General features: G+C 49.0%; 2 protein-coding genes across 2 annotated transcripts; both read right to left on the reverse strand.

Moving 5' to 3' along the window:
* Positions 1-1417: 1417 nt before the first annotated feature.
* LOC125398650 (uncharacterized) lies at positions 1418-19221 on the reverse strand. The gene is made up of 15 exons (XM_048431507.3): positions 19113-19221; positions 17807-18023; positions 16239-16343; positions 15180-15311; positions 14427-14511; positions 14275-14338; positions 13802-13887; positions 13098-13280; positions 10491-10544; positions 9548-9700; positions 8410-8477; positions 8210-8255; positions 6027-6090; positions 3629-3708; positions 1418-1689 (listed from the first exon to the last, which is right to left on the reverse strand). Exons 1-15 carry the CDS (start codon positions 19219-19221, stop codon positions 1660-1662), a joined length of 1476 nt encoding a protein of 491 aa, XP_048287464.3. The 3' UTR covers positions 1418-1659.
* A 2154-nt stretch (positions 19222-21375) lies between these two features.
* Bpifb1 (BPI fold containing family B member 1) lies at positions 21376-51810 on the reverse strand. Its single transcript, XM_048431505.3, has 16 exons — positions 51677-51810; positions 40381-40537; positions 38421-38559; positions 37699-37806; positions 36663-36812; positions 35899-35980; positions 32665-32728; positions 30914-30999; positions 29413-29592; positions 28956-29009; positions 28445-28603; positions 27336-27403; positions 26286-26331; positions 25296-25359; positions 23481-23557; positions 21376-21537 (listed from the first exon to the last, which is right to left on the reverse strand). Exons 2-16 carry the CDS (start codon positions 40493-40495, stop codon positions 21505-21507), a joined length of 1425 nt encoding a protein of 474 aa, XP_048287462.3. The 5' UTR covers positions 40496-40537; positions 51677-51810; the 3' UTR covers positions 21376-21504.
* Positions 51811-70090: the final 18280 nt, after the last annotated feature.

Consider the following 70090-nt stretch of genomic DNA (forward strand, 5'->3'; position numbering starts at 1 on the left):
GGTCACTGCCTCTGAGGGTTTGATGGGAACAGAAAACAGAAATGGCTCAGGCAGTTTTGAAGTCGGAGATCTTGATTCTTGTCCTCAGCTCTGTCCTGACTGGAAGGTAAAAATGCCAGAAATATTTTAGGGCTTTAGATCCTGCCCCCACTTCTTGTTATCTTTCTTCTCTGTTTATACAGCTGCCAGGAAACTGTAGGTGAGGGTGTGACCAAAACAGCAGTTCAGATACCTAGGGATGGAGAGGCACATGGATACCTAATGGGTGGGATAACTGGGCCAACCAACTCCAACAACCCATTTTCTGCCATAAGTCATATAAAAAGTCCTCAAACTACCAGCTTAATGGCATCTTAATGGCACCTCATCCCCAGGCCCTTCTCTTGCTACAGGAGCTTGTCTTGCTTCTTCTCTCTTAAGCTCTCACCTCTGAACCTATAATGAATTTATTTCTAAAAACTCACCCTTCTTATGGTTCATGACATTTGCTCTGTGAATTTGTGAGACACTCTGGAGCCACGAACACAGTGGAAGGAATTTTGCCTGACTCCTAGCTACTAGCACTCAAACTCCTGAATCAGGCCTGCCTGAGGCTAGAAAAGCCTCTGTTATACCCAAGAACCCCACTTTCCTCTGTTTTAAAGGGATCAAGAGGCCTATTTGGATGAACCCTTGATGGAGAGTGCTGTAGACAGAAGTTTCTGTCCCACCTGGTCCTTGTGTCCCAAAGAAACACACAGAGATTTATATTAATTATAGGCTGTTTGGCCTATTAGCTCAGGCTTATTATTAACTAGCTATTATAACTTAAATTAACCCATAATTGTTATTAATGTTTAGTCATGTGGCTTGGTACCTTTTCTTAGTAAGGCATTCTCATCTTGCTTGCTCTGTGTCTGGGTGGTAATTAATTCTCTACCTTTCCTCTTCCCAGAATTCTCCTAGTTGGTAGTCCTGCCTATACTTCCTGCCTGGCTACTGGCTAATCAGTGTTTTATTAAGCCAGTATGAAGTGACAAATCTTTACAGTGCACAAGAGCATTATCCCACAGCATATCCCCTTATTTTCTTTTTAAAACAAGAACCCTTGCAGGGATGAAGAGTCAAAAGGCTTTTCTCTTTTTTATTTTTCTCTTTCTCCTTACCCCTGCCCCTTTCTGGCTAGGTTTCCCTCTAGCCTGGGCTGACATGGAAGTCACTTTGTAACCTAGGCTGGCCCAAACACGTGACAGCTCCTCTACCTCAGCCTCCCACATTCTGGGCTGACAGGTATGAACCACCATTCCCAGTCTTTCCTTCTGCCGGGGACAGAACACAGAGCACTTTCCTGCAGGTTCACAGGAGACCTAGAGCGGGGAAGGATGCCCTTCATCTAAACCCTTCAAGGTCGCTTCCCTACTGCCAGGAAACACAGCAAACTCAGACCCAGACTCACAGAGGAAACATCTTTATTACAGCTGAGAACTCCACTGGGACTGAAGCAGATCATGGACTTTGGGGTCTTGAGCATGTGCAGCTGGGGCAGGGACTGGTCCTCTGCAGAGCAGCTATTCGGGAATGGTCAGTAGTATGTAATTCTGTGGACAGAGCAGAGTCCTTGTGTGTGCCCCAACTTCTCATAAAATGTGCTTTCCCAGGGACTGGTCCTCTGCAGAGCAGCTACTCGGGAATGGTCAGTAGTATGTAATTCTGTGGACAGAGCAGAGTCGTGTGTGCCCCAACTTCTCACACAGTGCTGTCCCAGGGTTGACACACCAGAGGGGCCCACACCTGTGACTAAGAAAGGAGAGCCAGGGACTGAGTGGGTAAGGGTGCAGAGCAGAGACGAAGAGGAGGTCTTGGGAGCATTTATGAGGACAGGCCCACTAGACTTTGGAGTGCTTCCTGAGGTATATTGACTAGTGAACGGAGGACAATGAGGGCTGGAAGAACAAGCAGGGCAGCCCTGGAAGGGTGCGTGTGTTGTACACCGCTCAGCTCCAGGTGACTTTTTTCTTTAAACCACAGTCTGCATGGTGTGCTCTGTAACCTGCAACCCGAGCAATGATGCAAAGCAGCCGAGAAGCAGATCAGCAAGTGTGCCTTGCTTTTCACAGGTCTGGTCATGAGACGGCTTCGGTGGCTAGAAGGTGCTGGCTGTGTCCTGGCTCCGGTCATTCGCCTGATCTGATGCTCCAGGACTGGTGGCATTATTTTTTAGGACAGTCACAAACCCTGGATTACCTGGATGTGTTCCTCCAGACCTACTCAAGTGAAGGTTTCTCTGGACTCTCTAAGGCCCCTAGGCAGAAGCAGCAGTGGTGGGGGATGGGGGTGGAAGACACTGAGTGGCCTGATGAGGCAATGTCGCTGCTGCTCCCACCTCAGGTTCCTGAAGGCAGATTTCTGCAGTCAGGAATGGGGATGGGAAGCCCAGGGTCTAAGCTGGGGGTCCTAAAGCTCAAGTTCATTCGTCTTTTTGCTTCTTCTTCTCTTCTGTTCTTTCTTTCTGACACAGGGTCCCGTTATGTAGTCCAGTCTGACCTGGAACTCAGATCATCCTGGCTCCACCTCCTGAGTGCCGGGATTACAAGTATGTGCTACAACCTTGGTAATCATCTCAAGGGGAGGGAAGAAGTGAAGAGTGTGTCTGAGCCCTGCCCTTCCTACCAACCTCCTTCCCCATTTCCCAAGATCCCTGTCTCTGTCTCCATCTCCGTCTCTGTCTCAGTGTCTCTGTCTGTCTCCCTGCCCAAATCTGGAGTTTATTGTGGCCATGTTCAGCTTTCAGAAGGCATTTCATTCTGAGAGATGTGTTCTGTTAACTGTGAGATTGGATTTCTGTCTGCCTTCCAACTTGTTCTTCTGAAACCTCCTTTAAATATTTCTTTCATCTTTCAAAAAGATTTTTTAAATTTGTTTTTATACCTGTGTATGTTTATATGTCTGTGAGTGCAGGTATGTACTGTATGCCATGTGTGTGCAGGTATCTGTGGAAACCAGAAGTGGGCATCAGGTTCCCTGGAGCTGGAGTATCAGGCGGTTGTGAGCCTCCTCTGGCTATGGGTGCTGGGAAGGGCAGCAACACTCTTCACCACTGAGCCCCCATCCCTGGAACTTTCCATAATGAACTTTCGCCCTTTGGGAACCAAGACAGGAAGTAGGACAGGCCTGGGAGCAGATCCCCAGCAGCACATCAGAGGCCCTCTAAGCTTATCCCTGCTTCTTGCCCCTGGGTGTTTGCAGAGCGTGGGCACTGGGCACAACAGTACTGTTTGGGAACCAGGATACCTTAGTTCTAGGGAGGTGGGTGGTCCTGCCTAAGATATAGACTGGGAGGTCAGATAAAGACTCCTGCTTTGTCACCCTGGCCCTGCTTTTCTGCCCTTCTGAGCCTTGAGTTTCCTCTCAGTCAAAGTGGGGAGAATAGTCTGTGTAAGGGGAGGTGCTCTTGATGAGCCCTGAGTTCTGGCTTCCTGAGTGACGCGTGCTGGCCCCCAAGGTCTAAGTCACCTTATAGCAGGTGTCGCATCCAGCATGGTTGTGAGGTAGAGGTGACATGAGAGGCAGAGGGCCTGGAGTGACCTCAGCTTCTGACTTCCAGCTCATTAGCTGAGCATCATGGGGAGACCCCTCCCTCTGCACCTACCTCAGAGAAGTCCACTTGGGCCTGGCTGAAGGAGATGCCCTTGATGTTGGGCAGTGGGAGGCCATGCTCTCTGAGCCACTCTGCAAGAGGAAGGCAGGAAGACGCTCAGGGCCTGGAGGGCAGGACTGTCTGGCAGGTGTGCTTGGGAGACTCTGGGTGCTACCCTTCACAGCCCCCTAGCCAGGGGACCTTTTGCACCTTAATCCCCCTTGTCCAGGCAGTCCTGACAGCAAGCAGCCTAGCGAAAGGAGACGTTACTAGAGGAGTACCACTTTCAACATTCCATTGTGACATTGCCGTCTATAAACGTGTTGGGACACACGTGTCCTGTGAGCCACAGGTCGGATCACCTCCCCACACCTTTACTTACACCTGTCTTTTAAAGGAACATTCTTACTAAATATGTCCCAGACCTGTGAACACATTGTTAGGAAGCTGTCCTGTGTGGTGTTTAAGGGAGATTCAGTTTGATGAAGATTGAAGGTTTCCTGCGAATCTGCTCAGGAAATGTATTTTACCTAATTCTCTCTCTCACTGAGCTTAAAACGAGCTGACATGTCGGCAGAAATGAAACATCTCACAAATAGATGAGACAGGGCCAGAATCAACTGAAAACACTAGACATGGGCTCTGTTAGTCAGTATCCATGCTTGCTCCCCAAATAGCTGCAAACTAAGCCTCAAATCAGTAAATTTACAGAGCTGGTCGGTTTGCTATCAGTGCTTTCATCAACTATTTGGCTAGATGATTTTCCATAAATGGAATTGTGAAAAATTGAGGGCCTGGCATAGCCTCCTCCTGTGCCTATCACACTGTGTTGAGCAGACTTCCCCCCACCCCGTTTCTCCCAGCCACTCTGGGCTTGGAGTGATCTGGTATCCTCTTGAAGTCAGGTGTGGGGTGGGTGGAGGAGGAAGAGCCCATGTGTTTGTCCTCCCATTTGTCCTCAGACCTCACTGGGTCCCCAGCCTGAGGACCCCTCGTGTTAGGTCTCTTCCATGGGGCTTCTCTCAAGTTGTTTCTTACAGCCCTCTTGGGTTTCTGCAATGACCGTACAGTGCCCTTTTCTCCTCTGGGTGGGGTTGCAGTATGAACAGTACCCCATGGCATTTGAGCAGTTTCCTAGCCTGGTGTTTAGATCTTGTATGACCATACCAACATCCGGGCCTGGCCCACTTTCTGGGTTGTCTTTTGGTGTTCTAGGGTGTGACACACAAGTGTTGAATGAGAGCCTGTGGTGGGCACAGAAAGAGTGGGCCCTAACTCCCCAGCCCCTCGCAGGTGAATTCTTGCTTGTCTGTCCTCTCCGACTGCCCTGCGGGACCTTCTACTGCCACCTGCTTTGTGCCCAGCTACTCCCTTTTTGAACAGATTTGCTCACTTCATGCCCAGAACCTTCCCTGGCCACCATAGTTCCTCAGGATGGAAGCCTTGCCAGTATTTGAACCTCTGCCAACTTCTCAAAGTGATTGCTCTCCTAATGTGACTCAGAGCACAAAGACCCTCAATTGAGGAAGCAAGAAGTCAGGACTCTAGACTGAGCTTGGCTAGAGATTTGCTGGATCACTTTGGACAAGTCACCTAACCACTCTGGATCTGTGGAGGGGCCCATATGAAAGATGACAAGTCCTGGCTGGACAATCTCCCAGAGTCAGTGGGGCCAGGCTCCATGTCCTATGTACATTTCTTTGGTGTGAGTCACTGGACAGAAAGCTAGGGACACAATGAGAAACATGAGGACCAGTGTTCATAGGAAACTCACCATGCAGTGGGGCACAGGCACTGACCAGGTAACCATGGGGATGGGCACACACCCTTCCAAAGGAATGGCCAAGCCAGGAAGCCCAGTGCTATGGATTGCTCCTTCTTCTTCCTAACTCACCTCCCCAAATGTCTACAGTGCCTTGTCTCAGCATCTGAGGAGCCCAGGGTGAGACAGGGAGTTTTGGAAAATTCTGGATTCCTGATAGCTAGAGGGAAGGTGATGTGTTGTGACATTTAGCTCTCAGCCGTTCTAGTCGGTACCGATGCCTGCCCTGCTGATCATGTTTACAGTGTGAGCTACCCACTTCAGCCATCCGATTGGCCTCAGCCCATCTGGCATTCCACTCGGGACCACATGTAACTGCTGAGGCTGAGTGGCCCCTCCCCTCTGAGGGCCCCTTCTTGTGGCTTTACACCTTCCCTGCATCTGGCCATCTGTCCATGCTCTGAGCTTGCATCAGCGTTAGCATCCTCCGCAACTGCATCTGAAAGCTTGGGTGTCTACTGCCTCCTGCTTTGCCTGGGGCCCAGTCTCAAGTATGACAGCTGTTTGCAGCTCCTGTGGATAGAGCCGGTGCTGCCTCCAGCCATGTACTGTGATGGGTGGCCAACAGAGAGGTTCAGTGAGACTCACCGTTATGGTGAGGCAGGAACTGCCTCTTCAGGACCACCAAGAGCAAGGCCTTCAGATGCTCTTCCTGCGACAGGGAAACAGCATACAGTTCAGTTCCTCTGGCTTGGTGCATCCCAACCCAGGATGGGGAAACTACTATACAGATGCCACATAGATTTTGGAGAAGTCCTAAAAACACCACCTTAAAAAATACCCAAAGTCTTCCTGTATGGACTAGGCTGACTTTGAACATACTATCCTCCTGCCTTAGCTTCCCTAGTGCTGGGATTACAGGTGCCACCACATCTATCCACATGCCGCTTTTGAAGGACCTTAGAGTCTTTGTGTCAGATTAGTGAAGGGTCAGGGCAACACTGAGGGGCCCAAGAAGGAGACACCTCCCCGATCAGCCACGTACCATCTCTGCAGGGAGGGAAACAGATGGGTCTATGGTAACCCAGGGCACAGCATCTCAGGGACCAACTTTGGGTCAGTGTGAGAGACATCCTTCTAGTATTGAGAGCTGCTGACAGCGGGACACGTTGAAACAGCAAGCCTCCTGTCCCTAGGCGTGCGCAAGAGGGTCATGATCGGGACTGTCCTGACTCCTGCTTTTTGTCTGGTGGGAGGCTGCTATTGCTACACACATGTTTTGCATGTCTGTGGTGTGGGTGGCTTATACAGTGTATAAATTGTCACCCTGGTATCATGGGTGTCCTGTTATATGTCACAGACAAGATTCCAGACTGGAGAAAAAGAGTCTTAGTGTCTTTGACGCAGATTCTAAGCAAGTGAAAACCATGTGACAAGGACCGTAATATTCTGTAGGGTAGGCCTGGGTTCCAGCCCCAGTGAACTCTCCCTACAGTGTTCATATACTCACTCAGCCCCACCTCCCTGTGACTCTTCTCTTTTAGGAATGGAGTCTGTGACATACAGGCCTACAGAGAGGACCCGTGGACTGTGGGGGAGAGCCTACTGTGGCACCCTTCTTCCCAAGCAGGGGCAGGATCAACCCTTGGGGAAGAGGTACAGGTTGCATTAACAGTGGCTTGAGCTCAGGGCTGAAGGCTAGTAGGCTCAGCCATGTTGCACAGCTCCCTGCACCCCTGTGTTTAACATGTAGAACACGACTGGCGCTTAAAAAGCTTGCCCCATCCTAGATGAGTCCCCAGTTCCTTCCCCTTCTCTGACCCGGCTGGGAGTCCTGTTGGTTAGGACCACCTTCAAAGATGCCAGTCCCTGACTCTTGTGTGCTGGGCCACCACTACCCCCTCCTGTGAACCTCGTCCACGCTGTGCTGGCTACACTCTGCTGTGGGCCTATTGCCTTCTCTTGGTGCTTCTTCTCTGCTTACACTCTCTCAACAAGGCTTCCATCTCAGTCTGAGGGCAAGTCACCCCAGTATGAGCCCAGTAGGACCTGCCCTGCCCCTCTTGGGTCTTGCACTTTGCTCCAGAGCCCTGGCTCTTCCTTGAACCCATGGGGGCACATTTAGTCTTGGGTCTTTGGCTTACCTCTTCCTGGTGTCTCTAGTCTCCCCACTTCTGCTTTGAGTCTTTGTTTAAAAGCCACCTCAATACATCCCCCGACTCCCCTTTTTAAAATAAATGATTTATTTATTTTTATTTTATGTACATTGGTGTTTTGTCTGCATGTATGTCTGTGTGAGGGTGTTGGATCCCCTGGAACTGGAGTTACAAACAGTTGTGAGCTGCCATGTAGGTGCTGGAAATTGAACCAGGGCAGTGCTCTTAACCGCTGAGCCACCTCTCTAGCCCCCAGACTCCTTTTCTAATGTTGCTGATCCTCACAATGGCTCCACTTCTTCATGGTGCTATCACCTGACTCCGCACTGTACAGTTTGCTTTGCTGAGGTTTATATGGTCTTATGGCTGCTAGCATGTGAGGGGTGGGGATCTTTGTGTTGATACCTGACTCATCTGTGTACCTGGGGCAAGGCTAGGCACATAGTAGGTACTCAATCAATATTTGTTATATATATGCGAAAGGATTAAACAGACAAACCAGAGCCTCAGAGGCCATACCCTACCCCAGTAGGAGTCTGGGGCTCCAGGGGGAGGCGAGATTAGGGACAGAGTATGACTCAAGCTTTCACCGTGTCACTGTGTCAGTGATTTGGGAGTATTTACACTGTGCATTTATGGATCTTTTAAGACACAAGGCTGAAGAAAGGGACTCACCTGCTCCTCAATGATGGTGGGGTAGGAATCCAAGGTGACCACAGTGCTGCCAGAAGAAAGAGAGTAAGCTGGTAAGTGAGCTGGGAGTCTAAGTACCTGCCCTGCCCTGGGCACAGAGGGGGCTGTCATCCCTAACCATCCCCTTTCTCCTCATCCCTCACTCCAAACTGTCTTATATTTCCCAAATCACAATCCATTACCTGTGTGGCATGAACTGGGGTTTTAGTTTCTGACTTCTTGTGGAGAATGCAGCTTTGGAGAGGAGTCGCTGAGATGGATTGAAAGCAGACAGGCAGGGAAGAGTTGGAGCCATTTCCTACAGAGCTCCTCACCCCTACCAACCTCATCCCAGTTCCAACCCTAGACCCAGCTCCATGAACTTGGGTTCTGTTCCATGGTCCTCATCCTGTACCCATGCCACTGTCTCTCCCATACTATGCCTATATGGCCTCACCTGGGGTGGGGTCTGGTGGGGATGGACACTCATGGAAGGCAGAGGAGCCAGGCCTGAACCAGAGGCAGGTTCAATGGAAAGGTCTTTATTCTGGAATCATTGTTTCTGGAAGCCAGTAGGCTCCTTGCCTGTGTACATGTTGGGATGAACCTAGGGCCTCATACTAGGTTAGAGCTCTATCAATAAGCAACAGGCCTAACTTACTATATCATCATCACCATCACCATCATCATCATTTTATTTAAAATGGATTCTTGCTATGTTGCCCAAGTTGGTCTCAATGATCCCTCTGCCTCAGTTTCTCACTGGTTGAGATTACAGTGTGCACCATCATAGCTGCCTCCCTTTGGTTTTGTGGGATGTAGATAGTCCTCTAATTCATATGAACAGGTTCAGCACTCTTCACTTCCAGTGAGGGATAACTAATTCTTGGTCGTACAGTGATGCGATCTAAGATCCAAGGACCCCATTGCCCCCTTAGGATGCCATCCAGCACACCTGTGGCAGAGTATGCTTCTGCTTTCTCACCCAAGGCGCTTTTCAGTTCTGAGGTCAGGGATTCAGAATTGAGCCATTGGAATTTCGAGGGGCTGCGTTTCCCAGAATCCTCCCCATGACTGTTGGTATGGTCTCTTTGTAACTCAGCCATCCCTAGGAGAGTCCTTTGAAAGCCCTAACTTCACCCTACAGGAGGATCTGGAGCTGGAACCTCTTCATGGCTGAGGAGGCCCTCAGCGAGTACAGAAACTAGTATGTGGATGTCAGCAGTGGGCACAGCTGCCCACATGTAGACCGTTGGCAGAGGGTGGTAGGATTGGTCACAGCAATCCCATCCCTGCCCTCAGCCTGCAGACTGGAAACCAAATCCCTGCAGTTTCTCTCACCCAGGCAACTGCACCAGAGGAGGCATTGTTGGTCCCCTGCAGCATCAGTAAGCCCTGCTGGGTGACTGTGGCCCCGAAGTCATCAAGGAGGACAGTGGGGGGATCCAGAGCGCTGATAATCAGTCCCGGGCTCCCTCTGGTCAGATTATACACCTGAATGAAGTTAAAGCAGGGACAGTAGAGGGAGGGTTAGAGGCAGCCTTCCCTGGCCCTGGCTTGGGAGGGTGGGAACAAGACCCTCTGATGAGGCAGGGGACTGGGTTTCTCTTCTAGCCCTACAATATCTGCTGTATGGCTAAGGGGAAGTTACTTGGCTCCTTTGAACTTCTCTGAGATGAGATCACATCCTTTGGTCCTGGGCATACACAGTGTTGATTTTGGGAGTTAAAGTCCTGGCTCTACGCCTGCAAGCTGTGTAGCCTGAAACAAAATTCTTAATCCCTCTGTGCTTTCCATTTTCATTCTTGTAAAATAAAGGTAAGAATTGTGCTCACTCCATAAAGGCGTTTGGCTTAAATGAGCTAACGGATGTGCTGTGCTCAAAGGACATTCATTAGCACCTACAACGCTACAGGCTTCTCTGCTGTAATTAATTGTCCATCCGGTGAACACAGAAGAGCTTTTGGAGAGGTCAGTGAGGTCATATTCTAGAGCAGAGACCTTGTTCTTCCAGGTCCTCAGCAATGCTTCCTTCAAGGCCCTGAGCCCTGCCTTGCTGTTACCTGGGTAAGCCTTAGCAGGGTGGAACATGCTTAGTGTGAACACTGACAGCCCATGGTCACAGTCACTGTCTTGACTGCTTTCATGTTTTACAACCCTGACACTGTAAAGGGCTGCAGTGACTTCCAGAGTCCACAGCAGAAAAATGGAACATGTCCATGAAACCTTTTGGTCCAGGCTGTCTAGCCCAGGGTGCTGGAGGAGGGGCAGACACTATACCTACCTCTGGCCTGGGCGTCAGGGCACTCAGGGACAACAGCTCCCACAGGCCGGTTTCCTAGAAAGGTAAAGACCAAGTCAGCTGTGGAGCCCTGCAGGTGTGTTCTGAGCGAACTGGGGGCTCAGGGAGATGGCTGCCTCTTCTTGATGCACTGTTGGCACGAGTCAGCCTCAGCTCAGGGCCAATCATGTGTCTGGCTTCCCAGAGCCACTTATCTGAAAAGGTTAACTTTCGATGGTTTTGATCATTTTTAGTCTAACATTTTATTATACTTTTTTGAGCCAGGGTCTTGCTTGCCACATATCAGTCTTGCCTCAAGCTCACTGTATAATTGAACTCCTGATCCTCCCCCACAAGTGCTGGGATTACAGGTGTACACAATGCCCGAGATAGAAGCCAGGGCTTCGCGTCTGTTAGGGAAACACTACTCACTGAGCCACACCCACAGCCTCTTAACTATGAAAAGCGCTGTAAAGACAGTGAGCTGAGAGGGTTTCACAGGGAATATTTGCGGGCTTGATTCCTGCCATTGCTTTATCACATTCCTGCCCATCCATCTGTGCTCTACTGATTTCCAGGGAGGTAGTGGGATTGAACTCAGGGCCTCACACGTGCTAAGCTCATTCTTGATCTCTGAGCTACAGTGGATCTCTGCTCCATTGGTTTTCCAAAATCACAAATCATCACAGAAAAAGCTATAGAAATGTCTAAAGAAAAATTCACCCAATGTATCTTTTCTTTTCTCTCTGAATCCAATTCTCAGAGGTAACTGTTGTTGACATTTTGAAGGATATCCAAATGAACTCTTTCTGCTCACATACAAGCATGAGCAGAGAGGAGCATTCTGGCCACATAGCCCTGTGCCTCGTTAATGCCACTCAGTGCCAAGACCAACAGAACAATCTTGTTCTTACAAAGGACGGTGGCTTAGTTTACCCTGCCTGTAGTCGCTGTAAATTTACTAGTTGCTTAGTGATGGGCCATGGGTCAACTTTGATTTTTCCTCTGGAGCAAACGAGGCTCTAAAGGACACCCAGCAGATGTGCACACCCAGCAGACGTGCACACCCAGCAGACGTGCACACCCTGCAGATGCGCACACCCTGCAGATGTGTCCCTGTCCACTACTGTAAGAACTTGTTCAGATGCAGGGCTCAGTTCTAACCGTCTCAGAGCTGTCGTACCTGTGAGGGATACAGATGCGAGCAGTGGGAGACAGGAGACCTTATCTATAGCCAGTCCCTCTTATGGATGATATTGAACAGGCCACTCCCCCAGTCTGGGCCCTCATTTGTGTAACTATTTAAAATGACGTTCTTTGTGCAATGTTTCTTCCTGGATGTGGCACGTCTCACTTGTGGTGTCGTGTGGGCACTTGAAAAGTTTTTAGATTTTGAAGCATTTGAATTTCAGATCGGAGTTACAGATGCTCAACATATGTATGTACACACACATATATATGCACCTTGCATACATCATTTAATATACATATGAAATTATATATAAAGTAAGAATGAGATCAGTGTTTTGAAAGAGTAAGAAAAAGGGAGTAAAGGGAGAGAGAGAGAGAGAGAGAGAGAGAGGAAGGCCACACTTTCTTCCATCTTTAGATGCAGCAGTCTTGAAGGGGCAGTGTGAGGAGATGACATTCATACCGAGACGACCAGGGAGGAATAATGTTCCAGGCAGAGAGGCCAGCATGTGTAAAGCCCTGAGCTGGGAATCAGTGCAGCCTGAGTGGCTAGAAGGCAGGGGAGTATAGAGACAGAGCTAGAGAGAGGCCAGGGATCAGACGGCCCAGACCCACACAGAGGAGCCGGGCTTTTGAACAGGGATATAGGATGCCTTGCTCATTGTTCCCATCAGTCCTGGGAAGCGCTAATTCTCCTCGACCTGTGTGTGCCCTCCTCACCACTGCAGAGGCCAGCCTCAGGTCTGCCTTCCCTGGTGACAGTATGCAGGTGGCCTCCTGGCTGCCCTAATTGCTTTAAGCAAAGCCAGCTAGTTATTTATTCTAAGAATGGACTGTTAGAACCCGGCCTCCGCCAGGCCGCACACGGTATTACAGTGGATTTCTTTCACAGATCCTCGCAGGCACCTCTCCATCCTCAGATCCCACCTCTGCCAGGAAGGCTCTGAGCCTGTCTTCAGAGACTGCCATGTTGTTTCCCATTGTCTGTCTGTCTGTCTGTCTGTCTGTGGTGTTAATAGCTCTAAACTCCTTACTCCCCAGTAATCATCTCAGTGTCCTCAAGTCATTCAGTTACCACAATATTTTCTCGCTCAGATTTCCATTCCTCTATGAGACTCTAATCCCTATGTGATAGGGGCCCTGTGCTCACTGGGCCAGCCCACAGAGTCTTTCCTAAGTATTTGCTGTGTAAGAATGGGTATGTGTTATAAAGAAAACAGGAAAGGCATGTGCATGTTCCTCTTCTCAAATAAAGGGACTTTTGCGAAGGGTTCTGAAGGATAATTAGGAGCTAGAAACAGGTTAGACTGGTCAAGTCCAGAGTGGGAAAGTGGATTTTCTACTGGGCCTTGGCTCTTCCATGTAAGAAACAGGGCAGGAACATTCTGTCCCTCCCTCTTGCCCACTTCCCACACTCACCGAGGAGTCTTGGGGCTCCACGAAGATCTCCTGACTGGTGTACAGACAGGACAGGATGTCATTGTAGATTTCGAGCCAAAAGGCAAAGTCTGCCATGCTGTCCTGGGCTAATGCTGGAAGAGGTGGAGGAACCACATGCTCCGGCCTTGAGGCCCGCTGGTGTGGGCCACAGGGAGTCACAAGCTTCAGAGAAATGGCGGAAGGAAGATGGTCAGTGGGGACAGGTCTCCTGGTGGATACCTGGTTCAGCTCACCTTGCTGACACAGCAGTCACAGTTCCGTTTGTACTCACTCAAATCTCACAGGAGAAGACGTAGAGCCTGGCTTCCTGACCCCCATCAAACTCTACTCTATTCTCTGAACCCTGTCTCTCCTGGGCCCTCTTGTTCCTCCTATCTTCTATTACAGAGAGACATCAAGGAGCAGTGGGCAGGAGCTGGGCAGTCCTCAGCCATTCTCTGTCCTCAGTTTCCCCATCTGACTCAGCTGCTTTCTTCTGGGTCTTACTCACTCACTGGTCAGCAGCCCGTGGCCTCTCCATCTTCTTCCCTCTTTGGTTGACCTTTCCCTTTTCTGATTCCTCGCTTCCCTGTCTTCCTCTTCCCCCTTCGCTCCCCACTCGGTGAGGCCCCATCTCCCTTTCTCTTTTTCTGTCCTCTCTTAGCAGGTTCCCCAAGGGCTTGCGGCAGTCTAGGGTTGCCTACCTGCACTTTCATCAGGATGGCTCCCTCTGTGAACTCTGTGCTGGTCACATAGTACTGGAAATCATCGGGACCCGAAATGATTGGAGCTATGGTGCAGAAATGAAACCTAACTCAGCCAGGGGTAGAGGTGGGAAGGATGCTGGGGAGGCAGGGAGAAATTCCTTCTCCTCTGCTCAGCCGTATGCTCCTTGATGGCTAAGCACATGGCCTCCTATTGTATGCTGACTTTGGGTCAGGTTGTTAGTATTATTCTAATAGGCCTTATCTATGGGCCTTCCATTGATCCTGTTTAACAGAGAGGGAAACTGAGACTCAGAGGGGAAGTAACATATGAAGGTTACAAGCCATGTTGTCCCCTCTTTTTCCCCATTAGAAAGCATCCTCCCTGCAGGTAGGATTGTGCTGTCTCTGGGTATATTCCTACACACGGTGCCTGGCACATGGCAAGGGACAGTTGACCAGCAGCAACATACGAAGAATAATGTGTAGCAGGTCTTCCAGCAGGAAGTTGAGGAGGTTTGTGGTCACAGGGCACACCTAGGGGGAAGGGAAGAGGGAGTCCCGTTGGCATGGAGCCGAGGTAGGGGGGCTCTCTTTGGGGCTACACCCCGCCCCCGTGACTCACTATCTTCTGGAGGAGAAATGGCAGTGACCCGTCCAGGATCTCAGTCACTAGTTTCAGCAGCTGGTTTGGCAACAGGGTGTCTGCCCTAGGGGAGGGATGACAGGGTAGGGTCAGCCATGCAGCGCACCAAAGGTGTGGGCAGGGAAGGGGCAGCTGAGTACCACTGAGGCAGGACAGCAGGAAGGGTCACAGGGGCTACCTTTCCCTTCGCTCGCATTCCCACCTCCTCTCCATTTTCTTCTTCCTGCTTCCCCCCTCCAGTTTTCTGCATTATGTTCTGATTTGTATTCTCTTCTTAATATAGGTCTTTGGGAATTTCATACAGGAAGTGACCCCACTGGCAATGGAAAGATCACGTCCTGCTTCCTGGAGGTTCTGGGTTGTGTAAATAGATGAATGATTGATCCCTTGGGAGTCAGTTTCTGTGCTATGTAAGTGGGTTCTTACATCTCCTTCCTAGGACCATTCCATGTGGGTTGGGTACTGTCAGCAATGCAACCAAGGCTTCCAGAAGGCAGGATCTGACTGGGACCCACTGTTAGGATTAGCTAAGCAGAGGTTGAGTCTTAACCCTGACCTTCAGGGTGGAGGCAGGTGAGACTGACAGGTGGCATGCACAGTTTGTGACTTTGAAGGAGAGGCAGCCCCAGCCCTGGGTTTCAGAGAAGGATCACTGCAGAAAGGGCTGGGCCAGTTCAGGAAGAGCAGCCATTTGTCACACCCAGGGTCGGTTCAGAAGCACCAGGTACTCACTGCTTCAGGATCTCAATGTTGAGGCTTCCAGGTGGTGTATGGCACTCTTCGAGGGCCACCTGGGTCTTGTTCCCTATCTGTTCTAGCCGTACTCCAATGCGTATGTTCTTGATGACTTCCAGCCACAGGATCCTGTAGGGACAGTGTGTCTGGGCAGGCTCCCAGCTAGACTCCAAGGTTGAGCTGGCTTGCGTTAGGAACCAAGAGAGTGCTTTAAAATGTGGAATCTGCTGGTAGACCGGGCAGCATTGAGCCAGTGTCCTCACAGGGCAAGAGATATCTACACTGAGTGTGACCTTGAGATGAGACACATTCTCCTAGTTGCCAAGGTCCATGGGTCATGAATCTTACTATTGCCACACTATCCTAACCAAGGCAATAATGTGTTCCTCAGGGAGCAGAGGCACATTTCTTAGGGCCTCTTGACTCTGGCGTAGTGTTTCCTTGGGCTTACATCTCTCATGCAAGCACTAACTAAGGGTCCTGGTTAGCTTGCAACTAAGCAGATTCATTCCAGGGGTAGTGGTCATAGAATGCTCCATTATTAAGTGGTAAAGTCACACCAAAAGGTCATATTCACAAGAAAGGCAGGGGCTGGCATATTCCCAAAGGGCATTGTGACTCTCCCTCCTTCACAAGCCAACATGGGTCTGTATCGCTGCCATTGCTGGTGGTTACAAGTATAACCACTCACAGTTCAGAGCTGTGCAGGTGGGCACTTGGCCTGCTGTAGCAGGTAACTGGAATTATACCTGGTTATAGACTCATGCCTGTGGAGTGATACTCTTGCTTCAGCTTCCCAGCCCAGGAATCCCAGGCCCCTCCCAGACGGCCCCATTAGTGTCAGTGTGCCCACATGCGCAGACAGAACAGGAGAGGGCCCTCACTGTAGATTCACTGTATGATCCTGGGTGGGCTCTTCCCCATTCTATGCCTCAGTTTCCCTATAAGTCAGTCGTTGAAGCATGCCCAAGTGGAAAGGACTAATGATCCTTGTGGTGGCTTTTGATGGTCTTGCTTCCTGGCAGCATGTGGGAAGGAAGTACCATGGGCACTTACTCCAGGAGCGAGAGGTACAGTTTGCAGCGCAGTGTGATCTGCAGCAGGCTGTCACTTAAAATTTCCAGGGTGACTTCCGGTCCCTTGGCATCTTCTATGACCAACCTATGGGAGGCACAGGGGTTGATGTGTCTGGCTCCACGCATGTCTGGAGTAGCTAGAATGGGAGCTGACATCAGGAGAAGTGGAGGCAGCTTTGGGATAGCCTGTCCTTGCCCGCTGGCCTGCTAGAGACCACAGAACTCAGCTTCTAGTCTCTAAGCCATGAGAATCTTACCCTTCTCTGAGTCAACCTCTAAAAAACCAGGAATTATGGCGTAAGTCTATGCACACACAGCCGTCTGAATCCTAGTATAAGCCTCTGGGACCGAGGCTGTGGCTCAGTGGGAGAAGCCTTGCCTAGCATACACGTGATCTTGGGTTTGATCCCTAGGTATAGGGAACAAGGCTCTACGAGTTTCTCAAAAGAAAAGTCAGCAGGCAAAAGCATGAATAAACAGCCCCTCTGCCATCCGTGAAGGATCCGTGGGCTCTCTTGAGCACTTTGCTTCCTTCTGAGGCCTCAGGTGCCTCCCATTCCTGGATTCCTAGGGGTCAAGGTTGCATTATGGACACCAGTGTCAGCTGGTGATTTCTCTGGAGCCACTGAGTCAGGCAGCAACACATTCTATCACAGGGGAAACCTGGCCACCAGCATGGAGTCTTCTGGAGGTTTTTTTTTTTTTTGGTCTCTGTTTGTTTCAAAACAAGGTCTCATACAGCCTGGCCTAGTCTCATATGTAGCTAAGGATGGAACTTGTGATGCTCTTGCTCAGCCTGGAGGATATTTTTAGATCAGACCATGTGGTGTTTTCCTTTGCCCTTCCCAAGCCTTGTCCTGGGCTAGGGATAGGCTCATAGCCATGGTGTGACTACCCAGGTGCAGTGGTGGTAGACAGTACCAATACTTGGCATGGCTGGGGTGGTATTTGCCTATGGTACCTCCCAAGTTTCCCTGGGTAGTTCTCCTTACACTATAATTCCATGGCTTCTCACTCCTTTTCACCCCACCGGAAAAAAACTCTTTTGAAACCTGGGGTCTTAGGACCTATGGGTCTTTCCTTGCTCATGTTGGGGAGGGACTCATGTATTCAGGGCTGAGCCTGTGGCTGTGCAGATCACCTTGGGGAAGGCATGGCCCCAGTCAATGTCAGTACCATTCATTTAGGCAGTTTCTTGCTTGGATAGGAGGCTCCAACCCGGGGCTTTCAGGGCTGAGCAGATAGCATGGTGGGACATCTGGGGACCGGCTAAGGGACTGTAGACCTGACACAAATGCTTGCCAGGTGTGACCAAATTTTCATTTTAAGGGAAATCAGCATTATGGGTTGCACTGCCTCCATGTGTATGGGGATTTGGAGAGGTCTAGAAAGGTAGCCACGTAGTAGGAGGAAACCTGCTTCATGCATTTGAGGCTGGGGAGATGCTGTTGACCCCAGGTCCCCCGCACTGCCCACCTCCGCTCCACTTGTCAGAGAAAAGCCTCCTGAGGGAGAAGAGTGGCAGAGGCTGCCTTGCTGGACACTCACCCAGCTGTCTCCAGTAACTTCTTCAGCTCAGGCATGGTCTTTCCGGAGAGCAGGTCCCCTACGAGCGACAAGTCCAGCCCACTCTTCTTCCTAACCAACTCCTTTCTGACGAAGGGCAGGGTGTCCAGGACAGACACACCCTCACTTGGGGATCCAGTTACAGGCATCCTGATCAGACCCTTGAGGACTTGGTGCTTAGTGAATAGATCTGAAATGTCTGGGGGCAGAGCATCTCCTCAGGGTCCATTCAGCCGTCCAGCAAACACCCACCAGCACCCAGGCCCAGCTGGCAGACAAGACAGCCATCCAGCAGACACCCACCAGCACCCGGGCCTAGCTGGCAGACAAGACAGCCGTCCAGCAGACACCCACCAGCACCCGGGCCCAGCTGGCAGACAAGACAGCCATTCAGCAACAAGTTCTTAGGAGAGACCAGAGCTCAGGTCTCACTGTTTTGACCAGGTTGCTCTCAAAGTCCTGGGATCAAGTCATTCTCCTGGTTCATCCTCACCTTGCCATCAATTTCAGTGGGCAAGTCTTAGTCTGCTGAGCTCAGGAGGCAGTGTGGCTCCTGCTGCCCCAGAGTTGACATGTTAGTCGGGGAGAAAGACAAACTAGTAGTCAGGTCAGCAAGCACAGCATGTTTTGATACAAAGAAAATGAAACAGGGCTGAGTTGAAGAACGTTGAGTGAGGAGTTCCTGCTTCAGACATGATGGTCAGAGAGGGCCCTGTGCTGAGGAGGAGGACGAGCCGTGGGACAGACATCTCATGGGAGTGAAAGATCTCAATATGGAAGGTTCTAGGGAGAGCAGGTGAATTTCCGAACCAGATTTTCAAGCTGGGACAAGTACCTCACAGACAAGAGGCAGGGAGAACAGCAGACAGACAGCCAGGCTGGCAGGTGTGCCTGGACAAGGCCATTGGGTTCTGTCAGAGGAGAGACCTAACTGCTACAGAGAGATCAGAAGAGGTTTCTGTAGGAGAGGAGCTGAGGGCTTTGTCTTCCAGGCCCAGGCAGAGTACACTACATTGAGAAGGAAAGAAACGGGGAAGGGCCCACACCAGCCAAGGAAGCAGCCATGACACCCAGGTCGTGGATAGGGAACATGGAGGTAAAGACACGAGTTACAGAGTTTTGAATGTCAGGGTAAGAACTGCTCATGACAAGTGGGGGCCATGCAAGTGTTAGAGCCAAGGAGGGACAAGGACAGCAGAGATGGCTGGTAAGTGGGAGGCCAGAGGAGAAGCCCAGAGCTGTCCCCTGCTCTGCCTTCTTGGAGATCATGCCTCTCCTTGAGAGTCACCTGTTTCCAGCTGGCTCTCGCTGATCCGCAGGAGGAGAGGACTATGGGTCGTCCCTTGGACTCGATGTAGCAGCCGCCAGCACAACAGCAGTGTCCAGAGCAGCAGCATTCTCCTGTTAGGACCTGTGGCCGTGGAAGTGAGAGCTTCTGTCCTCTCCAGGAGCCCACGGCCCTATGCCCCCACTCTGTACCCCCACATCCATCCTTTTATGTCCTGCTCTGGGCCAGACTCGCCCATGGTGACAGAGTAAGAGGCAGAGCGCTTGGATCTGAACCCAGCACGACTGGATGCTGAGAACCTCTGCTTTATTTCACCATATGATAATGGGGTGCAGTCCGAGTATGCGGGTGCTGTCATTTTTGTCCTTACCACTCCCCGAATGGAGCCTTCTAGAATCTCTCAGGCCGGTGCCATCAGCTTTCTTGAAGGATTGCTCTTATAGCCAAACTCTGGAGCGAGGGGTGGGCACATGATGGGAAGTCAAGGCCCCTGGCCAGGGCTTGGCACACTCAGGAGTTCTTCAGGGGAAGAATCACTCCTCTTGGCTCTGTGTAGCGAGGGGCTTTTGGCCAAAATTAATAAAACCTGTTACTGAGGTGGGGGTTAGGGGGCAGGAGAGGTAAGCTCAAAATGTGGCCAGCAGACCCCAAGGAGGAAATAGGGCAGGCCTGGGCCCTTCCTGTTGGCACATCTTCAGTTCTTGTGAGGGGTGCAGAGGCTACTAATGTCAGATGTGACTGGCATGGAGCCCGAGGGGGTGAGGATGTGTGTGTGTGTGTGTGTGTGTGTGTGTGTGTGTGTGTGTGTGTGTATGTGTAGCAGTTGAGGGGCAAAGATGAGGCTGACAGTGTCTATGGCCGGCCACCTTGCCGCTGCTATTCCCATGTCTTTCTTATGTATGTTACCTAGGCCCTCATCTCATTTCTGCCCAGGTGTGGTCACCAAAATTGCAGACAGGCCCTGGAACGGTAGCTTTCACTATACAGGAGCTAAGCAATGAAGAACAAGCCTTGTTCATTTTCTTCTAAGCCTCATTCAGAATATGATAAACATACCTATGGCTTTGGGGGAATGGTGAAGGTCACTGTGACCACTCATACAGATGTGAGCACGGGCCTGGTGCACAGGAGGGGCTAACCAGCTGTTATGACTATTTACATTCTATCCACGAGGGAACTGAACTCTCGAGGGGTAAGTGCCCCCATCAAGGTCAGGTAGCATGCCCAGGGAAAGCTGGGATTTGATGTCAGGGCCCAGAAAGGGCACTGAGATTTGGTGGCTCTATGACAGCGGTTCCAAGCCTGAGCTCTCTGCCACCTAGCTGTGCAGAGGCCCTGCCTTGTGGGGACCCATCCCCCTTGCTTCTGCATGTGTCGAGCTGGGTGAGCGCAGCTCCTTCATTATTGGGTGGTGTGGCCACCCCACAGCAGACGGGACCATCTCCAGTTGGCTTGGGGTTTTCTTCTACACAGCTCAGGGCACAAGCAGGACAGGTGTTAGCTCCATTTTTATTTTCTTTTTGTCTTAAGCTTAGTTATTTGAGATTATACTATCATTACATCACTTCTCCTGTCCTGCCCCACCCTTCCCTCCGTGAGCTCCAGCCCTCACCTGGAGATCGTGCTCTGACACCCAGTACTGCCTGCCCCTTCCCAGACACCGCTCCTGTCTTCCTGTAAAGGCTCTTGTGTGACTGAAGGCTGTGTTTGGGTATGAGCACAACCCAGGCCTAAAGAACAGAGGCCAATTGTCTTGTCTCAGAACCTGGGCCTTCAAGGAAGCTCGGAGACAATGGCCCTCACGCTTGTCTGAGTAGGAAAGGCCTTGGTGATAAAACGTTCCCTGAGGTCAGGTGGCGAGTGCCTGTCAGGCCATGGTGTACTGGCTGAGTGCCAGCAGGCACTTCATTTCATCTTCACCTCAGCTCTGCAAGGTGAGAACCCTGATTCTTCCTGCTTGAAGGGCAAAGAGGCCCACCCAGGGGAAGCCACATCCTGTTTGCCTGTCTTCAGAACCACAGGGCTCAGAGAGCACATGACCTACCATGCCAACAAGATCAACAAAGTAGGTGCTCAAAAGCCATTCCAGAGGGAGGTGATCCCAACCAGGCCTACTAGCCTTCTGTGGTCATGGAGTTTCCATATGACAAAGACTTGTCCAGGTTGGCTCAGGGGTGTCTGAACCCCTCCCATAGGTCTCTATCCTAAGCCTGCCAGAGGCAGGTGACTTGCATGCTGGATAAAACCACCCTGACAACAGGAGTCAATGGCGAGTATTTATTGATTGCGGAGGGTAGTCTACATGGATGGCTCCCACACTCCCAGCTGGGACCTGGCCGGTTCTGGCCAGCTCCAGTGCAGGTCTTCACCAGGAGGGAGAAGAGCCAGGGTTCTAGGAGGAGACTGGGGTGAGCTTGAGGGCACCCTGGAATCAAAGAAGAGTCAATCCCGTTAGTTTATTGCTTTGACTTGGTTTTTACTTCCTGCTTTTTGGGGGTTGCCCTGCTTTTGTCCTCCATGAAGGAATCCCTGGTGTTGGGAACCAGTCATGACCCGAACATGCATGTGCAGAGCACGTAACACAGTTGTAAGCTGAGGGTTTGGGTACAAACAGTAATTTCTTCTAGCGCTCTGTGGCCCAGTCGAAGGGTTTGTACTCAGTGGTTGTGTGTGTATGGCAGTTGTCCTCAAGCCCACAGGGGGTTGCTAAAACATTTTATAAATGCAGACTCCTGGCTATCAATAGAGGACACCTGAGTTTTAAACAGTTGTCTATTGAAAAACAAATCGAAACAAAACTAAGTGTAATAATAAAACTTGCTCTGGTCTTTTTCCCAAGATTGGATTCTGATCACAGCGCCAAGCAAAGTAGAAGTGAGCGACGAGCTCATGACCTTGTCGTCTGTGTTCCACCGTCTCCTCTCACATGCTGGCTTTAACTCACTCTGTTTTACTCTCTTCACACTAGTTCAAATGTATGGTGCACCCAGCTATAGAACACAACCGATGAATTGCTGGCTACAGAGGAACCAATAGAGGCAAATGGAACACTTGGAAGTAGGGGGAATATGGATTTAGATCTGGGGATTTCTCCATAATTAAATGGCTCAGGAGCTCCGTGATCCTAATGGGCACCTTGGAGGAAAATCAGGACTTATAAGAATCACAGGTTTGGCCCAGAGTGCCTCTGCAGAGCAGGGCTGAACACCTTACAACAGTAGGGCGGTCAGCAAGTCGTCTGTGGGCTTTCTCATCATTAGCATCCCTTCCTCTTCTAAGGAGCCAGAGGTTTCCTTCTCTTTTGTTCATTGTTGTGGCCAGTGTTTGCACATAGTAGGTGCCTAATAAATTCCCACTGGTCTGCTGACCAAGATGGACACTTCATTGACTGGCTCATGAAGAAATTTGGACAAAAGCAAGGGGTTATGGGAGCAGGTTTCAATCGCAAATCCTGACTCTGCCACCAGTAGGCTGTGTGGCTTTGGAAAAGATCTTGCTGTCATTGAGTCTCAGTTTCCTCATCTGAAAAAGGAGACCATACCAGGATTCACCTCATGAGCTCAGTATGAAGATGACAGACAGTTGGTGCTGACATTGTTGTTAAGGCCGACGCAGGTGTGAGGCACCTGACTCTGTGCAGCCCCTTTCCGAGCTGCAGCCGGGAATGGTACTTGTTTCCCAGTCATTTATCAAACACTGAGGGTGTGTCAGGCCTTGCTGACCGTACTCCTCGGGGCAGCTGCACGGACAACCCAGCAGTCACTCTGCTCTCCTCAAGCTGAGGTCTTTTAACCACACAGGTGTGTGTGTAATCTGAGGTCTACAGCATTGGGCGCTGCCTCATATCCCAGACCTCTTCCTCATCTTTCCTGGAACAGTAAACACCTCAGCCTCAGGGCCTTTGAACTTGCTGGTCCTTTTGGTAGGATACTTTCCCCACCATCCACAGGGCTCACCATCTTGCCTTCCACGTACCAGCAAGCATCACCTTTTCAGAGAGGCCTTTCCTGCCCACCCCATCCATACCAGCATCCCACTTTCTCTCTGAGCCTGTCTCTTTTCCTTCCCAGCCTTTATTTACTCTATTCTATATATTAGTTTATATAGGTGTCTCTCTTGCTAGAATGTAGGTTATCTCAGGGCGACAGTGTTTTCTGTTTCTATGACCTGAAGCACTAGGAGCCATGCCTAGCACATATTACGCCATCAAGAATGTTCCTGAATAAGTGAGTGAGGGGCTAAAGGACGAAAGGCAGGTGGGGAGGAGCACTGGCTTTTCACTTACAGGTGCCCACAACCTGACAGAGCCAGGAGTGGTGGCATGTAGGCCACCCCCGCCCACACTGGTTATTTCTACACGCCTCTCACCTTGTTCACAGACAACACGGATTTCTCATATCCCAAGGCTCTCACCAGCGACAGGGAGGCTCCAGTTCTCACTTTGCCTGAAATAACAAATGCAGGCAGAGAGTGATGGGTCAGTTTGGGCCTAGGTAGCAGTGGGCATGCTCGCAGTTCCTGGAGGCAAGCCTGGGATCTGGCATGTAGGACCTGATCTGTTTCCCCCCTTCTGCATGTGTGTCCTCTACTCCGGCATTCGCCTAACCCTATCTGGGCCTCTGGCACCAGATTCTGGTTGTCCCACAATGCACATCACATCATCTAACACTCTTGCTGAAGAACAGCCATGGCTCCCAATACCTGCTGCAGAAGTTTCTCTCCTTGAGATTTCCCACTCATAGAGCAAAATTTAAAAGGCAATGATGTCACAGGTACCAGCGATCACCCCTCATGCAGGGTTATGATGTCACAGGTACCAGCAATCACCCCTCATGCATGGTTATGATGTCACAGGTACCAGCGATCACCCCTCATGCAGGGTTATGATGTCACAGGTACCAGCGATCTCCACCCCTCATGTATGGTGATGCTGTTACAGGGTACCAGATCTCCCCACTCCTCACACATGGTTGTTTGCTGCCTCCGAGATCCATGCACATTGCCCCGTTTTCAGGCACACAGAGGGTCTGTGTTGCCATTAAGCAAGTTGTGGCACTCTGCTCACAAAGCCCATTTAAGTGCTCTGTAGCTGGACCTCAAAAGAGTCAGAGCGGTTTGTGCTAGCAAACCAGGACGCCGCTGCTTTTTAAAGAAGCTGCACAGTTTTTACTGCACTTCTCTTAAAGCAGCCTGCCCTTGCTTGACGTGAACCCATCTAGGAAAAAAAAAAGTTTGTAGCTACCAAGAAACGGTGCTAAACTCTGTTCTTTTTTGCCTAGAATTTCTTTTCAAGCTCTCTCAGGTTTTAAGTGGATTTAGTTGGCCATGTTGGCGCACAAACAAGCAACCTCCTGCAACACATGGTGATGCTATTACAGGTACAGGTCTCCCCACCTCTCATACATGGTGATGATGTCAAGGTACCAGTGATCTCCACCCCTCATGCATGGTGATGATGTCACAGGTACCAACAATCTCCACCCCTCATGCATGGTGATGATGTCACAGGTACCAGTCTCCTCACTTCTCACTGCTTCCTCTCACTCTTATCTCTGAGGAAAGTACTCTTACTTTTCCCTTTCACAGCTGGAGAACCTGAGGCCCAGGAGGACCAGGCAGCTTGTCCAAGGCCAGCCAGCCAGCAAGAGTAGTTGGGCACTTGAGCTCAGTCTGCCTGCGGCCCCTTGAGTGAGCTCTAACTGTCTGTTTGCACGTGGTTCTAGCTGGCACTATGAATCTGGGGACTGCCAGCCCCTCCCTGCCTGCCTTAGGTCTGTCATTAGTAAAGGACCAGGCTGGGAGGGGGATTCAGGAGGGGGAAGAAGGAGGGGAAGGCAGGAGGGGATGCAGGAGGAGAATACTGGAGGGAAATGCAGGAGGTGGAGACAGGAGCAGGAGGGAAGAGTATGAGGCAGAAGGGTAAGGCAGAGAAGAAGGGAGGAGGGGGATATGGGAAGGGAAGGTAGGAGAAAGAGGCAGGATGGGGAGACAGGAGTCTTTTCCAGTCGGTGACTAGGAAGGCTCCCTGGAGCAGGGAGAATTTGAACTATGCTTAGAAGATGGGTGCGTGTGGTAGTTTGAAAGAAAACGTCTCTTTATAGCAACAGAAACCCTAACTAAGACAGTGGGCCATGAATAAAAGGTGAAGGCAGGAGGTTCAGCAGCTTAGGAAGGGGGACTCACCGTTCTCATTGGGCAGCAATGTGTAATTAAGGATCTTGGTCAGGGTGCCCTTCATGACTTCCGGCTGTGAGAAAGAGGAAAGCCATTACCAGGCTGCTTGTTCGGTCCTCTAGGTCATCACAGGGCTCCTTACTCGTCTCCCATGACAAGGGCAGCCAGTAGGCTTGTGTTGGAGTACCAGATCTCCTGCAGGCTGGAGCTGCCTTGGCGGACCAGATAGACTGTGGAGAGGCCCTCACTGATCTGGCTGTGGCTCATTGATAATGCTCTACACTCAGGGACTTTGTTCCAGCCAGCAGCACCCCGAGGGAATGCTGTTTTTGAATCAAAGAAAGCCAGATGTCCAGATTTTCACAAACCTTACATTAAAACATTGTTTTTTAAGACAGAAAATGATAGAAACCAATGAAGTGTCAGGTGTGCTAATGGATACCTACAGTTCCAGCAATCAGAAGGTAGAGGCAGAGGCAGGAGGATTGTCTTGAGTTTCAAGACTGGCTCCAGAGCTACATGGTGAGACCAGTCTCAACAAAACAAAACAAAACACCAAAACCTACCACCAACAAAGCAAATGAAAATTGAAACCAAACGGCAAAACCACTACCTATAACAACAACAAAACTCAAAATAATGCAAAGCAAAACAAACCCCCAAAGATGAAGATAAGACTCAGCCCGACTGAGCTCTCTTCAGGCTAGGGACCTGGGAAGCTGAGAATCAGAGGGAAGGGGCAGGGTCAGTGGAGGGGCATTGTTTATAATAGAGAACATGCTTAGATCTGGACATGATTGGTGTTCTCAGTTATGTCTGTAGACAGTGCGCAGTAGAACTGGAAACCTGCAGACCAAACTTTCGAGGGAAGAGAGGAGACCTCCAGCCCACCCTGGGGTTCCTGTGATAGCTTCTTCAAGCAAATCCTGGGTGGGTTGTCTCATTTTAGAATGGTCCATTCTGGCCCCATGCCCTTAGAGAGGATCTGTTAATACTTACATTGAACAGTTTAATATCTGAGATCATCAGCTTGATGCGATCAATACTGTAACAGAGATACTTGTGAGAGTGGTCCCTTGGGGTCTCGGTTAATAGCTTCGTTTACTGAGGACCTGCTGTGTTCCAGGCACAGGCAGGCTCTCATGGGGCAATGGTAAAGCAGGAAAGATACTTGCTTCACAGTGCCACAGTCTAACCAAGGTGGGCAGTGGCCCAAAAGACAGGAAATCACCCGAGAGTGAGGGAGGATTGGTGAACTAATTAGTTCAAGTCCTTTCTAGAGGGGCCCCTAATTCCTATTCAGCTACACATGTAGAAATGATTTCAGTTTGGGTGATGGAGTATTTTGATATCTATCTATCTATCTATCTATCTATCTATCTATCTATCTATCTATCTACCTATCTATCTATCTACCTACCTACCTACCTAACTTCTATGTATGTATGTATGTATGTTTGTATCTATCATCTGTCTTTCAATCATCTATATACCTACCTATCTAACTTCTATCTATCTATCTATCTATCTATCTATCTATCTATCTATCTATCTATCTTCTATCTTCTGTCTGTCTATCATCTACCATCTTCTACCTAGGTATCATCTTACCCTGTAAGGACTGAACAAAGTGCTCCCCTGAGCCTAAATTTATCATCGGAGCCTCCAGTTGGAGTACCTGAACTTAGTTTGGGACAGAAGGTGGTAGACCTTGCAGCGCTGGCAGGGGCACAGAGGTTCTTCTGTGCTGGACCCCAAGATTACTGCCTGGGGCAGTTACTGTTTCTGTCTTGAAAAGTTTCAGAATGGGCCATTTTAAACCTGAGTGAGGCATGGCAGGCAAGCCCTGTGGTGGGGCTGGCTTACTCTGTGGCTCCTGTAAAGCCCCTTCATTTTCTATTTGACATTCAGCTCTTAAGGCAGATCAGGCCTGACAAGGCAGCCTCCGTCATCAGCCATCTCTGGTGCCCCCTACTGGCGGTTTAGAGAAACCCACTGCCCTGGTCCAGCACTCAGCAGCACCTCACACAGATTCACACATTTATTTACCTGACGTTATTGAAGTTGAGCATAAACCGGTCACCTTCCATGTAAAACTGAGCTTCATAATTGGTATCCTGCAACAAGAGAACCAAGCCCTCAGTTTTTGAAGAGAATTTATCTTGAGGGAGGGTTATACAGGAAAGATCGAGGTCAAGGAAATCTGATTTGACTCTTGGTTACTGACTCTGTGACCTTGGGAAATAGATTAGCCTCTGTGGGCCCCACTTTCCATACCCTAGTCCCTGTTTGACAGGTGACCTTTCAGGCCTGGAATGACAATTCCAACACAGTCAACCTGCGCTGGCTGCTCACTGTGTGTCAGGCAGTTCAAACGCTTTCTTCAATAAGCCCCACCACCCCTCGAGGGAGCCCATCAGTCCTCTGGTGTCCCTGGGAGGAGGTCAGTGGCTCTGGGAAGCCCTAAGCACCCTTAATATGATCGCAAAGCTCAGTGGCTAAGTCAGGCTTGACCCACGGATCTCAAGCCTTGCATCAGCTTGATCCCGAGGGCCCATCGCTGGGCTCCATTATAGCCAGGTAACCAATTCTTCCTGCTGTGCTTCCCATTGACCATGGAGGGGTCATCAGGGGTGAGGTTGGCCTGAGAAGTGGGTTCCCACACTGTCTTTCACTGCAAGGTCAGGAAGTCAAGAAGAACTCTCTGGGAGGTACCAATACACCTATAGTCTGTAAAAGGCACCCCTGAGATTGTGTGGTGTAGAACCCCCCTCCCCCTGCCGCTATGAGGAGTCAACTTCTCCTCACAACAGATACTGCTCGCCCCCTCTGGGCAAGCCCGGGTGGCGGTACTCATGAGCCTGCCTTTCTCCAGCCTTTGCTGCCCTCTGGAGTATATGTGGTTGCCGCCCTACTCTGACACACCTCTTCCTTCCAGGATGGGCTCTGCCATTCAGCGGCTGCATGTTGCCTGTTCTCTGGAGAATGCCCCTAGCTGGAATGTAGCTGCCTTAGTGGGAGTTATGACTCTCTCTCCCTAGGGTTGCTGGTGGCTAGTGAATGGCTGATGGGCCCCCAAAGTTCTTGACTCTTGGTTCACAATGAAAAGAAAGACCTCCCCAGTCTTTTTTTTCTATGCTACAGACACTTGAACTCACAATGCCGAGGGAGAAGAAGGGCCGGACATCTGTATTGGTTGGGAATACTTCCAGGATGATACTTTGGGCTGCTGTGGCACCATCCTCATTCAGCACGATCTGGGGACCGCTGTAAGTGGCAATCTTCACCATCTGGGTGGGTCCCAGCCTGTTCGCTGCCTAGAAAGACATGAGACTCACACGCCTGGTTACAGTGCACAGGCCCTTGTGGCCCCCTCTGGTGTTTCCCCATGCTTCAGCCTCCGCCCTCTCCAGTGCCCAGTGTGGGTGTTCTCTGGTTTCTCAGCCTGGAGCAGGGCCTTAGAGTTGCCCTCATCACCCAGCGCCAGTCCATCCAGGTAATCATCAGATTTAAGATTCTCTGCTAGATTGAAGGAAGTCTCTGGACTTCCAGAGGGCCTGTTCCCCATAGTGGAAAACAAGAGAGCACCCCACATCTCTTCTCCACTGCAGAGACCCAAGGACAGTGGCAGCAAGCACACAGCCATCTACAGATGAGAAGCAGACCCACCTCCGCATTGATCTCCTTGATGTCTGCCTGCAGCTGGCGGGCTATCTCAGGAATCTGGAGAGAGGGAAGGAGATGTGAGTCAGCTGCATCATCAATCATGCTGCAGTACGAGGACTGGAGTATGTGTTGGTACTCAGGCTCAGGAGAAATGAGGATACTGATCAGTTAGTGACCACTGGAGTGCAGGCACCATCCCTGGGTTCCTCAGGATCCTGAAAGCTCTTGAGCTCCCTGAGGATATCTGGAGGAGGAAATAGGCATACCCAGTCCCCTAAGGCAGAACCAGGACCCAAGCTGGGTGTTTAAGGGATGCTTTTGACTCTAGCATCAAATGTCAGAAACAGGGTCTCTCTGAAGGGAGGGCGGAGTTGATCATTATTGGGAGTTCCCACCTCAGGCTCCTTTCAGTGGACTGATGACGCAGAGGTGAGTTATTCCTGCTCGCAGTGGGGCTTACCACGAATCTGAGCAGGATCACGAGCTCCTCCTTGGGGACCAGAGTGTTCACAATGGCATTCACCAGGTCCTGCCTCACGAGCAGGCTGAAAGGGGCCCCGTCTGGGGTGGTCTCCATCAGGGAAGTCACAGAGCTGTTGAACCAGTTGGTCACCCTCGCCTGTGAGTCCAGCAGCTTGGCCTGAGGAGACACAGGGTGTGGTTTGAGGGCTTTGATTCTGCATTGTATCCCATAACCACCTGGGAGGAAAGGACTGTGCTGAGGGGGGATGTTGGCTCCCAAAAGTCTCACGATGGAAGCCTCATCTCAGTGTAGCAGGGTTGAGAGGCGCGTCCTTCAAGAGGTGACTGGGCCTTGATCACTGGTCGGTGCTGGCACAGGAGTGGCCTAGTGACTGCAGGTGTGAGTAGGTCTTTGGAAGGTAAGCTCAACCCCTGGCTGCCCTTGCTGTCACCCTCGTTCACTCTTCTGTCTTCCACCATGGGCTGACCCAGCATGGAGACCCTCACCAGAAGATGCACCATGTTCTTGGATTTCTTAGCTACCAGGACCATGAGCCCAGTAAACTTGTTTCTTATAAACCATTCAGGTACTGTGTCCAGGCAACACAAAGGAGACTAACCCAGATGCCATTCTGTCTGCTCCCCAGCTTTGCCTTTGTGTTGGGAAGCTTAGATTGATGAAGGCAATGACTGTCAGGTATCTGGTAGCCTCCACTCCTGAGTCCCTTAGATTACTTCTACTTTCCCTTCATCCCTCCCTCAGTTTCTTTTTCCATCCTTCCCCCTATCCTTCTGCCTCATGTTTATAGAGATGGCATCTTCCTATGCTTCCTAGGCTGGCCCCTAATGCCTCAGCTCCCATGAACCCCTGTGGGCTCCGTCTTCAGAGTGCCTAGGATTGTGGATGCGTGCTACCTGTGCCTAGCTTGTAACTGAAATGCTTGCTTTTCACTTGGGTTTCAACCTCTCAAACCCTTTATGAAGACAGGATTCAGATTGTAACAGAGCAGAAGCAACTGCCCCAAGCTGTGGTTTCCAAGGGATTCCTGAGAACAGGTCTGGGACTCACACCACCCACAGGGTGTGCACAGTGTGGTATTTTACAGAGTCCACTGTTACCGGGTGCCTCCTGTCTGGGAAGCCAGCATGTTTCATCTAATTGTCTCCTAGTATTAAAATATATATTTTACAGTCAAGGAAACTGAGGCTCAGAGATGTGAAGAAATCTGCCTAGAGCTACACAGCCAGGGAGTCATGGATCCAGGAATGCTAAGGCTATATGCTCCTTGAGGATGCCTCTGTCCTGAGGCCATGCTGCAATGTCATCAGAAGTCTGGGGTTTGGCAGGAGCTTGCCTGAAAGCCCAGGGAACCATACACACGTAGTCAAAGGCTGAGGTCAGGACCTTTGGGTGGTGGGGCGGTATTAGGCCCTGGGTGGTCATAGAGGCACAGCTGTTCCTCAGTGTCCCCACTTGGCTCTGAGGTCTGTTCACTCACCTTCAGGTTGAGCATGATATTACTGTCCTGGATAGCAGGAGACAGAAGGTCAAACGTCAGGGCTCCAGGGCTGAGGCCAACGGGTGCTTCTCGAGGCAAGAAGAAAGCTTGTGAGGTTGGAGGATGGGGTTGGGTGGGATGGTTTTCTACAGCCCCGGCCTCTAGGTAGGAACACTGCCAGAGTCAGGAAAAATGATGCTGTTGGTGGTAACTATGGCAATGATTATAGGGACCATTCAAAACACCAGCACAGAGATAGACTTTTATGTGTTTAACTGGAACCCATCTAGTCCTATGCCAAACCTGAAAGTCTGTTTCTAACCTGTGCCTCCCTCACCTCACTGCAACCCACTCTGAGCACTGAATGCAGATGTGCACCTACAAGTTCAACCATCACCTGTGTTTGCCTTGGTTTTCCCCACTTGGTGAACAGGGATGGAGATATCCCATCTTCCCAACTGTTGGGTGGAGATGGCAATGCACGGCCTGTTCCTGCCCTCTTCCAGCCCCTGTCACTGATCTCTCGTTCCTCGAGTCTCACACACGCTAGGAAAGCCATGGCCATAACAACCTACTTCTAATTGGAGCAGGAGGAATTAGGCTCCAGTCTTCTGTATCACGAATGTCCTCTGTGAGCTCGGAGGAGATTTTCCCACACGTGCAGTCAGGCAATTGAGTGCACCGAGGAAGTGAGACAGAAATGCCCAGCCCTGGATTTAGCCCTCAGATGTGCTAGGGCCTTTCCTTTGTTCCCCTCGTCTCACTCTGGCTACCCTGTGACATGCCTTATAGGATCCTAAATCAGCACATGGTAGGGTTTTCTTCTGCCTTGTTGATTACCACTCTTAGGAGATTAAGAAGGACCAGTTTCCAAGGTTGAGGGTAGAAGCCTATAACATCTCCTCTTTGCTACTTTCAGGGAGGGAAAAATGACATCTGTTCTGGGCACATAGCTCACTTCTGTCCCTGCTCCCTCCTCTCAGTAGCACACAGTAATCAGTCTACCACTTATCCACCCACCGACCACCCATCATCCACCCACCCACCCATCATCCATCCATCCGTCCGTCCATCCATCCATCCATCCATCCATCCATCCATCCATCCATCCATCTATCCATCCATCTGGCATGCATTGACTTTTAAGCAACTCTGTGTTAGGCAGTGTATTCTATATGTTCAGAACTTTCCTATAATCTTTAAATGGTGACTATAATCCTTTGAGGTTGGGAGGTAGGAAGCCTTATTTTACAGATTAGGAAACTGAGAACAAAGGGTAGAATGACTTCCCCCAAATCAAGGAGCAAGTCAGCATCAGAGCTGAGCTTTAACTCGGCTCTATCTGAGTATCTGCTCACATAGAGCAGTGGTTCTCAGCTTTTGGGGGCTGTATATCAGGTAACCTGCATATCAGATATTTGCATTACAATTCACAACACTAGCAAAATTAGTTATGAAGTAACAATGAAATAATTTTATAGTTGGGGGCCACCACAGCATGAGAAACTGCATTAAAGGGTTGCAGCCTTAGGAGGGTTGAGAACCACTGTCTTAGATAGACCCTTGCACATATAAGATGACCATGGCGTTGAAGCTACAGCATCTGGACAGGGTTTAGCAAGTGCTTTGTGCTGGTGCTGGGTCCAAAGCGCTGATTGGACACGAAGGGGTGGCCTCTTCTGGGTAGAGGTGGGGCCTGAAGTCCAAGCCTGCAGATAAAGGAAAGATAGTGGAGACAGCAGAGCCCTTACCTGTTGCCAGCTTCAGGAAGTCACTGTACGTGTCATCGAAGGCTTGCTGGATCACAGGGCACAGCTGCACCAGCACAAATGCAGGGCCATCAGTGAAGAGTTGGTCCCACGCCCACAGTGTCCCGGGCTTGGTCTCCCCCAGCCCGAGTCTCACTGCAGTGCCCCAGCTAGTCAAATATTCATCTGTGGAGTTGAGGACTCACAGGTTTGCCCACCTCTGTCCGCCATTGCTGTACAGAGTCCATAGCTGTCCTAAGGGCCACTCAGGGCCTTTCTGCAATAGTTTGTCTTTTGTCTTATGCCCAGATTGTGCCTGGCCTGCCATCTCCCCTCTCCAGGACACCCATGATTACTGAAAGGAGCCCATGCTTCCTTAGAGCAAGCCAAGAATTCACTTGTTCATTCCATAAGAACTCAGAGCTCCTCCCACTTCAGACTCTAGGGCAGAGGCCAACTGGGCCACCCCATCAGACGGAAGCAGTCTCTGTATCTTGGTGACATCTAGTGGACACAGATCAATGATGCTTCTACATACCTCTCCTCTCAGCCCAGCCCCAAAGTGTCAAAGAATAGGTAGCTCCTGGAGTCAGTAGTGCGGCTTTAGCCGGTCTGCTGGAGGGTGTGTGTGTGAACATTTGCCCTGCTATCTTTAGGATCCTCAGACCCTTCGGTGCTTAGCTGCTCTAATGGAAGGACCGTCTCACCGGCTACCCCCTTCAATATTCCTGTGTGATAGTGTATTTTGAGAAATGCTAACTTGTGAACAATGGTTCCCTGCTTCCATATGCTTTCCTAACCCGTGGCCCAGAGAGGAGGAGGAACAGGTGGAGTGACAGCTGACTCGGGGGTTAGAATTCTAATACTAGTGAGCAATTGGCTTGCGCTGGAAACCACATGTGTCTGCTTATTCTCCTATTTCCTAACTCTCTCCAACCTCTCCTCTTCCAAGAAGAACCAGGATTGTTTCCTCCCTCCCTCCCTTCCCCCTTCCTCTCTCTCTTCTCCCTTCCCCTCTCCCTCCTTCCCCCCTCCTTCCTTCTTTTTCTCCTTTCCTTCCTTTCCCTCTGAGGATCGTTCCCAGGTCTCACACATGCTCACTAAGTGCTCTACCACTGAGCAACACCTCCAGTCCTTTTGGCTTACTTTTAGCTTTGAGGAAGGATCTTGCCAAGTTGCCCAGACTGGCCTTGAACTTTCTCTGTAGCACAGGCAAGCATTGGACTTCTAACCTCCTTTCCTAGACTCCTGAGAAGCTGAGATTACAAGCCTACTCCAGACTGGTCAATGCTGTTTTTAAATGAACTCTATAAAATATAGGATCCAGGGGCCTGGAGAGATGGCTCAGCAGTTAAGAGTGTGTATTACTCTTTCAGAGGACCCAAGTTCGACTCACAGCACCCTCCCCAGGCGCTCAAACCTACCTGCAGTTCCAGCTTCTGGGATCAGATACTCCTGGCCTCAGTGAGCACCCACGTGTGCAGAATATGCTCCTTCTCCCATACACACCCATACACGTGATATTAAGAATAAGCTGGATCTTTGCAGTAAAATAAAATCTCATTTATGATTTTTTTCTCTTTTCTTTTTTTGTGGTGCTGGGCCTCATGCATGCTAAGTAAGTGCATCATCACCAAGGTACATTTTTACTTTTTTTAAAATAATTTGATTGTTTTTCTTTTTTCTCTGTAACATGTAGACATTTAGTCTACTAATAACAGATTCAGTAGACTGTTTCCCAGCATAGAAACAGGGGTTGAAGCTTTACCAAGAATGAATTAAAAAAAAAATCGAGCACAATTCAGAAGCAGAAGCAAAATGCCACCCAGTTTTTTTTTCTTGAAGGTGACTTCGTAGGATTTGATACAGTTTTGAACAATTTGGAGGGAAACTAATACTCTATTGTTTTAAAATAAAATCCCATCATGCATATGATATGTTGTTTTAAATATCACTGTTGTTTTAAAGTAATCTTAATATAGCCATTTCATTAAAAATGTCTTTTGATACACAGTTAAATATGATCCAACTATTATAACGATTATAAATGCTAATGAGGACCACAGAACATCAGGTACAGTCACATAAAAATATGAGTGCCTGTGGTTAGAGCTGGAGATGCACAAATGGCCAAACATTGGACTAGACCCAATATGAATATTTTCTTCCCGATTTGTGCTAGTTATTATGCCATCTTTTCCATTTAAACATTGCCATGGTGCCAACGAGACAAGTGGCATCTTGTAGGCTTCTGGCTAAGAAATGACAGCCGTTTGACAAGGAGCTCTGAGCCCTCTGGGTAACCACCGAAGCAAATGCACCTTGAATTTACAGTGGAAATCACAGGTAATTATGAATGGATCCTCTTACGGCATTTTAGTTTACCTGTGGCATATTGGGGTTGCAGGCGCCTTCTGTTGTAGAAGGCTTGCCTAGCAGGCGGGAAGCCCTGGGTTCTAGCCCCAGCACCACACACACACACACACACACACGCACACGCACACGCACACGCACACACACACCTGAGTTTACTGGCACAGATGAAATAGATGCAGTTGCTCTGGTGGACTGTGGGTTGTACTGCCTACAAAGCCTTCTGGAAGGCTGAGCTGGGCATGCCACAGCTCGCTCATGACAGTGTTCCAGCACAAGATACTGTATATTCAGGAATTTCCAGCTTAGGATTTAAAGGTAAGGTACATAGACTTGCATAAAAACCACTAAAATAAGCTTAATAAAGGCAGAAAGGCCACCCGTCCCTGGGTGTTTTGCTCAGCACCCACTGCTGTCTACTGCTCTTGAGGTCTATTGCTCTTGCCTACTGTCTGTTTGGTGCGGTACCTCACAGAAGCTCGCTACTATTGTGCGCCTTCTTACAGTTCTGTCCCACGACACCCCTTTACTAAAGTCAGCCTGGAGGTAGGATTAACAGCCAGGAAGTCAGCAAAAGCTCCGCATAGTTTCCACCCTCAGCCCTTATTGAGACAAGTGTTAAAAGCTTAGTCAGCACGTCACTGATCAAAGCTTCCTGACTGGCTGTTCTGTTACATTGACCTCAATGATTTTGCTGACTCAGTGGCTCAATTCATTGACTCAGTGGTTCATTGCTTCAGGAATTATTCAGTCCCAGAAGGATCTCACCCAAGGAGACCCGACTCGGTTGGCACCAGCCTGCAGTCCCACCCTAGCCCTACAGGGGATGCCATCTCCATAGGCCAGAAGCCTGGATTTACTCACGTGGTTTTTCACCATCTGGGGCAGGGCTGGCACCAGGAGATTCATGACATTATTTGCCAAGGAGTTGACCATGAAGGAGAGCCTTTGGCAAAGCAGAGTGGGAGATTAGGAAGCTTGTAAGAGAGAATTGGCCCTGTTTTATAGAGTGGTATGGGATCCTGGGAGGAAGGAACTGGCTCAAGTGTACCCGGGGTATTAGCCAAAGCTGAAGAAGAGGCTGAGCTGAGGGCAGACATCGACCTGGGTATTGTCTTTACAGATCTGGGCTGACATTAGGATGCTGGGAGCTGACGGGTCCCCTGAGAGGTGACATGCACTTGTATGAGTAGGTCACTCTTGCGGCCTGGAAAGTGTCATCAGCAGCATTTTCCAGAGCAGAAAAGGGAACCATTTGAAGGTGACTTGCCCAACATCACCCAGTCAAGGAAGAAGATAAACTTGCTTTGGGCTCACCTAGGTCTCCCTGGGTGATCCGGGAACCCTAAATGGAGGCTCTGCTCTGTCTGCAGGTGTTTGCCCCATACCCACCCCACACACCCCTACCCCCACTCCTATCCCCACTCTACCCCCACCTTCCCATCCTGGTGTCATGCCACCATTGCTGCTTTCATCTTTGCCATCCAGAACTGCTTGGGCATCCTGGAGTCACTGGAAGGAGCCTTAGATCTAGAGTCAGGAGGGACCTGTGTCCGTTCCTTCAGTGTTGTTCACAGGCAAGGTCATGGTTTGCTTCTCCCACTGGTGTGATGGAGCCTGGCACTCACTTGTTCAGCAGGCTGAGGCGCAGGGTGTTCTCACTGCTAGAGCAGTCACTAAGGTTCAGGCGGGCAGGGCCGCTCTTGCTTTTCTCCACCCGGATGAGGGCTTGGATCTCTGTGTTCATTTGGAACTGTACCAGGGTCTTGATCAGTGGCCTATGAGGACACATCAGTGAGAGTGAGTGCTGCTCAAGCCCAGGTGGGAGCCGCAGATGGGTATCTGTCCCTCACTATCTGTTTTGACTGGTTCCCCTCATCCCTTCAATATCTGGAGTCCTCTCCTGATCTCACCCATTATGGATGCCATGGGATTCCAAGTCACACATTGCGCCCCACTTGGATGTCCTCTGAGTTCCTCACGATAGCCGGGCAGTAGTGGATTCCACATCGTCCCCTGGCCTGCCACTTTCAAGCCTTGTCCTCTTGGCTGTTGGCCGCTCCTCCCAGATTGACCTGGGAGCAGACCCTGGAGCAATCCTTGATCTCTCTCTCTCCCTCCATAGAATCCCTGCTGTTTCTGCCTGCTTCCAACACATAGTTCATCTGACCTCAGGCATCACCTTTTCCTCCAGAGTTGTTGAAGGACCTTCTATGGTGCATCCCTGCCTCCACTCTTCCCACACTACCCCCCCCATAGCTCTTCCTTCTATGGCGCATCCCTGCCTCCACTCTTCCCACACTGCCCCCCCCATAGCTCTTCCTTCTATGGCGCATCCCTGCCTCCACTCTTCCCACACTGTCCTCCCATAGCTCTTCCTTGGCTCAGACCTTCTGTTTCTCATGACCCTCACACTCCATAAAAGCCAAGTTCTCGTCTTGGGCTTGCATCATCAGGCTCCAACAGCTTGCTGATCTCAACTCTAACCACCCCACCCCCACTCGCCATTTTTGAGCAAGGCAAGTAACACTCAGGGCCTTTGCATTTGCTGTTCTTACTTTTGGATTCATTCCCAAATATCTGCATGGAGGGAGGAGGGAGGAGGGAGGAGAGCGAGGAGATGAAGCTGTTAGGCTAGCGGTGTCAGATTCAGGGGACACTCACGTGTTGAGTCCGGCCACCATGTTCAGGGGGATTCTGACTACCAGTTCCTGGTCATAGGTGGAAGGTTGCACGGCCAACTGGAGGATGTTAGCAGAGGTGACCCTCATCCTGGACAGGAAGGAGGGGAGATGGAACCACGTTCAGGTTCAGATGAGTGTGTCCCCCGCCCGAACCTGTTCCCGTCTTCTTTCCTGCGCATCTGACCAGACCCCAAGCCCAGTTTACTAACCCTCTCCGTCATGGTCCTACCTCTGTCTCTCCCCTTCACCCTTGGTTTTTAGCCTCGGTCTGTTGGGCTGGCCGGGAGCCCCTCTGTGACTCTATCCTACTAGCCTGCCACTCTTTACTATGGGGGTTTGAAATGCAATCATTCTGAGTGACTCTTACCCCTCCATGGTTTTGCCCTACTGGTCCCTTTGCCTGGAATGCTAGTTTCTTGGTGTCTCTAGCTTAGCCCTGACCTCCACTGAGAAGCATTGCCTGGGCCTGACACTGTACCACTTGGGGCTACCTCCTATGTGACTGCCTCTTAAGGTACCAGTGACAGTGCCTTATGGTCACTACTAGCTATTCTGGAACTTTTCGAAAGAGGAACTTAGTCTGGTTCCTCTCAATCTCACGAGGATCTCCACGAGGTTTGTTGACTGAACACTGAGCAAGTGGCATGCTTGGGCAGAGGTGTGGGGAAGAGACAGCTCCCAGCCCTGCCCAGCACTGCTCACCAGATGATGTATCTCAGAACAGAGCGCATTAGGTTGTCCAGAATGGGGATGCCCCCAGACCCGTCCTGCATGGCACTGAGCAGCGGCAACTCATGGAGGATGGCAGTGGCATCGTGGTTCTTCAGTTCCTGGGTCATGTCTGCAGATAGATCCAGGAATTAGAGGTCATGAGGAGACTGAGGGTGGCCATCACTCAGGACTCTTTGGACCTGGCAGTAGGTGAGCATGGTGGTCTTGAGACAGTGGGAACCCTCACACTCAGAATGTTGCCAGTCACTGCTGGGATGCAGGACTTGTGTCCTCCCTCTCCCTAGTCAGGCCAAATACTTTTTGAGCTAAGAAGCCGATTGGGAACAGTTTTGTGGCCAAATCACACTTGCTAATGTTCTTCTGGCTCCCTCACTGTCCCGTTGTCCAAAGCACCTTAGGTGCTGAGCAGAGCAAGCAAGAAATGGGAGCGAGGGCCTTGGGGCTGGTGCCTGTTGGCTTTTCACCAGTGCCCAGAGCCCATTCTGCAGACAGTGATCCAGGGCCGAGCCAGTCTCAGTGCTTTAGAGCCCTTGGCCGTTCCTACCAAGCATTTGCCTATTCTGTGCTAATGGGACTGGATCCATTAGCATTCTCTTTGCCAGTTGGCAGTCTTTAACCCTATCAGCACAGGCTCTCAGGAGTCCTGAAAGCCTCTGGCAAGCTTCCAGAGGCCACACAGAGATGGTCCTCTGGAGAGATATAACAGTGTCTCCTCCCAGGGACATCATCCAAAGGACATCCTCAACTGAGGGCAGGGATGTGGTCTGCAGCTTCTTCTGCCTGCATCAGGCCAGCGCTGGCCTAGCACAACCCTGCTAGCTTCCCTCCATCCAACAGACCCTAGTCACACCCTGGCCCAGGAGACCTTGGGAGGGGTCTCCGAGTGAGAGTGTGTTCTGTCCTTGAGTGCTACCTCATTGTTGGGTGCCCCTTAGAGTTAGTTCTCTTTGTCCCTCCTAGTCAAGTCCTCCTTCCTTTGATGTTCCAATATAGTCTTTTACATTAAACACCTCTCCCAAGGTTGATGGTGTGACTTTTATCTTCTGATGGAGTTAACGGATGCGGTTGCCTAGTGACTTCTGACCTCAGTGGTCACTTGCTTAGACGGGCCACTGACTCTCCTGCAGGGGTTCTGCAGGAATCTACTGCACTGGTCATAACTCCTTGGCTGCACACTTATACCATGGTTGCTCACTCCAAGCTTCCTATAGCTCAAATGCCACATGCTTGGGAGTCACAGGATGACTTCAGGTCATCTGCTTCCCCCATCCTTTGGCATAGTGCTTGTCCACCAGGTAATTGCCACATTTGTCATAGAAGACATGTGTTCATATCTGGGTGGAAGGTGCTTCCAAGTGTCTTCTAGCACACAGGACTATGCCCCATGTCAGAGAGGAGCTGGGAAGAAAGCTGTGACCCTGCTTAGTTCCTATGGTGTTGGAAGTTCTGGCTGGCCCAGGGAGAAAGACCTTCTCACGTGCTTATGGAGAGTGAGGCTAGGTCCAGGGTCTTGGAGCTGGAGTAACAAACCTGTGTGTGTGTGACTGAGGCCACCAGACTCTGTCCAGGTCTCTGCTTTGGGGACCAGGAACATTCTGGGTGTTAACTTGTTGATGGGAGTCCAGGCAAGGACAGTACTGGGGTGCATCCCTGCACACAGAGGCCATATACCACTCATAAGGCTCCCAGACCCCAGGGTAGTGGCTTTTTGGAATAATATCATTTGAGAACATCTTGACATCATGGGATCTTGAGATCATAATATCCCAGACCTTCATACCTCAGCCACTACTGTTGTCTTACCCAAGTCCTGGGCTCCACCATGCCTGATATACCCCTTTGACAAAAACTCCCCTGCTTTTTGGAGGGCTGTTCCATCTGTCCCTTGCTGTATGGTGGTGAAGCTTGGGGGAGGAGGATCATGACTTACATTTCTCGATGATTTCTGGGCCGAGGTTTAGCACTGCAGGGGGACCAAGGTTAGCTTGGACCAGTGCGGCTCCCAGCAAACCACAGAGGAGGGTGACAATCCATGGGCCAGACATTTTTCTGGGTGTTGATGAGAAGTAGGTGGCAGGTATCAGGGCCTAGAGTAAGCACAAAGGGTCTACTAGCTGAACAGAGGAGCCCATGCCTGGGGCACAGTGTCCCGAAGAGGCATTTAGGGCAGCAGGCCAAGAGTCAAGGCTTAGTTGTCCAATCAAGTTGTGCATCTTTGAACAATCAAGGCACGAATACCTCTGCCTCAGGGTTCTGTAGTAGTAGGACGTCACTTGTTCTTCCTGACTGCCCAGCTAGCTTAGACCCAGAATAATCACACAGAAACCATTTTATTTAAGGCACTGCTTGGCCCATTAGCTCTAGCTTCTGTTGGGTGCCAATCTGTAGTACGGAGAGAGGCTGCTTGGTCGTTTCAGGCTGCTGAGCCCTGAAATAACCACACAGAAACTATATATTTAAATCACTGCTTGGCCCATTAGTGCTAGCTTCTTATTGACTAACTCTTACATATTAATTTAACCCATCTCTATTAGTCTGTGTATCACCACGTGGCAGTGGCTTACTGGCAAAGTTTCAGCATGTCTGACTCTGGCAGCTCCATGGCGCCTCCCTGACTCCGCCTCTTCTCTCCTAGCATTTCCTTTAGTTTCCCCATGTAGCTCTGTTCCCCTATAGCTCTGCTATAGGCCCAAAGCAGTTTCCTTATCAACCAATGGTAATCACAGCATACAGAAGGGAATTCCACATCAGAGTTCTCCTCTGCTAAGTGGATGGGATGAAACTTCCCTTCATAGTCTCTGCAATTAACAGTTAGTATCTAGAGATCCTTCAGTGTGGTGTTTCCCTATGGGAAGAACTTGGGGGACATTCTCAGTTTTCAGTGACTACAGCTACTGGCATCAGAGGAAACCATGCCGTGGTCACAGCCAGAGGGTAGAACTGACAACCTACATTGATTGACCAGGCAGACCACACCCTCAAACCATGCCTTTGTCTTCCCAACATTTTGCCCTTTTCTCCTGTCCACTACTCAGACTTCTGATCAGACGGGTTCTGGACCCAAGACCTGTAGCGTCACCTTTCATGGGAGGCACTGTCTCCTGCAAATCCCGGCCTGTGTCTACCCATCATGTGGTCCTCAGCCCCTGCTCTCTTCATGAACCCACCATGTGGTCCTCAGCCCATGCCTTCTTCATGGACCCACCACGTGGTCCTCAGCCCCTGCCCTCTTCATGGATGCTTTTTGCCTCTTTCTAGCATCCACCCAGCTTTGCATCCCACATGCTACCTCTTCCAGGAAGCTCCTCTGACTGCCCTCTCTCTAGTCCTGGGCTTTCTTTAAACACAGTAGGCCCCAATGGTCCCTTGGGAGTTCTTTGATGGCTGCTGTGACTGATGCTTCTCTCCGTCCCCAGAAAGAGCTGAGCACATACAGGCACGGCACAACCAGTGTGTGCAGAGCAGGTTGAAGTCCCTGGACAGAGGACTAGGAAAGACCAACCTGCCTCATGCCTCCATCATTGCTCATGGCTTTTTGACGAGATCACCATCACCTCTCTGCCTCTCCTCTTGGCCCCCAGAAACCATAGCTGACAGGGGCATTATTAGGCTCCTCAGTCCTCCCTCAGCAGTTGGGCTGACCTCAGCAGGTGTCCCCTGTGAGGAACATTCTTGACTGCCCAGGCTTCTCCCTTCCCCACATTTTACCTGGATGTGCTAGAGTCCTGGGTCTACCTGCTCCTCTCCCAGGTGGTGGGTCTGGAGACCCAGCCTTATATCCTGCAAAGCTGACTTGGGCAGCCACCCTGAGCATGTGGGCCAAGACCTCGGGCTGGGCTGAGGTCTCCAAGGTAAATATTTGCAGCTCTTGGTGAACCAGAGCCCTTCCTGGAGGCAGTCTAGGAACTCTCTAGCTTCCTGAGGGCTGTAGAAATGAGGGTCCAAGATAGCTGGAAGGCATATGGCAGGGAGGTGGCCCAGGTACACACAAGCCTCACAAGGGGCTACCTGCATCTCGGGCAGTCACTGCTGTAGGACCATGCAGGGGTCTCTGCAACCTCCACAGCCAGCAGAGTTGCAGGAGGCAAGAAGGCAGTTCAGTTCAGTAGGATTCAGTAGCTGGTGATGAGTCAAACTTCTGGAGTTTGACTGTGCATAGTTTATTTGGGGCATATTTAAACAAAGTAATATTTGGTGAAAGCTTATTTTGGTGATAATTAACCGAGTCTCATATTCACAACAAAGCATCCATAAGTCTCTTTGAGGAACAAAGTAAGCTAAATATAGATCAGACATGACTACATCAAAACTCTTGTAAAGTTCATAATGATAGATTTTTTAAGACTGACCTAGAAACACACATTTACAATAAGGGTCTTGGGGAGGACCTGGTGCCAGAAAGTCTCCAGCTACACAGATAGAGCAAAGGTCCCCAGGTTAGTTAACATGTCCTCTCTCAGCCTTTAGGGAGGATCGCAGGCTATGCATTCCTTCCCCTGAGGGAACAGCCCTGTGTGTGTAACAGTCCAGGTTCACCTAGTGCTTCTCTGTGAGCACAGAGACCTCTCTGCCTCCTACAGCACCATAACGACCACAGCAGCACTCGTGAAGGATGAACAGCCCTGACATGACGGCATCATCCCTGTTTTCCATCAGTTGGGTTGATGGGCGTCATCCCTATGCATGGTCAGCCAGTTGTCCCGATTTTCATGAGGAGGAACCAGCCGCCGCAATCAGCAAACAGAAGAGCAAGGATACTAAGCAGAGATCTGACTTTAAAAGTCATCTGGTGGACACAGGATGTGTGTTAGGGGACAGACCAGATTCAAGTCCTGGCTTCACCTTCTTCTCGCTGAGCCTCTCTGCTCCCATATGTGAAATGGGCACATGCAAGCACCTCTTGCTTAGAGGACACAGAGTTGGGGACATGGCCTCCTCAGAGGAATGTTCAGTAGCAACGCCTTTGGGCCTCTTGTCATTGTTACTGCTTACAACAGGATGAGATTTGTAGAGAGGCGGCATTAGCAGCTTAGTCAAGGCAACCACCTGGAGAGGAGGCTTGCCCACCTCGTTTTCTCCTCTGCATCAAGAGGACCTCTTCACTCACGGATTCCTTCAAGAGAACAGGTTTGAATCCCACCTCTGCTGCTTCTTTGCTATGTTCCCCTGGGCAGGGCGCTTCACTTCTCAGGGCCTCTCTAACCTCCTGGGTCCAGGGGGGCTCATGGTAAAGCTGCCCATTGGGCCGGTGAGAGCGTCGTTTGAACTATGGGCCATGTGCCCTTGTCACGGGCTTTCATTCAGTCATTTTATGACCCAAGCATCTCTCTGCCTCACCACTGCCAGTGAAGCAGTGGATGCTTGTGGAGTGGAAGAACAATGAGTGATGGACCACGGACCAAATGTGATTGACCAGAGGAACCCTGGCCACCCTTGCCTGGGCACCAGCTAGTCTCATGTAGCCACACAGCACCCAAGGGGAATAAACAGTCTTGTTTTCTCCAGGAGCATTGGATGCTCAGGGGACAGTGATTTTATCAAGGTCCCAGGACCAGGGGTATCAGAGAGGGGACTTGAACACATCATGCAGACCACACACTCCTAGCCATACTGTCCTATTGACTCCTGGTTAGTGTTAGGGTCAGCAGGGGTCAAGATGTGCCCTTTGGATAGCACATGGGCACATGTCTTGGCTTCTGTCTGTAAGTGATAAACTATGAATTAGGGTGAGGAGATCCATTGTTGAGTCTTGTCCCCATCTGTGGTGTGAGGAGAGAGGGGCATTGTCTATGAGGTCACACAGGCCCTGGATGGTCATGGAGGAAAATGTGGTTTGCATCCTGCCGTGTCTGGAACACTCAATAGGTTCCGAACACCAAAGGCAGCTGGTCCAGAGCCAGAAGGGCTCTCCGGAAGGACCCCGCCAGTGCCTTGGGCACATGTGAAGAGAGACACACACCCCTGCTTGACTCCTTGACTGCCATGCCTGCTGCTCAGGGACAATGTCCCTCTGTGGGGTGTGGAGCTGGTGCCAAGACCAATGTCCATGTCTGCTCCAGCTTCCTGCCTGTTGGCTTGGCCTATTAGGGTTGTATAGTCACTGTGCTCCCCCTTGGGCTGTGTACCCAGTCCCATGTGGCCCTCCCCTGCACCTCTTCCTATTGTCTCATCTCTTTCAGATCCTCACTTTCTTTGTGTGTGTTCCCTTCCTGGAACTTCTCACACCTCACAAAAGCTCCTTCATGGGCCTGGAGAGATGGTTCAGTGGTTAAGAGCACTGACTGCTCTTACAGAGGACCCTGGGTTTGATTCCTAGCATCCACATGGCAGCTCACAAGTGCCTGTAACTGCAGTTCCAGGGGATCCAGCGCCCTCTTCTGGTCTCTGGACATCAGACACGCACTTGGTGCACAGACATGCATGCAGGCAAAACATTCATGTATACATACATACATATATACACATCTATACATATATACACATATTAATTAATTAAAATAAAATAAAAAATTTAAAGGAAATACCAAAAGATCTTCTGTGGTGGTGGCCAGAAGGAAACCTTGGAGTTTCCTGTGCCATGAGCTGTGGCCTCACTGAACATTGCTCCCTTTTGAGGAGAAAATGCCTGGATCTTCACCCACTGAATGGCGTTTCCACCACTATTACAGAACTGCCCTCACCAGTCACCTTCAAGGTCCAGTCCAGAAGGGAATATCTGCCCAGTCTGGTCCCTGTCATCTCACCCTCCTGAGTCCTTGAAGCCCACACTCCATTCCCAAGATAGAAACCCTGTGCCTTGGGGAGTGTTATTGCCTTCTGTCCCTCCATTATTCCTTATTACTTCAGTCTTTTAAAGGTTATTTATTTAGTGTGTGTATGTGTGTGTGTATGCACATGTCTGTGAATGTGGTATGTGCATATGCGTGTGTGTGTGCAAGCATGTCTGTGTGTGTGATGTGTATTTGTATGTGTGTATGTGAATGAGCATGTGCTGTGTGTAGCATGTCTGTGTATGTGTGTGTGTGAATGAGCATGTGCATGTGTGCAAGCGTGTCTGTGTATGTGTGTATGTGAATGAGCATGTGCATGTGTGCAAGCGTGTCTTTGGATGTGGTGTGTGTGTGTGTGAACATATCTGTGTGTGCAGAAGTCAGAGGTTGTTGTCGGCTATCTACTTCTGCTGCTCTACCCTCCAGAGCATTCCATCTTACGATTTTATTATCTTTTAATTTTTTTTTTAGTTTTTATTTATGTGTCTGTGTCTGTACGAATGTATGGCAAGTGTGTGGAGGTACCCACGGAGGCCAGACGAGGACATCAGATTCCTTGGTTGTAGTGACAGGCAGTTATGAGTCGCCTAGTGTGGGTGCTGGAAACCATCTCAGGTCCTCTGGAAAAGCACCGCATGCTCTAACTAGGGAGCCACCTTTCTAGCCCCATCTCCATCTTATGTTTTGAAACATTTTCTCACTGGACCTGGAGCTCGCTGATTCAGCTAGACAGGCTGACCAGTGAGTCCCCAGAACCTGCCTGTTCCTGGCCCTGGCCGGTATTGTCGTCAAGCACACACTGCTATATTGGGTTTTTATGTGGGTGCTGGGGACCCAAACTCAGGTTCACATGCTACACAGCAGGAACCTTGTGCACTGAGCCACTCCCTGCTTCCCTCCTCCCTCTGTTCTCATACAGGCCTCGCTTAGTCTCCGTGTCTTCACCTTTAAGTTCCTCTTACCGCAACTGCAGAACCAGGGGCCCTTGGTAAACTTTGAAAAGTCTTTATGAAGCTTGCCAAAGCCTGCGGTGCTCTTGCATGAGACCCAAGCTCTACGAGACCCGGCATGACTGGCTGCTCACCTAAGCCCTCATTTTTCACCAGTTTGCCCTTGCTTCCTTTTATCCACCTTAGGGCCTTTGCACATGCTGAGGCTTCTCCCAGGCTGGCTTCTTCTCCACCAATCTCAGCTTCTCTCCTCCCTTTCTATTTTTGACAGGATTTTCGTATGTCCCTCAGGCTGGCCTTGGACTCTCCATTTTCCTGCCTGTGCCTCCCAGGTGCTGGGGTCACAAACATGCACCACCACGTCCATCTCTATAAAGGCATTTCCAAAGAGACGGCTGTGGTCTACCAAGAAAGGAGCAGGGGCTCCAGAAGGAGAGGGAGGTCCTGAGACCACTTGGGAGCTTGAAGCTGTGTTCCTAGAATGTGATGCACAACGGACTGAGTTCTGTGCAGGTGGGTGAGCTGCAGCTGCAGAGGGCTGAGTGACATGCTTGGGAAGTCACTGCTGTGGATGGCATCCACGCTGGTATAGACACAGCAGGACAGGGTTCTCGCCTGTCAGAAATCATGGTTTGGAGGAGGCTGAGGTGATGAAGGAAACTGAGGAGGACCAGGGAGGGCTGGAGAGGGTGGTCTGGTGTGCAGGGTGGGGAGCTGGGAGCTCTGCCTTGGACTGGTTCAGCTTGGGAAGCTCAGCAGAGAGCCTTAGGGAAACCCCCACAAAGGGCCACTGAGGCTCAGTGTAAGCACATCCTGTGCAGAGAGCAAGGGCACCTGGCCACAGTCAGGCTACACCTTCCTTCCCTCTTCCCCACGTATCTGTACTCCACTCCCAGATGGCGAGAGGAGCAGAGCTGCCAGTCATCCAAGGCAGCTTGGATTAGGGCTGACGAGAGAGGGCGTGTCTTGTCAAAGCTGATTGTCCCGGCAAAGCAAGAGGCAGAGAGGACAAGAACACCAGCCTCCACTCTACCGTCACACAGACCCAGGAAGGAGGAAATAGCAGGGTTGGCACCTCCCCGTTCCAGGCGAATTGGGGTCTAGGAGAAGAGCAGAGACCTGCTTGAGTTCCCACAGCCCTAAAGCAGGGGTTAGATAGAAATTAGGTCAGCTCTTCCTGACTTTGCCCCCTGCTCTGCCACCCTGTCCAGCTGTAACAGGGGCAGCTTCTCTGGAGAAGGCGTGGGAGGGCGAGGCATGGCAGGGTTGGTCAGGCGGAAACCAGAGAGCTTGCAAACTGCTTCCTGCCCAGAAGAGAGGCAAGAGGAAGGCAAGAATTCAAGCTGCTCTCGGCAGACTCGCGTCCTTTACACAATGGCTCTTCTTGGCCCCAGCGAGCCTTCACTATTGTGCCAAGCCCAGTCCTGGGTGTTGAAGTGCTCAGGGTCAGGGTCTGGGTCCAGCAGGAGAGGATGTGACAACTGCTTAGCAATGTCTGCCAGGAACAATACAGAGGTTGCTGCCTCCTGCCCCTTTCCCGATAAAGACTGTCTGCCCGTGTAAAACCCTAAAGACACGAAGAAATGGAAATGGGGACCTGCAGAGGACACAGAGTTTGCCTCTGCCTCCAGTGGATTGATTTCGGATGAGTTGGTTCCTATCTCTGGCCTCAGTCTCCCCAGATGCAAAATAGAGATGGAGGCTGGTTTTGTGAGCCCGTTGGTCGGGCTGCTTTGTCTAAGCCTGTCCGTAGCAGAGGGAACTAGCTAATATTCAGGACCGGAGAGTGCTCCACACACTGTGTTCTGAGATAGGTTCAACCCCTTGATTTGGAGGTAATGGCAAGGCTCTGCTGAGGGAATTGCCCAGTAGTTTGGGAAAAGGACTGTTAGGCTGATGCCTGTAGTGTGGCTACTTGTAATAGTCTCAAAGCAGGGCTAGTGTAGATGTTCACATAAATGGAGATCTTTTCGGACCCCCCCCCCCCCAGCCACCAGACAGCTGTCACTAAACAATGCCTAGAGACTGACGCAAGAGAAATGAACCTAGAGAATGTTTTGGAAGGATCTGTTCCCCTGAAGTAACCCCCCCCACCCTTTTTTTTTTTTAAAATCAGCAAACTACCACACAGCTTGAAAATGAGTAGAAGGAGGCTGGCAGAGGTCACGGAGTGCAGGAAGGCCCCCTGCCCGCTCCGCCCTTCCCAGGGCCTGAGTCATAGCCCTGCCCACTCCAAATTAGCTGGAAACTTTGCCATACCACACTGGCACGTGCAACAAAAGCGAGGTTACGTCAGTCCGGAAATCCCGTTCTGGAACCTTCTGGGCATAATCTCTCTTTTGTAGGGCAGGAATAGACAACATTGAATGCAAACAACCCATGGCTAAACCAGGCTCCATCCCAGCTCTGCCTGGTAATGAGGACCAGGAACCTGCCCTGATGAGGTTCACAATCAGGTCCGGCAGGTGCTGAGTGGCCTGTCAGAGGTCATGGTAGGCAATGGTGGGGCTTGGTGCCGCACTTCCTTCCCCACTGGTAGCATACTATCAGAGGAGGATAGAGGCTGGGTGCTGTAAGGACAGGACCTGGAACAGAATGTGGCATAGTCCAGGTCAAGTGTGGCATGCTAGCATGGAGCTTGGCATGGGGACTGTGTCAGGACCTGGGAGTGTGGCGCACAAGCCGTGTGAGGAAAAAAGCAACACACAGTAGATTAGTACTGACGGAGGCTGGCACCCGTCTAGGGTGTGGCTGTCCCGAGAATCACTGTTGAGACCTCCGGAACAGGTGCACAGAGAGGAGTTAGATCAGAGTTAGCTTCTGGAAGTGGTGACATTTGCCCTGGGCTGGAAGAGGGTAATAACTAAGAGCTGGCTCCCTCTATAGGGAGGGAGGCATTTCATGTGGGGCCCCATGGGGGCAAAACAGTGAGTCTAGAAGCTTGTTCAAACCCTGTGGCAAGGATAGGGTAGATTGTAGGGGCCTTTGACTCATCCCAGGATGCCGCAGTCTGCACCAGAACCTCCCTTGGGTGCGATTCTGACTCTCTGAGTCATGCCTTGGAGAGCTGCTGTTCTATCTCTAGCCTCAGTTTGCCTTCTCTGTGTCTGGTTTCTCCAAGCCTGTCACTTTCCTCTGTCTTCTTCTCTCTTCCTTTATTTCTCCTACCTGTCTTTCCCAGGTCCATGTCTCTTCCTACCTCTCTCTTCTTCCCTTCTGGTATCCCTCTCCCTGCGCATCTCTAGGTGCCAGCCACCACGGAGGCTGAGACAGAGCTGAGGAACCATGGAGAGCAAGGGTTTGGTACCTGGATCAAGCAGGAGACTACTCCCGATTATGCGGCCCTGGTTACGTGTCCTCACCTCTCTGTGATACAGCCTGGGCCTGGCAGAGGGGCTCAATGTCCCAGTTCTGGGCACCCAGCTATGTCTAACCTTGACTGGGTAGCACTTGTCAGAGATGGGCTTGGAAAGCTCAAAGTGTTGGCTTAGAGCAGGGCCTGGGCCCAGGGCAGGGTTTAGTTCATTCGTTTGTTTTAAATTTATTAGGTGTACGAGTGTTTTGCCTACATGTACACAAACCTCATGCATTCCTGGTGCCCATGGAGGCCAGAAGACGGTGATGGATCTTTTGGAACTGGAGTTACCTATTCTTGTCAACCACCACATGGGCACTAGTCCTCTGTAGGAACAACAGTGCTCTAAATAGCGGAGTCACCTCTACAGCCCCAAATCAAGGGACTAACCTGAGCGGCTCTGACATTATTACTGCATGTGCAGAGATTGCTGTGCGTGTCCATGGCTGGAAAAAGGAAAAGCCCAGTGCTCTGGAAAGTCCAGGCTTCTGAGAATAAATCCTCCCAGAGGTGTGGCTGTGTGTGCTGGGGGCCTAGGGAATGGGGGATCTCTGTAATGAGGATGTTTCTGAGTGATGAGTCACTCAAATTGAGAGCTTCACTTTGGAGGCCTTCAGAGGCTAGCCTCCCCTCCCCCACCTCGTTAGCCATGGTGGAGATAGACTCTCAGTGCAGCTCCTTCCACTCTGCTCCAGGGCAGGCCAGGGCTGCAGCCTGAGACTTCATTATGTGATCTTAGGAGTTCACCTGAGCAGCATCTCTCACTGGAATTTCTATTTCTTTAGATGTTCGAGTTGAGAGAGAGAGAGAGAGAGAGAGAGAGAGAGAGAGAGAGAGAGAGAGAGATCCAGCCAAGAGTTGAGCTGGCTAGCCAGCAAAAGTGTGGCAGCGCCCATGGGGGAGCAGAGTTCTATATGTCTTGGACACAGCAGAGGACACATTCTCCTGAACTAAGGTTTTCTGGGCAAGACGGAGTGAACGAGAAATGGACAAAGTGATGTAAAACCACAGTACTCTGTATTCTCAGTGTGAGTGCTAGAGCAGAGAGGCAACGGGACAGGCCAGCAGGGTGCTGTGGAGGTCTAGGAGGTTTTAGTCCTACTGGAAAGTGGATGGGCCCTCCACCCAACTCTCTCTCTCTCTCTCTCTCTCTCTCTCTCTCTCTCTCTCTCTCACACACACACACACACACACACACACACACACACACACACACACATACACACTCACACCCATCTACCTTGTTCAACTTTCATGTATTTGGATTTACAAACAACTTTGGAGGTTGCTTTTCACAGAAGCAAGAGGAGTGTCTGGCATGCAGAACAAGCTGGCCCTGCCACTCTGAGTGCTCACCCGCCACAGGAAGCCAGGATGTGTGACTCCAATACTTGCTCTCTTGTCCTTTTGCCAGTGTCTGCTGACACCTGTGTGCTATCCTTTCCTGCCCACAACCTCCTCAGATAACCCCACCTACCAACTGCTTGAGATTCTTAATTATCAACATTCATTTTGGTCCATGAATTCACATTGGAAAACTTGAATACGTTCAATGATCTTTTCTAATTGGAAAACGCGTCTCACTCCCTAAAGTGAAGAATGCCACTGTCTATTAGTGGAAAGTTAGAGCAGGGCCGCAGTGATGGCAATAACCAAGCTTAGTGGCTATTTACGGCGGGATGGGCGTCAGGTCCTTTGCTTTTGCTGTTTTCACCCATGCAGCCTCAGACAGGCGCTTGGACATATGTGGACGGGGTTTGGGTAAACCTTTGTTAGAGAGATGAAATGGCTTTTCTGAACTTCGGTGCAAACAGAAGCATGCTATTGACCTTTGGCGACAACTCCTCCCCCACCCCAGTGCTGGGGATTGAACCCAGAAGCCAGGTCTGAGCAAGTACTCTGAGCCTTTGCTCTCTCCTCTCCAAGGGGAGAGCCAGTGAATGGCTGGAGATGTGTTGAGAACACATGAGCACCATGTCCAGTCTTTCTCTGAGTTGCCATCACAAAGACAGAGTAGGAACGATGGTGCCACAGCGCCACCCAGCAGTGCCATAGCAGTGTAGATCCCAGAAAACCCTCCCCCAGATATCCGGCATCAGCAATGCTTTGAGGACAACCCAAGCCCAAAACACCAGGGTTGCAGTCTCTCACCTTGGAATGGCTGTGTCCAGTGACAGAGTCTCTGATGCCCAAGCGAAGCGAGTTCCCCCACCTGTTCTACAGCGTGGGCCCTACCAAGGCTTTGAACATCTTGGTGTTTGCTTGACCTGACCTCCTGTGGTCCAGCAGGACTGCACAGGGGCACCTCCCTTGTGGTCCCCTCGACAGGGCTGGGTTTCTGTGCTAACATTTACTCATTGGGTCACCAGGTCATCCAGGACAAAGAGGCAATCAGGAGCTCAACCCTTGACAAAGGTGAGCCAGGCTCACCATTGAAAAGTGGGGGATTGGCCGTGATCCCTCCCCTGCTCCCTTCCAGTGTGCCCTCTCCGCAGCCATCTCTCCTCATTCCCCTCTGCTGCTCCCGACAGAGGCTGTTCCATTTCTCTAGAGTTGACCTGACTTTGGTCATTCTTCACTTCGGTCTCTGTCCCCGCAAGTCTCCTACAAATGGGGCCTCTGGCTGCTGCCAGGCTTTCCCTCAGGTCTCCTCATTTATTCTCCCTGACTTCCACTCAGCTGTCAGATTGATTTCTTGTTTCTATAACCAGAGCCATCTTGCCTAACCCCAGTGACTTACTACAGACCTCTGCGAACAGTGTATCGGGTGCTGCTGTGCCACTCTGGATACCTGCCTGTGCTTGCTTTATTCCCTGCCTGCTGTCTGTCTATGGTGCTGATTGAGGTATTCCAAAGGAAGGTTGCAGCTGTCTGTGCCCTTTCCCTCGATACTGTGGTGATGTTTTAGAGCCTGGAGTTCAATATTTGTTAACAGTCTGGTTTCAGCTTGGAGGCGGCTATCATACAGCTTTCTTTGTTCAATATCCGGGTTCATTTGATACTAGTCGCCTCTGCCACCCCACTGAGCTGGTCCCTGGGAAATCAAAGTCAGGCACCTGCTGTGGAATTCGACACCACCCCTTGGGCCTCAAAGTTGGGAGGGTTTAAACTCAGAGTGCAGACGATACTCAGAATGAGTGGGGCCAGCATGAAAGATGAGTTCCTTTATCAAAGGTCCACAGAGACAAAAGGAGGCACATAGACATCAAGTGTGGTGTGAATAGACCCTTGGTGAGACTGGCAACAGTGTCTGACATAGCTGGTATCTATCCCTAGACAAGAGAACTTTCTGGAACCAATAAGACAGTCTTGGGAATTGTGCAATCTGTGTGATGCAATGCTCATGGCTGCCACTCTCATGACATCATGGTTGGCATTTATCATCATACTGCAGAACACAAGTTTAGTTGAGGGCCACAGAGAAAAACCAAATGTAAAGTGTGACTTATACAAAGGAGTATACCCCTGTAACCCACCCCCGTCAAGATTCAGAATGCTACCATCACTTCAGAGAGATCCCAGTTCAACCCTTGCCTTGAACTCCGACTGCAGGGGTAGGATCTAACTTTTTCCACCATAGATTAGTCTTGTCTGTTCTATGGTTCCAAGCACACATGTACCCCTCAGTCATGCTCAGCCCTGAGTTATCACTGGTTATGATTTGGTAGCATCTGGGCTGTAGCTGAGCCTTTGACAGGCACAGTCTTCCATTGTATGAACATGACAAAGATGTGTTTGTTCATTCTTCTTTCAAATGACCCCCTGAGCAGTTTCCAGTTGTGGATATACTTTCTATAAATGTTTTATGCAGGTCCATTTCTGAATATTTCTCCTGAGGTGAAATTGCTTGGTCATAGAACTAAGTGTATGATTAGCTATAGAAGAAACTTCCAGAACCTTCCCAAAGTGGGTACCACTCTACCTGTTCATCTGCAGCATACAAGTGTTCTGTCAGTCCATCCCTTCCCTAACATTTGATAACGTCAGTTCCTGTGGTTTACAAGACTCTTTGTGACTCTCAGGGAAGATTTGGTTCCTGACTTAGTCTTCAAATCCTCCATGGTGCAGCCCATCTTTGCCCAGTTTTGAACTTCCCATATTTTCCTTCTAATTGATGTTTATAGTTCTCCTGTGTGTGATCAGGCAGTTCCTTTTCCTTTGCTCTTACAGAGGTGTTTCCTCATCTGCATTGCACTCTTGCCTCACGAACCTGGAGATGTCTTATTTGTTTTTTAAGACTCAGTTTAAGAGTTGGGATGTAGTTCAGTTGGTAGAGTACTTGCCTAACATGAACAAAACCCTGAGTTTGAACTGGAGGCAGGAGGATCAGATGTTCAAGAGACTGACAGACACACGCACGCATGCACACACGCACACATGCACACACAGAGGCAGACACAGAGGTAGACAGACACTGAGAGCTCAGCTTAGGTATCTTCCCCTCCTCGAAGCCTAGGCAGACACTGATATCCCACCAAGAAGTCATGCTCTCCTCAGAGTCATAATTTTGCCTTTTTTGATTTATTTGTATTAGTATAGAATGTATGGGTTCCAGTTATTGGTGTGTCACGTACAATTTGGGGAGCAATTTAAGTAAGTTTTTTTTTTTCCGGTTTTTCAAGACAGGGTTTCTCTGTAGCTTTGGAGCCTGTCCTGGAACTAGCTCTTGTAGACCAGGCTGGCCTTGAATTCACAGAGATCCGCCTGCCTCTGCCTCCCGAGTGCTGGGATTAAAGGCATGCACCACCACCACCCAGCTCTTAAGTAGTTTTTTTAAAACTTAATTTTATCATTTTTGGAATAATTTTATTAATCTCTTAAAAATTAGCACAAGCTCTTTGTCAGGGTTTATTGTCTTTTATATTTTTTAAAAATTTTTTCAGTAGTAAAAGGCACTGTAATCTTTGTTGGGTCTGTCATCATGGCAGAGAGCATGGTGGCAAGAAGTTATGAATGGCTGTAGGCATGCCTGTTGCTGGAGAAGCAACTGTGATCTACAGCCTGAACTGTTGGCTATAAGAGAGACTCTGGCATGGGCTTTTGAAACCTCAAAGCCCATTCCCAATAACACACTTCCTCCAACAAGGCCACACCTCTATTCCTTCTAATTCTTCCAAAAAGTGCTACTCTTTAGAGACTACACATTCAAATATGTGAACCATGGGGGTCATTCTTATTCAAATCACCACACATACCTTCCCATATACATGTGTATATGCCACATGCACATACTACACTGACATACATACATTCCCCCCAAAGTAGTGCACAGTTGTGCTTAAAGATTTGTACATTTCATTATGTATGAAATTTACCTTAAAATTAAAAATATAGATTGAAGAGATGGCTCAGTAGTTAAGAGCACTGACAGCCTTTGCAGATGACCTGAGTCTCCTCCCAACACCAACACAGTGGCTACAACTGGCTACAACTACCAGTAACTCCAGCTCCAGAATGATCGTATGCCCTCTTCTGGCCTCTGCAGGCTCTGCACGCATGAGGTGTACATGCATGGGTAGAAGGACAGGATGGGGACACTGAGCTGGCAAGCAGAGCAGTTGTATGGGTGCACACAAGCTACACAGTTCAAATTGTGTGCAGGTGTGGAGACTTAGGATTTGTTTGTTTATTTTTGAGACAGAACCTCCTGCAGTCCATTCCGTAGATAGCCAACAATGACCTTACACTTCTGACCGTTCTGCCTCCATCTCCTGGGTGCTAGGTCACTATACTCAGCTTATGCAGGGCTGGTGTTTGAACTCACGGCTTCATGCATGCTATGCAATCACATGACCAACTGAGCCAGCGGTCCAGTCCTAGATCTTTGTTTCATAAAATGTTTGGGAAAAGAGGCTCACCTGGTAGATGAACCTTCACTGGAGTAGCAGGAGGTGGAGCGCCTTGCAGACAAACTCAGGACAGAGGACTCCAGTGTTCTGTCCCTGGTCTTCTATCTCAGGGGCATGCCTTGGGGATTCTTTTCCCTTTCACCATCCAATCATACGACATCACTTCTTCTCCAGCATCTCAGTGTCACTGAAATATGCCACAGCTGCCGCTTTGACACTGTGCTCTGAGAGGAAGACATTCTTTTTGTTTTAACTTATTCTTCTCTCATATATTACATCCTGACCGCAGTTTTCCCTCCCTGAGAGGGGGGCGTTCTTATTTCCAATAGTCCCATTGTTGACAGTCAGTTCTGGGGCCAGGTGGGACAGGTTCTCCGGGGTCAGAATTTCTGGATCTGTGGGCACACATCTTAGTTTTATATTCTGACTGTTTCAGGCAGAGTTTTCTAGAGGAATCAACAGTCTGTTTACCATAAAGGGAGATTGATTAGATCGGCTGGGTTGTCAACAATGGCTGTCTGCGTGCAGAAGAGGCAGAGATGCAGGCAGCTGCTTAGACACGAAACTTGGCGCTCTGGCAGTCCCAGGCTGGTGCTGAAAGCCTGGAAACTCCCTGGAGGGTCCTACGTTGGAATGGGCATGGCAGAACCAGAGTCAGAGCCCCACACAGCGCCTGTAGCAGAGACCTCTACTCAGGTCAAGGCCGATTCTCGACTGTGCCCTAGGAATGAATCTTAGGTTGAGCCCGTAGGAAGAAGGGTTGGGACTTTATCAGGAAACAGCTTTAATATGTGCCTGCAAGGTGGGGATGGGGCAGCTAAGTGTGAGAGAACTGTGGTCAAGTGACATACTCTTTTGGTGGCTTCTTATTACGTTGTTCAAAGGGTTTTGGAAGAACTTTGGTATCATTTTTAAAAAAGCCCACTTATTTGTTTTTATTGTTTGTATTTGAGCGTTTGCCTGTATGCATGTGTGCCTGCTGCCTGAGGAGGACAGAAGTGGGTGTCAGATCCCCTGGAACTGAGGTTAGAGCTGGTGTGAGCCATCACGCAGGTGCTGAGACCCAGGCCCAGCTTCCCTGCAAGAGCAGCTCTTAACCGCTCAGCCTCTTTCTCAGCCCCTTTCTGTTTTTTTTTTCTTTTATGTAAATGAGATCATAGGCTAGCTCCCAAGGTACACCGGATAGGATTGCAGCTGGTAAGGTAAAGCCATAGGTCACAGGGGTTGCACAAGGAAATTAAGACACATTTTTTCCCCTGTAAGTAAAGTTTAGAGTCTTGTTTGTCAAATTCCCAGAAAACTGAAACTTTGTGTCTGGAAAAGAAGAGTTGGTCTTACTAAGGCCATGCTCATTTGGGCATTTGGCAAGCGTGCTCCAATACTGCCTTGGCTTTCTCTTGGAATCTTTCTGCCTTAGAGGAAACATTTAACCATACACAAGCAATAAAGCATTAGCAGATGATTTTGCATGATCTCAAGACTGAGACCAAAGCCTGCTGTGCTTTTTACATTTTATTCTCTCACGAGGTGCCTGCTAACCACGATGCAAACAAATCATCCAAACCTACTGCAGAACGAGGCACAGATCTGTGGGCATGCGCACTGTGGAGGACTGAGGGCACATCTCTCCCTGGTTCTCAGGTCAGTGCTCTACATCACAGTGGCACGGCTTTCTCCTGGGCGCTGCCAGACTCTCAAGGGCTGCTTGGTTCTGCTGGACAGCTGTCTCTGTCATCTTCTGTGCTTAAGAACAAGACTGTTTGGATTATCATTATTAATTTGTTTTGTAAGAACTGATGGTGGCATTGTGAGACTATGACAAAATGCCAAAGAACAATCCTAAGGAGAAAGCCGATGGAGACTGTAATCACCGAGTACCTGAGACTGTAGAACTGTGTCTGAAGGAAAAGTCATGAAGCAGACTGGAACCTAAAGCAATGTTACAGCTGCTGGGGCTATTAGAAATGGAACTTATAGCTTTTGAGAGATTAATATATAGGGAACCGAGGAAGCCCTGAGTGAGTGAAGTCTTGGGTAGATGTGTATTTTAGCATGGGCATGGCCATGTTGAGGACTTCAAGGCTAATTGACTCATGGGAAATTGACAAAGTTGTTACTCAGGCTCAAAAGAAATGGCAAAGCTTCCCCTTGGGGATCTGAGTCTGAGTGTTTATGGACTATTGATCAGTGTGTGCAAGGACTGGCAACTGCAGCTTCTTCCTCCCGGATGTTACAGTCCACATCTGTTCCCTACAGAGACCTCCTCCGGACTAGCTAAACCCTCCCTCTGTGCTGTACCTAATAAGCATGCAGTGGTTCTAGGTTGTGGTGGAAGCAGAAGTCTGCCTGGTCCCAGCCTCATTGTAATGTGTCGGTCCTTTCTTCATTCCACATGGCTTTAAGCTATTGTGTTTTCTTGTTTGAAGAGAATTTTCAAGATTTCACAGCTCATACTGTAAGCGACCATATCCCCAGGATATTCTCGAGGCTGTGGAGACCCAGAGGGGAGGAGTTTATCCTAGGGAACAAGCTCTTGGCTTCTGGTAGCCTGAGTGAGTAGGCCCTTATTCATCCTGAGAGGTGTCCGCAAACACCAGAAGATGTTTACATCTATAACAAGGAAGCAATCGAGAACTCTCAAGTGCCAGTCCTTTTCCCCAGAATGTGCCCATGGTTTGCGCAAGATGAAGGAGAGGTGGTGGCCTAGTTAGGGTCACGGGAGCAGTGCAACAAGAGGTCATGACCTTTTGGATTGAGGACTTCCAGATCCTTTTTTGTTTTTCTTGTTCCCCAAAGGCACAAGTGGCCAGAGCGTTGATGCTTGTCATTTGAGGTGCCATGAGTCACAAAGTTCCTTGGTAATGTTTGCTATGTGTGGGGTGACAAAATCTTTTACTCCTGTGTTCACCAGTTATTTTCCATGAGTCTTTATCTTTTCTGGGTAACCCATTCTTTCTCTGCTTCTGTGTCAGGTGGGCTGAGGTAGGCGGGGGAAGGGGAACATCTCTCTGAGCCACAGAGCATGTGCTAGTCCCAAATATGGGAGGAGAAAGACCACTGGCCCAAATTGTCATGGCCAAATTAATTAAAGCAAGCAACTAATTAAAGCAAACTCTTTATTTGTGTCCATGGGCTGCTCTCCCTCAGGCGGGGATAGAGAGGTCAACATTGGATGTGAGGAAAACAGGGCTTTTATAGCTCAGGGGTAGGGATTTTCCAAATGGGGGATTTGGTGGGCAGAATAGGCAGGGTTACAGGAACAGAAGAGAAACATAGCAAGTTAGTCTCTCCTGAAACAAAGATATGGTTGCAAGGTGGGCATAATAAGGTAATCAGAATAAGGTAGCTGTATGTGGTAGTTTGGATGTAATTGGCCCTCATAATCTCATAGAGAGTGGCACTATTAGGAAATATGGCTTTGTTGGAGTGGGTAAAGCCTTGTTGGATGAAGTGTGTCACTGAGGGGCAGGCTTTGAGGTTTCCTATGCTCAGGATACTGCCCAGTGTCTCAGTCTACTTCCTGCTGCCTTCTGGTCAAGATGCAGCCAGCACCATGGCTGCCTGCACACTGCCTGCACACTGCCATAAGTCCCAGCCACCATGCTCCCTGCCATGAGGATAATGAACTGAACCTCTGAAATTCTGAGATACCCCAATTAAATGTTTTCTTTATAAGATCCTATTAGGATCTAGCCTCCACCTGAAACCCTGCAATATTTTAAGCATTGTTTAGGCCCTAATCCTAATTCCAAGCTTAAGCTTTGTCTCTCAGCAAGCAGAAGCCATCCCTATGACAGAGGCCCCATGTACTTTGCATCCTCCACCAACAGAATCCATCCTTACGCTTATCACAGATCTTTATTCTAGGCCCTAGCCCTGAGACTGTTTATCAGCCAATAGAACCCGTTCTTATTGTAAAGGTCCCAGGTGCTTTGCTGCCATGCTAGGGAGTTTCTGAAGCTTTGCTGTGATAATTGTCATGTGGAGACCCCTTCCCAAAATTTTACTGTGCTCAAATGTATAATAAGAATAAGTCATGAGGTTAGTGTTAAGTTGGAAACGTAGCCCCCAGCCCCTGGCCTGGGAGTTGCTTTGCTCTGGACTCCAAATCCTAGCATGCCAGGTCCTCCTGGGGGAGGGTCAAACCACTTCCACAGTGTATTTAAGTGAGCTCCCAAAGGAGAAACATGTAGTTTCTTTTCCTTCCTCCTGATGGTTGCATTAGCGGCCTCCCAGTTCCCCCTCAGGGCCACCCGAGAGCGCAGGAATCCCATTACATTAAACCTGGATATTTCTTAATTTGGCTTGTAGTGATTTGGCTTGATTGGGATTTTTTGTCAGCAGAGAGCTTGCATTAGGAAAAATTCCTAACAGTCAGACCCTGGAGGTTTTGACCCAGTTCCTGCAAAGATGACACTGACCCAAGTTTCATTCTTTACCCCATGTGGATCACCTCCCTGTCAAGGCTTGTGGGGTCCCTGGCACCCATCCATCCATCAGGACCCAGTCCCGAATCTCACCTTCACAGTTCTCTGTGATCATGAGTGCTTGGTAGCAAAACTGATATGGTCCTTAAATTTATTATTCAGTAAATATCAATGTTGTAGGAAGTCACAACTCTGTCTGTGCATGTGTGGGTACAGCACGCTCACAAAGCTAGGCAGCCTTGCGCAGCTTCAGAGGCAGCCAGCCCTGGAGCTGAAGGTCCGTGCTCCCTTTGGATGGACGTCTCTATTAGAGTGGGCTTTGAGATCTAGCCTTGCCTCTCCTGAAACTCACTCTCTTTGATTCCTGCGTGTTGACAGAACTGTGCTCAGCCAAAGTTTCTTGTTCTGGCTGTCTGCTGTAGATCACCTCCTAATCCCCCATCAGGGTGATATAGAGGGTTACCATGGCTGAACCATCACCACCCAATCATTACTACCCAATCATCACCATAGACTTTGCTGACCCAGCCCCTGTTTGATGTTGGAAAAGGCCGCTAGTTAGTTTGCGGCCACTTAGCCCTGAAATAATCACACAGAAACTGTATTATTTAAATCACTGCTTGGCCAATTATCTCAAGCTTCTTATTGGCTAACTCTTACATCTTAATTTAACCCATCTCCATTAATCTGTGCATCACCATGAGGTCGTGGTCTACCAGTGAAGTTTCAGCATTTCTGTCTCCAGCTGCGGCTCCATAGCTTCTCTTTGACGCCACCTTTTTTTTCTCCCAACATCCAGTTTATTCCCCTCCACGACCCCCCACCTTCACCTAGCTTTGTTCTCCCCTATCAGGCAGAGCCAGTTTCTTTATTAACCAATGGGATTCACAGCATACAGAGGGGAATCCACATCAGTTTGATCCGCAGCCTGGTGAATTACCAGCCTAAGGTTAGTACAGAGGATGGAGCCTGGGGCCTTGGGCCTGCTCAGCATGTACTTTACCTACTGAGCTACACCCTCAACTCCTATATTTTTGTTGATAAATCTGTAACTCCTTAGGGACTGTCCTGGTTAGATTTTGTTTTCATGGCTCGACATATGCCTACATCATCTGGGAACAGGGAACCTCGATTGAGAAGATGCTTCCATCGCATTGGTGTGTAGGCAAGTCTGGGGGAAGTTCCTTGATTAATGACTGATGTGGCATGGCCCAAACAACTGTGAGTGATGCACCCCGGGTCATATAAGAAAAATAAGCTGAGCCAGTCACAGAAAGCAGGTCAGCAAGCAGCACCCTCCACAGACTCTGCTGCAGGTTTCTGACCTAACTCACCTCAGTGATGTAATCTTTGAGGTGAAATAAACTGTTTTCTCCCTAAGTTGTTTTTGATCAGTGTTTTGTCCCAGCGATAGAAACTGAAGACACGGAGGAGACAGCTAATGTGGGGTGATGTGCCCTGCTGGCTGGGAGAGGGGAGCGCATTTACAGAACCCAGCTGGGCACTGATCAGCCTTCAGAACAAATTTCTTTTGGAAGCAGGCCTGAGGCTGTAGCTCAGTTGGTGGAGCACTTGCCCAGCATGAACGAGGCCTTGGGTTCGAGCTCCAGCAACACATAAACCGGATATGCTGGGAGGCCTACACTCCCAGCGCTGAGGAGGTGGAGGCAGGAGGATCATCCATGGTGTCATAGGGAGTTTATTTGAAGCCAGCCTATGTTAGAAACCCATTTTAAAAAATGTCTGGAGCATATGAGTTTCCTGCAGGCAGCAAGCAATGCGAGCCGGGGAGCCTGACTGGCATCTGAGTGATGGACTCACTGCTCACAAAGCTCTATGACTTAAGAGGCATGGAGTCTCCACGTCCCTGGAGATGGACTCTTGCAGGACAGCAGAGGTTTGCTCCGTGTCTGCTCTATAAAGGTCTCTTGGACTCCAGACGGCTCAGTGGATAAAGTCGCTTTCCTGTCAAGACTGATGACCTGAGTTTGATCAACATTTTTGGGGTGGAAAGGGCCCCAGATGTCAGGCTTCCTGATCAATGTAGATGCCGGGGCTTCTGTGGGCTTGGAACTCAAGGCTGGAGGGCAAGGAAGCCACAGGGGACACCACTCCCTGCTACTCAAGGCCCCAGCTTTTGACAGCCAGAACTCAACTGGATGTGTATCCCCTTGATTTCCTTTCGTTGTCTTATTGCTCTAGCTCGGACCTAAGGAACTATATTGAATAGATGTGGAGAGAGTGGACAACCTTGTCTTGTTCCTGATTTCTGTGGGATGGCTGTGAGTTTCTCTCCATTTAGTTTGATGTTGGCTGTTGGTTTGTTGTATGTTGTCTTTATTATGTTTCGATATGTTCCTTGTATCCCTTCTTTCTCCAAGACCTTTAGCATGAAGGGATGCTGTATTTTGTCAAAGGCTTTTTCAGAGTCTAATGAGATGATAATGTGGCTTTTATTTTTCATTTTGTTTATATGGTGGATTATGTTGACAGATTTTTGTATGTTGAATCATTCCTGCATCTGGGATCATGGTGAATGATGTTTCTAATGTGTTCTTGGATCCAATTTGTCAGTATTTTATTGAATATTTTTGCATCAATGTTCATGGATGAGATTGGTCTGTAATTCTCTTTCTTACTAATGTCTTTATATGGTTTGGATATCAGGGTAATTGTAGCCTCATAAAAAGAGTTTGGTAATGTTCCTTCTGTTTCTGTTGTGTGGAACAATTTGAGGAGCATTTGTATTCTTTGAAAATCTTGTAGAATTCTGAGCTGAAACCATCTGGTCCTGGGCTTTTTTTGGATGGGAGACTTTTGAAGACTGCTTCTATTTCTTCAAAAGTTATAGGTCTTTTAATTTGCTTATCTAGTCTTGATTTAATTTGGTAAGTGATATTTATCCAGAAAGTTGTCCATTTCCTTTTAGTTTTCCAATTTTGTGGAGTACAGGTTTTCTTAATATGACCTAATGATTCTCTGGATTTCCTCCGTGTCTGTTGCTATGTCTCTTTTTCATTTCTGACTTTGTTAATTTGGATATTTTCTCTCTGCTTTTTTATTAGTTTGGATAAAAGTTTGTCTATTTTGTTGAATTTCTCGAAGAAAAAACTCTTTGTCTTATTGATTCTTTGTATTGTTTTTTTTTCATTTCTATTTTGTTGATTTCAGCTCTCAATTGATTATTTCCTGCTGTGTAATTCTCCTGGGTGAGTTTGCTTCTTTTTGTTCTAGAGTTTTCAAATATTCTGCTAATTGGGATTTTTCCAGCTTCTTTCTGCAGGCATTTAGTGCTATGAACTTTCCTCTTAACAGTGCTCTTATTGTGTCCCATAAATTTGGGTATGTTGTATGGTCATTTTCATTGAATTTTAGGAAATCTTTAATTTCTTTCTTTATTTCTTCCTTAACCCATTGATGATTCAGGTGAGCATCATTCAATTTCGATGTGTTTGTGGGGATTTCTGAAATTAGTGTTGCTGTTGAATTCTAATTTTAAGCCATGGTGATCTGATAAGATACATGAGGTTATTCCAATTTTTTTTGAGTCTGTTGAGGTTTGTTTTGTTACCTAGTATGTGGTCAGTTTTTGAGAAGTTTCCATGAGGTGCTCAGAAGAAGGTATATTCTTTTATGTTTGGATGGAATGTTCTATAGATGTCTGTTAAGTCCCTTTGAGTCGTAACATCTGTTAGTTCCCTTATTTCTCTGTTTATTTTTTGTCTGACTGAGCTGTTCAGTGGTGAGAGTGGAGGGTTGAAGTCTCCCACTATTAGTGTGTTATTTAAGTATTTCTTTTACATGTGAGGGTGCCCTTGTATTTGGGGCATAGATGTTCAGTATTGAGATTTTATCTTGATGGGTTTTTCCTGTGACTAATATGAAATGTCCTTCTTTGTCTCTTTTGATTGGTTTTATTTTGAAGTCTATTTTGTTAGATATTAGGTTAGCTACACCAGCTTGTTTCTTAGGTCCTCTTGATTGGAATTTTTTTTCTAACCCTTTACTTTGAGGCGATGAATGTCTTTGAGGTTGAGGTTTGTTTCTTGTATGCACAAGAAGAATGGATTCTGTTTCCATATCTAAGCTGTCAGCCTGTGTCTTTTTATAGGTGAGTTCATATTAAGGGATATTAATGACCACTGATTGCTATCTCCTGTTAATTTAGTTTTTGTTGTTGGTGATGTTATTTTGTGTGTTTTCCCCTTCTTTGGGATTTGCTTCTGTGAGATCAAATATTGTTTGTGTTTTTGTTGATTTGGCCAACTTCCTTGGGTTGGGGTTTTCCTTCTGGTATTTTATGTAGGGCTGGGTTTGTGGCTAGGTATTGGTTAAATCTAATTCTGTCATGGAATATCTTGTTTTGTCCTTCTATGATGATTGAAAGTTTTGCTGGGTATAGTAGTCTGGGCTGGCATCCGTCGTCTCTTAATGTTTACATAACGTTTGACCAGGACCTTCTGGCTTTCATTGTTTCCATTGAGAAGTCAGGTGTAATTCTGATAGGAATGTCTTCATATGTTACTTGGCCTTTTTCCTTGCAGTTCTTAATATTCTTTCTTTATTCTGTATGTTCAGTGTTTTGATTATTATGTGGTGAGGGGACTTTTTTTTTTTTAAAAAATCTGGTCTATTTGGTGTTCTGTAAGCTTCTTGTATCTTCATAGGCATATCTTTCTTTAGGTTGGGAAAGTTTTCTTCTATGATTTTGTTAAATATATTTTCGGTGCTTTTGAGTTAGACTTCTTCTCCTTCTTCTATACCTATTATTCTTCAGTTGGTATTTTCATTGTGTCCCATATTTCCTAGATATTTTGTGTTAAGCTTTTGTTAGAGTTACTTTTTTTTGACTGATGAGACTATTTCCTCTACTGTATCTTCAGTGCTTGAGATTCTCTCTTCCATCTCTTGTATTCTGTTCTTTATGCTTGTATTTGTGGTTCCTGATCGTTTTTCTCATGATTTCTGTTTCTATAATTCCCTTGGCTTATGTTTTCTTTATTGTCTATATTTCAGTATTCAAGTCTTGAATAGTTTCTTTCATATGTTTGATTGCTTTTTCTTGGTTTTCTTAAAGGGATTTGTTGATGTCTTCTTACTTTTTGTTTGTCTTTTCCTCCATTTCTTTGAGGGAGTTTTTCATTTCCTCTTTAAGGGTCTCAAACATTCTCCTAAAGTTATTTTTTTAGGTCATTTTCTTCTATTATTAAAGTCTTTCTGTTGTAGGGACACTAGCTTTTACTGGTGTTGTGTTGCTCTTTGTGGTGTTACATGTGTTCTTACCTTGTCTACCCATCTTCCTATGACTGGTGTAGTTGGGGCTGTCTGTGACTCTGGTGGTCAATCTTCCAGGTGCCGGTAGATCCAAGGCTCAGATGGTTGCTCCTCATGGTGTAGTCAGGGCCATGGTTCCAGTCACCTTGTTGGTCACTCTGTGTTCCTGGAGGTTGCTCAATTTGGGCCTGCTCCCATGGAGATTGCTTGCTTGGGGCTCTTTCTGCTGCGGTTGCTGCCTTGGGCCTGCTCTGGCAGAGGTCCAGGTTCAGGTCTATTCCCACGGAGGTCCCAGACTCGTGCTCGGACCTGCAGAGTTCTCTCGTTCTGGTCTACTCCCTCAGAGGTTGCTCCCTTGTACCTGCTCCTGTGGAGTTCGCTGTCTCTTGAACTAGCTCTTATAGACCAGCCTGGCCTCATACTCACAGAGATCTGCCTGCCTCTGCCTCCCCAGTGCTGGGATTCAAGGGAAGGCTCTTGATTGGCATCTGCTGCCTTGAGAAATGTGAGCTGCCATAGTTTCAAAGTAGTAACCTCTCGTCACCTATGGGGAGTTCAGCTCAGTTCATTTTAATTCCTCATGGCAATGTAAGTTATTTTTACCAGTTTAAAGGTTGTTACCCTGAATTGGCAACAAAGTACCTCATGTTTGTACACTTTGCTGTCTGATTGCTCAGTTCTAGGAGAGTGGTCCAAGAACCCACGGACTCACTAGGACCCACATATTGGAAGAAATAAACTGACTCTAAGAAGTTGTATTGAGATGGAACATATGTGAACGCCCGCGCGCGAGCGCGCGTGCGCGCTCGCACACACGCACACACACACACACACACACACACACACACACACGCGCACACTGTAAAAGTCAATTCTTTCAACTGCTGTGGGGAATAGCGTGTGCATTTGCTCCCTCTTGTGGTTACAGAGATAACTGCACTCCAATACCGTATTAGTGGCCTGAAGAGCTCCTGGACTCTAGAAGTCTAGACAGGGTGGTGAGGCTCCACCATCTCCCTTATTTATGTCACACATTCCTCTAAATGGTACCCAGTTTTTATTTCAAGATATCTATATTTCGAGGAAATTGTTTAGTCTGTAGAGTGCTTGTAAAAAGGAATAAGGACCTGGGTTTGATCTCAGCACTTGGGTCTTCGGGATCAGTGACACTACCCACTGAGCCACCTAACCAGCCTGTTGGAATTAAGTTAAAAAGCCCTCAGAAGCAAACTGTCTTAATAGAAGGTGGCTGTAAAGCAGATCTGAGTGAGACAGATGTTAGTAAGTTTATGTTTTTAAGTAATGTGAAGAGAGGAATCTCACCCCCCCCCCCCATTTCTGCATCTAAGACAGCAGCACCCAAGAAGAGCTGCCTGCCAATCAGGACATTACTCTTGCCGCAGTTAAATGGCAAAAGAGTGGTTATGGAGAAAAACATGGCTGCTCCATGGATACAGATACTTCACTCCGTCCGGCCTCCACCGGGGCTGGCCTCACTCTGTCCGGCCTCCACCGGGGCTGGCCTCACACAGGCCCTCAGTGGGGAGGCGTGGTGGGCGGAGAGATGCAGAAGCCCAGAGAACATCTTCCCTGCTGCCTGCTACAGCGGTTCTGCTTCACCTGCTTTGGACAGAGTGGGAAGGGACGCCGGTGCCGTGTAAACAATAGAAACAACACAAACCCTGAACCGCAGTCAGACAGACGAGGATAGGGGAATACGTGGCTTGGGACACTGCGTACTGTGCCTCTGGCTACCGACTGAAGGCCATGCCCAGGGGCGTTTGAAAGGGAGAGGGGAGATGGCTTTTAGCCTCGCCCACAGATGCTCAGTTGCTCCTTCCAGAGTGTCAGCTTGATTCCTCCTTCCTTGGTGACTCGTGTCTAGTTAAGAGCGATCAACCAAAAGTGATGTGTGTGGCCTCGGAGCCTGGGCCCTAAACATCTTCCCATTATCTCCCAGTGAGGTCTTCGGGGAAGTCCCCCACCATGTTGTGTGCACACTTGCTGTCTTTTGGATGTGATGCATCCCCCAAAGCTTGCTTGTTCTCCAGTCTTTGGAGCTATGAACAAACAGTAAAACCCATGGAAGTGGGGTCTAGTGGGAGAAAGTTAGGTCACTGTAACTAACTATCAAGGAACTAACTAACTAACTAACTAACTAACTAACGGGTGTCCTTGCAAAGAACATAGTACTGTGACTTTCTTCTTGTTTCCCATTTGTTATGAAATGAGCCATGGTGGTCTGTCTCGTGACAGGTTCAAAGCAATGGATCCGATGGGCCATGGACTGTAAACTCTGAAATCACAAGCCAGAACACTCTTTTTTGCTTCTTTGAGTTGTTTTCCCCAGGCATTTTCTTACAGCAACAGAAAGATGCTTGTCACAATACTTCAGCAATTCAGTGAGAACTTCTGCTTAAATCGTCTTTCTCGGATGAGACTCCTGATTCTGGTGACATGTGTCATATTCTTTGTGTCTCGTTATCCAGTCACTGCCTCCTGGGGTCTACAAGGCGGAAAAAGCCATCCCCCGACAGCCTTTGCTTCAGTTTTGCCAACTCCAGGTTCGCGCCTTGAGTTCTTACCCTAAGCTGAAATCAACCCTTTTCTCCAAGTTACCTTGATTGTGGTGTTTTATCCCACAATAGAAACCTTAGCTAAGGCAGCAATTTATACCAGGTCATGGGGTATTGCCATGACAGAATGGATCATATGTTTTTGGGAGGATGGTGGTGGTATTTTAGCTTTGGACTAGAAAAGCCATGGAGTGCTCAGGCCTCAGTGGGCCGTTTGAAGGGAGCTGGGAAGATAAAAATGTTGAGAGCAGTGCAGATGATGAAGGCCTGGCTTGTGAAGTTCCAGAGGGAGGTATGAGAGTCCCCTGAGGACTCTATTGTGGCCGTCTGATATTTCAAATTAAGAAATCTATGGTTCTGGTTAGCTATGGACCACGAAAGGGAAAACTTTGCTTTGCAGGAACAATCAATGTTGGTCATCAGAAGCTGAGAAATTAGTGGTGATTAAGAAGAGACTAGCATCGCTGAAGCCAAATCATCTGTTACCTCAGGGTCATCTCATGAAAACTGGTCCAGAGGAGGCCAAGGCTGTATACTGTGCTGGAAGTCAAACGTAGTGTATGTAAGAGTCTCCCAGGTGGTGCTGGTTTTGAAGGCATAAAGGGATCATGAGAATAATTGAGACTTGGCACTGTTTTGCCAGGACTTGAGTCCCTGAGGAGAATCTGGGAGAGACCATTGGTGAAGGTTCAGTCTCATCTGTAGTAGAGACACCAGGACTGAAGAGATCATGGAGAGGAGATGAGGATTGGCACTGTGTGGCAGGATCAGAGTCCCCAAAGAGAACCCAGGAGAGGTTACTGGTAAGGTGCAGCCAAATGGCTGGGGAGACACCAACATTTTGGAGATGCCAGATGATGTGACCGAGGATATCAGCAGCCAAGAAATGGGGCTGACTTGAACTCCAGGGAGCACACTGTCTGATCTGTGGCAAGCCTGTTGGAGCCCAGAAGATTATGAGTGAGTCCCAGAAGTCTGACTCTGAGCCTTACATGATTGGACTATGGTTTTGCCTTGTGATTGTACCCTGGTTCTTTCCTCTTGGAGTAAGAAAGGATTTAACTTACTTTTTATTTTACAGGAGTCCACAATTGAGAGGTGCTGGAATCTTAGAGAGACTGAACTCTTACAGTGTTTGAATTTCTAAAGACTGAGATTTTTCAAAGTTGGAATGTTTTAAATTGTTATATTAACATTAACATGCCATCTTGGGGGAAAATGAGAAAGAAAAATTTTAGTTAAATAGTGATGCATTTGTGTGTCAAGTTGACAAGGGGTCAATTGTGCTGACTAGTTTTATTTCAACTTGACACAAACTGGAGCCATTTGGGAATAGGGACTCTCAATGGATAAAATGCCCCAGTACTTCATTTTTGATTAATTATTAATGTGGGAGGGCCCAAATCACTGATGGTGATGCCAGTCCAGGAAGGCAGTCCTGGAGCATATAAGAAAGGAGGCTGAGGAGCTGTGCAGTAGGCAGTGTTCCTCCATGGCTTCTGCTTCACTTCCTGCTTTCAGATCCCTCCCTTGAGTTCCTTCCCTGGCTTCCTTCAGTGATGGAGCTATAAGCTGTGGAGTGAAAGAAACCCTTTCCTTCACAAGTGGCTTTTGCTTTTGATCATTTTTTTAAAAGAAATCTTTTATCTATCTATCTATCTATCTATCTATCTATCTATCTATCTATCTATCTATCTATCTATCATCTGTATGAGTGTTTTGCTTGTATGTACATATGTATACCCTGTGTGTGCCTGGTGCCCCCAGAAACCAGAAGAGGGCACCAGGTCTCCTAGAAGTGTAGTTTTAGATGGTTGTGGGTCATCATGTGGATGCCACAAATCCTTTGCAAGAGCAACAATGCTCTTAATCACTGAGCCATATCTCCAGGCCCTGGTCATGATATTTTATTATAGCAATATAATCCTTGGGTAAGACAGCCTGGATCCCTAGCCTGAGATACAGACTGGAGCTATATATGTCCTTACACATCTCCTTCCATGTCCAGCTCTTGGCTAGCTCTTCAATCTGCTGCTCTACTTTTTGTGTGATAGCACTGTGTTGTGAACGTCTATGCATAAATATTTATCCACTCCCAGCTTCCTCACGGGCACTTTATAAGGATAGAAGGGCAGTCATCTGAACCCCAGCCCTCAGCTCTTCAAGACCATTCAGTTCCGTGATATGAGGTCCAGCTCTAGTATAGCTAGGTCACCAGCCTCTAAAGCCTCAAGAGATGGGAGGAACATAAGACCCCAGTGTAGAATCAGAGCCATTTTATTTATTTAGTTATGAACACAGACTATTCATCAAGTCTCAGAAAGGAGGAGAGTAGGTTTCTTGAGAAGATGGTCATGCCATTTTCCAGGACATGGGCCCCCTTCTGTTAGCCATGGGAAGCTGGGCAGGAGGAAGTGGACAGAGCAGCAAGAAATGGTT

The sequence above is a fragment of the Myodes glareolus genome, chromosome 10 (assembly GCF_982192425.1).
Source record: "Myodes glareolus chromosome 10, mMyoGla1.1, whole genome shotgun sequence".
Classification (NCBI taxonomy): domain Eukaryota; kingdom Metazoa; phylum Chordata; class Mammalia; order Rodentia; family Cricetidae; genus Myodes; species Myodes glareolus.

Excerpts from the sequence above, each read along its gene's own strand:
- LOC125398650 (XM_048431507.3), bottom strand. The coding sequence starts at position 19,221 with ATGCTGCTGCTCTGGACACTGCTGTTGTGCTGGCGGCTGCTACATCGA. Across the intron at positions 8,256-8,409 it reads CCCCAGTTCATGCCACACAG|CACTGTGGTCACCTTGGATT; the intron begins GTAATGGATTGT and ends TTCTTCTGGCAG. Across the intron at positions 6,091-8,209 it reads CCACCATCATTGAGGAGCAG|GAAGAGCATCTGAAGGCCTT; the intron begins GTGAGTCCCTTT and ends TCCCTGTCGCAG.
- Bpifb1 (XM_048431505.3), bottom strand. The coding sequence starts at position 40,495 with ATGTCTGGCCCATGGATTGTCACCCTCCTCTGTGGTTTGCTGGGAGCC. Across the intron at positions 29,593-30,913 it reads ATATCATGCTCAACCTGAAG|GCCAAGCTGCTGGACTCACA; the intron begins GTGAGTGAACAG and ends GTGTCTCCTCAG. Across the intron at positions 29,010-29,412 it reads TGATCCTGCTCAGATTCGTG|ATTCCTGAGATAGCCCGCCA; the intron begins GTAAGCCCCACT and ends CCCTCTCTCCAG.